Source organism: Carya illinoinensis, chromosome 7 (assembly GCF_018687715.1).
Source record: "Carya illinoinensis cultivar Pawnee chromosome 7, C.illinoinensisPawnee_v1, whole genome shotgun sequence".
Classification (NCBI taxonomy): domain Eukaryota; kingdom Viridiplantae; phylum Streptophyta; class Magnoliopsida; order Fagales; family Juglandaceae; genus Carya; species Carya illinoinensis.
In genome coordinates, this window is record NC_056758.1 from 29,143,072 (window position 1) to 29,210,731 (window position 67,660).

General features: G+C 36.2%; 3 protein-coding genes, 1 non-coding gene and 1 pseudogene across 5 annotated transcripts; 3 read left to right on the top strand and 2 right to left on the bottom strand.

The window, feature by feature from the left end:
- The first annotated feature begins 46,314 nt into the window (after positions 1-46,314).
- LOC122316058 (glutathione S-transferase-like) lies at positions 46,315-47,520 on the top strand. The gene is made up of 3 exons (XM_043132545.1): positions 46,315-46,613; positions 46,722-46,770; positions 46,864-47,520. Exons 1-3 carry the CDS (start codon positions 46,464-46,466, stop codon positions 47,307-47,309), a joined length of 645 nt encoding a protein of 214 aa, XP_042988479.1. The 5' UTR covers positions 46,315-46,463; the 3' UTR covers positions 47,310-47,520.
- A 49-nt stretch (positions 47,521-47,569) lies between these two features.
- Positions 47,570-49,747, bottom strand: LOC122316057 (putative pentatricopeptide repeat-containing protein At5g40405). The gene has a single exon (XM_043132544.1). The coding sequence runs from the start codon at positions 49,388-49,390 to the stop codon at positions 47,978-47,980; it is 1,413 nt and encodes a 470-aa protein (XP_042988478.1). The 5' UTR covers positions 49,391-49,747; the 3' UTR covers positions 47,570-47,977.
- On the bottom strand, positions 49,527-49,597 carry TRNAG-CCC. Its single transcript has one exon. It is a non-coding gene; the product is annotated as a tRNA-Gly (tRNA).
- LOC122316302 lies at positions 49,632-53,070 on the top strand (annotated as a pseudogene).
- A 3,309-nt stretch (positions 53,071-56,379) lies between these two features.
- Positions 56,380-58,039, top strand: LOC122314865 (heavy metal-associated isoprenylated plant protein 36-like). 2 transcript variants are annotated; one of them, XM_043130494.1, is made up of 3 exons: positions 56,380-56,585; positions 56,692-56,794; positions 56,909-58,039. In XM_043130494.1, exons 1-3 carry the CDS (start codon positions 56,538-56,540, stop codon positions 57,628-57,630), a joined length of 873 nt encoding a protein of 290 aa, XP_042986428.1. In that variant the 5' UTR covers positions 56,380-56,537; the 3' UTR covers positions 57,631-58,039. The 2 variants fall into 2 exon arrangements, with proteins under 2 accessions (XP_042986428.1, XP_042986429.1); XM_043130495.1 differs by having other exon boundaries at positions 56,396-56,585; positions 56,692-56,767.
- The last annotated feature ends 9,621 nt before the right edge of the window (positions 58,040-67,660 follow it).

Below are 67,660 nucleotides of genomic sequence, written 5' to 3' on the forward strand. Positions count from 1 at the left end.
TGTTATTAAGACGATAATGTATATCTTGAACCGTTTCCTAGTAAGTCAGTTCCAAAAACTCATTTCGAGTTATGGACCCATCGAACACCAAGTTTAAGGCACATGCATGAACGAAGTTGTCCAACCAAAGCAAGACTTTATAACCCATATGAAAAGAAGTTGGATCCTAGAAAAATGACTGGATACTTTATTAGTTACCAAGAGAAATCCAAATGGTATGAGTTCTATTGTCCTAATTATAGTTTGAGAATAGTAGAAATAGGAAATGCCAAATTCCTTGAACATGGCAAGATCGGTGGAGCATGAAATCTAGAAATGTGATCTTTAAAGAAGTACGAGTTGATGTCCTTTTTCTAGTAACTTTAGAAAAGATAGTGGTTCATGTGACTAATCATTATAATTTTTTTTTATTACATGGAACAAGTAAATGATCATTCATCTCACAATGAAGACACTGCTTATGAACCAAATATGGAGTCACCAAAATGTGTAGTCTTGTGCATATCTCAAAGAGATAGGAGACCTACCATTTCGGCATATTACATGGTGTATCTCTAAGAATTTGAATTTGATACTAGGACAAGTGAAGATCCACTAATGTTTTCACAAGTTCTAGAAAAAAGTGACTCTACTATTTGGATCAATTAAGAAAGAAAAATTGAAATCCATGAATCATAATCAAGTTTGGAATCTCGTCGAATTGTTTGAAATGTATAAAAAATTCTGGTTGTTGATGGGTATTTAAGACAAAACGCAATTCAAAAGGCAAGATTGAATGATATAAGGTTAGACTTGTTGCTAATAGTTTCACTCTAAAAGAAGGCATTGACTACAAAGATAATTTTCTTCGACATCTAAAATAGACATTTTGAAGATCATTATGACATTAGTGGCTAATTATGATTTAAAGTTACATTAGCTGGATGCCAAAATGATATTTTTAAATGGAATTTTGGATGAAAATGTCTGTATGGAGCAGGTAGAAGACTAATCAAAAAAGGACAAACGTCAATTAGTATGTAGACTCAGGAAATTAGTACATGGGCTTAAACAAGTCTCTTGACAATGGTATTTAAAGTTTAATAATACCATTAATACATTTAGATTTAAGGAAAATATTTTTGATCGATATATATATATATATATATATTTGAAGGTAGTGGGAGTTGGTTTATGTTTATGATCTTGTATATTAATATATCTTATTGGCCAATAGTGATCTTGGTATACTTTATGAAACCAAAGGCTTTCTCTCCATGAACTTTGCAATGAATGTGACGCCCCCAAATCCCCACGCCCGAACACAGGGAAATCTAGACGTCCGGATGGTGACAACCCGGGTCACCATCCTATCGACGGGTGCCAAATGTGTGCAAGGCAACATATGTGCACAAAGAAACACGCAGCGGATAAAGAAAGTCATAACTAAGTACCAGAATTTTTCTTAACGTAATACAAGCTGTTTAAAACATACATAAATAAAATATTACAAAAACACAAATACAGTTTTAAACCAAATATAAAGCATAGCATCAGCAACTCGGCGGAGCCGCATCCTCGGGCTCAGCCTCCTCCTTTTCGTCCTCCAACTCTGCACCAAAAGCTACGGAACCAAAAATAGTACCGCAGGTAAGTAAAACCCAAACACTACCAGATAAAAACACATAGAACTCAAACAAAATGCATGAAGCATGCCCGATGCACAAAACCCAAAAACATAATTTTCCACACACGCCAAAAATCACATTTGGCCCAAAAACACTTCTTTTCCAAAAACCACGCCAAAAGTCACATTTGGCCGTTACTCATCTCAAACCAAAAACCATTTTATCCGTATGCGCCATAACCTCCCCTAAGGGTCATCCGCACACCCTGGCTCCAGTGCCACACCGCAGAGTACCACCACGCATGTGACACCTAACGAGCGATGCCCAGTTCCACGCCCCGCGTGTTCGTAGCCAAGCATCCTCTAGCCCTCACCAGCGAAGGGCCACAGAGTCGGTGCGTAGAGCGATGCCCGGTTCTGCGCCCGGCGTGTTCGTAGCCAAGCAACCCCTAGCCCCCGCTCCCGTCGTCTAGCGACAACCCAGGGGACATCACTCAGTTTATTCCGCTTCCGAGTGACCAGAGGAGCTCCACCGAGATAATACCCCATCCCGGCTTGGGGTCGTGATACACACGCACCCGTAAGACCATTTACGCCAATACACAGGCTTTTCACACTATTTCACAACACACGTGCATGCACCATGCAATGCCATAACAATGCATGATAAAATAATCCAACAACATAAATCAAATAAACAGGCAACTCCGTCCTCCATCCATCCGACCCCAGAACTCCTCGGACTCAGTCCGGAATCAACCAACCAGCAGATAAAATTATTGAATGAGCAATATATTTTTAAATCTGAAAATAGGGTTTGGAAAATACTTACAGCGCTATATGGCAATTTTAGAAAACGCGCGGCGTTGCAAACGGCAGAGAAAAAGCAACGTCACAGTGAAAATTCACTGTGGCCGTGGGTTGTGAAAAATTCACTTTTGAACGGGGACAAACTAGGGCTTGGGATCGATAGGGAATGGTCTAGGGATGATTCTGAAACTATTGGAAGTGGTGGTTGGCCGTGGGTGGCGGCAGAAACGGCGGTGGGAGGCCGGATTTCCCAAAAAGGAAAGCTAGCTCGTAGGAGCTGTTCCGGTGGTCGTTGGAGGCCGGAAATAGGTGGGTTAGGATGGCAAGGGACCGGTGATGAAGTGGTGAAGAAATGGTGGCCGGAGGTGGAGCGACGGCGGCGGATCGGAGCCAAAGCCGTGCGGGCTTCAAAGGGATTTTCTGGCCAAACGGCCGATCGGTTGGGGGTGAGTTTCGGTGGGGAGGTGCGCCGGAGGAAGACGAACCGAACGGTACCGGCGGTGAGCCGCACGGTGGCCGGACGGCAGTAGATCGGGGGTGAGAGGCTTCCGGCGTGAGGGAGAGAGAAGAGAGAGAGAGAGGCCGGGGGGGTCGACGCGGGGAGAGAGAGGGAAAAAGAAAAGAAAGAAAAAAAAAAGAAAAAGAAAGGAAAAAGAAAGAAGGAAAAAGAGAAAAAGGAAAAAGAAAAGGAAAAGGGAAATAGATGTAGGGAAAAGACGAGGTCTAATCCTCAGTCCGGGAAAAACAACACTAAACCGCCGCGAAGATATTAAAAACCACAAAACAACTAAAAGAAATAAAACACAACATCAATTAAATTAAAAACTAACAATTTTTAAAACGCAAATAAATTAAAATAAATAACTAATATATTAATTAAAATAAAAACAACCATTTCAGTGAAAATACACTCAAAAGCGGGTCATCACATCCTCTCCTCCTTAAAAACAAATTTTGTCCTCGAAATTTGCAGATCAACCACCAACTTAAAGCAAGCCACAAGAAAGCACATAAACCAACTGTGATCAAGATTAAGATACATACCTTCTCTATTCGAGCAAGTACGGGTACTGCTCCCTCATGTCCGCTGCTCGCTCCCAAGAGAAGTCTTGAGCTAACAGATCTCCCCAAGCCACTTTAACCAAAGGTATCGTCTTGGACCTCAGCTGTTGCTCCTTCCAATCCAAGATCTGCGACGGAACAACTTCATAAGTGAGATCCGGTTGCAACTGAATACCCGCTGGGTCGACGAAGCGTGGCTCTTGCGGTCCAAAGCTCTTCTTCAAGGATGATACGTGAAAGACATCATGAACATTTCCAAAATAATCTGGCAAAGCAACTCTATAGGCGACGGACCCTACTCTCTCCAGAATCTAAAAAGGGCCGACGTACCTCGGATCTAGCTTCCTCTTCTTACCAAAACGCTTAACACCTCTCATGGGAGAGACTTTAAGGTAAACCCAATCACCAACTTCAAAAGAAAACTCTCTCCTCCTGGTACCAGCGTAGCTTTTCTGGCGACTCTGCGCTGCCGCCATTTTATCTCTGATGATCCGGACTTGGCTTTGCATCTCTAGAATTATTCCGGGTCCGATTACCCTACTCTCTCCAACTTCATCCCAACACAAGGGCGACCTGCACTTTCTCCCATAAAGAGTTTCATAGGGAGCCATCTGAATGGTCGCATGGAAGCTGTTATTGTATGCAAACTCGATGAGCGGCAAATGATTTTCCCAACTCCCTTGGAATTCCATGACACATGCTCGCAACATGTCTTCCAGGGTCTGAATGGTGCGCTCTGACTGGCCGTCTGTCTGCGGGTGATAAGCAGTACTGAACTTCAACTTAGTACCCAAAGCTGCCTACAAACTCTTCCAGAACTGCGACGTAAACCTCGGGTCTCAATCCGACACTATACTCTTTGGTATGCCGTGTAGCCGCACTATCTCTTTGACATACAAACAGGTCAACTTACCTAAAGAGTCGGTGTTATTAACAGGCAAAAAATGAGCACTCTTCGTTAACCGGTCCACAATCACCCAAACAGAATTCTTCCCACTAGGCGTTCTCGGCAAACCCACTACAAAGTCCATCGTGATGTCATCCCACTTCCACTCAGGAATAGGGAGGGGTTGGAGCATACCTGCAGGTCTCTGATGCTCGGCCTTTACCTGACGACATGTGTGGCATTTCTCAACATATAAGGCAACGTTCTTCTTCATTCCATCCCACCAGTAATTTTTCTTCAAGTCCCGATACATCTTTGTACTACCGGGATGAACTGAATAAGGGGCCGCATGAGCTTCCGCCATGATCCGCAATTTGAATTCAGAGTCCTTGGGGACCACTCTGCGATCTCGGAACTAAAGTATCCCATCGTTATCCATGCTATAATGCAACGGCCCTCGAGATTTTCTGACTCTTTTCCTGATGTTCAGCAGCTTCGGATCCTTTCTTTGGAGAGTTTTCAATTCTTCAAAATCAGTTACCCGAATATCAAGAACTGAAGACAAAATCTCCACTTGCTGCGAACTCTCTATAAGGAGCCTTCTCATCCCACATAGCAACGAATCCAATTCTGACGGCTCGGCTTCATCTTCCAAGTGTGACTTCCGGCTCAAAGCATCAGCAACTTGGTACTTGATCTCACACTGATAGTCACTGATTAGCTCCAGCCATCGCCTCTGCCTCATATTCAGATTTTTCTGGGAAAACAAATGCTTCAAGCTCTTGTGATCAGTAAATACCTCGCAAGCTTCCCCATACAAGAAGTGTCGCCAGATTTTGAGAACAAAAACAATCGCAGCCAATTCTAGATCGTGCGTCGGATAATTCTTCTCATGGTCCTTTAGCTGACGAGATGCATAGGCTACAACCCGTCCTTCCTGCATAAGGACACAACCCAACCCAAACTTAGACGCATCACTGAAGACTACAAATGGCTTATGCGGTTCTGGGAGCGCTAACACTGGTGCCGTCGTCAACCTGTTCTTTAATTCCTGGAAGCTTCTCTCACATTTCTCTGACCAAACAAATTCTGTATTCTTCCGAGTCAAAGCTGTGAGAGGTCCGGATAGGCGAGCAAAACCCTCTACAAATCTTCGGTAGTATCCGGCGAGCCCCAAGAAACTCCTGACCTCGCGCACTGTAGTCGGGCGCTGCCATGACAAAATGGCTTCTACCTTACTAGGATCAACCGCTACTCCGTCTCGGGAAATTACATGCCCAAGGAATTTAACTTCTTCCAACCAGAATTCACACTTGCTGAGCTTGGCGTATAGCTGGTGTTCTCTCAATCTCTCAAGTACCAGACTAAGATGATACACATGCTCTTCAACATCTCGGGAATAGATCAGTATATCATCAATAAATACTACCACAAAGGAATCCAGATAAGGCCGAAACACTCGATTCATTAAATCCATGAAAGCTGCAGGGGCATTAGCTAACCCAAACGGCATCACCTTAAATTCATAATGCCCATACCTCGACCTGAAAGCAGTTTTAGGCACATCCTGGTCTCTGATTCTCAGCTGGTAGTATCCCGACCCCAGATCAATTTTTGAGAACACGGCTGCTCCTTGAAGCTGGTCAAATAAATCATCAATCCGCGGGAGAGGATATTTATTTTTGATGGTCACCTTGTTCAATTCCCGATAATCAATGTACATACGGAGGGTTCCATCTTTCTTTTTAACAAATAAAACTGGTGCACCCCACGGCGACGTACTAGGCTGAATAAATCTCTTCTCTACCAGTTCTTGTAACTGAGTCTTCAACTCTTTCAATTCAGCCGGTGCCATGCGATAAGGAGCTTTATGCACAGGAGCCGCTCCAGGTTCCAAGTCTATAACAAATTCCATCTCTCGCACAGGGGGTAGTCCGGGCAAGTCATCCACAAACACATCGGGGAATTCTTCCACAACTGGAATGTCTGCCAAAGACTTCTTCTCAGACGGCGTGGACACAATCTCTCTTCTTGCTTGAATCGCCGATATAATTATCGGCTTTTCTTTTAATTTACTCCCCGTAAATTCCAGACAATCACCATCTGGAAGCTGAAAGCTAATTATCCGACTTCTGCAATTAATACTCGCAGAATATCGGTATAGCCAATCCATCCCGAGGATGATGTCGAAGCCCAATAGCTTGAACACACCAAATCAGCATCCAAGAACCTTCCCTCAAAATTTAACGGGCATCCCAAAGCAACCTTGGAACACCACACCATCTCACCATCGGGTAGAGCCACTACCATAGACTTCGGCAACGGTTCCGTGATCAAATTACACACCCGAGCAAACGTGGAAGATACAAACGACTGTGAAGCACCGGAATCAAACAAAGTACAAGCATAAAACTCATACAAATGGACTCTTCCTGAACCAAACACATCAACCCATGAAATCCAAAAAGCAAAGAATAAACCACATACACCAAAAATTAAATCCAACTTAAAATTAAATTAATCCATACCTGTAATTACTCCAGCATCATGGGTCGCTGGCGCCTCATCATCCACTTCTCCGGGTGTGACAGCATAAACCCGGGCTTGCACTGCTTGTCTCGGGTTGGTTCTTCCACCGTGTCTACCTCCACGGCTTCCTTGAACTCTGACGGGGCAATCCCGAGCGATATGTCCCACTTGGCCGCACCGGTAACACTGGGGTCCGCTACTCATCCGACACTCGCCCTCATGAGCTCTATTACAAGCTCCACAAATAGGCACCCGTCCTCCCATACGAACACCTGAGGACGTTTGAGGTCAAGTTCCGGTCCGTTGAACAAACTTCTGGGGCAAACCCGAGCTGCTTCCTTCACCAGAAAACTCCGCCTCTTATGCCCTGGAGGGGAGCCCACACTCAGATTATTTTCCCGCTCCACAAAGGTGGCCACATCCACTAATTCCTAAAAAGTGGATATTCGATGGCTGACCACCATACGGCGTATGTCATGGCGTAGCCCCTCCTGAAAACGATCTGCTCGCATCTCCTCAGTGGCGACAAGGTGAGGAGCAAATCGCTCAAGTTCTATGAACCTCCGGGCGTATTGTTCCACTGTCGCGCCCCCTTGGACCAGATTGGAGAACTCTCTTGCCTTTTGCTTTCTTACCGATGCGGGAAAGAAGCGGTCATTGAACTCCTTCTTGAAACGCTGCCAGGTCACCGCAGCGAAAGATCCCAGTTCAGATTCCAGCATCACCCTCTTGGTATCCCACCAATCAGAAGCGGTACCTTGCAAGAGATAGCTGGCGTAGAGTACTTGTTGTGCCTCAGTGCATCCACACACCTCAAAGGTTTTCTCCAGATCTTTGATCCATTTTCCAGCCTGAAGTGGATCCTCATTTCCAGTGAAGTGTGGAGTCCTATGCGCCAGGAAGCGCTCATAGGTGCATCCGGCTTGCACCATGCTACTGGACCCTCCTGGATACATCCAAGGCCCTCCCTGATATGGCCAAGGACCTCCCGGTTGTGGCCAAAACCCTCCTTGTTGTGGACAAGGCCCTCTTGATGGTGGACAAGGCTCTCCTGATGGTGGCCAGGGACCCCCTTGTTGTGGCCAAGGTCCTTGTTGTGGCCAAGGCCCTGTCTGTTGAGACCTCGCGCTCTGCTGCATAAATTTCATCATCTGCCATATTGCTTCGGCTATGGAGTCATCCCTGGAGGTATTGTCCCGTGGTTCCTGAGTAGATTTCCTTGGTCTCCCCATTCTCCTGCCACAACACCACTCTTGACCCTCCTTTAAGAAAACAAATAAAACCATCATAAAACCAACAACCAACAAAACAAAACCAAAGACCAACACCACATCACACCAAAACAAAAGAAACAACTTGCAAATACATAACCAAATAAATAAAAACAAACAAACAAGCTCAAACAAATAAAACAAATAAAATAACTGTACTTAACATAATTTTTTTAAAACACAACTTAAAAAAAAAAAAAAAAAAAAAACATTCTGGTACTACCTACTGGACATGTGGTTTTACCCAGAGCCAAACCGCTCTGATACCACCTGTGACGCCCCCAAATCCCCACGCCCGAACACGGGGAAATCGAGACGTCCGGATGGTGACAACCCGGGTCACCATCCTATCGACGGGTGCCAAGTGTGTGCAAGGCAACATATGTGCACAAAGAAACACGCAGCGGATAAAGAAAGTCATAACTAAGTACCAGAATTTTTCTTAACGTAATACAAGCTGTTTAAAACATACATAAATAAAATATTACAAAAACACAAATACAGTTTTAAACCAAATATAAAGCATAGCATCAGCAACCCGGCGGAGCCGCATCCTCGGGCTCAGCCTCATCCTCTTCGTCCTCCAACTCTGCACCAAAAGCTACGGAACCAAAAATGGTACCGCAGGTAAGTAAAACCCAAACACTACCAGATAAAAACACATAGAACTCAAACAAAATGCATGAAGCATGCCCGATGCACAAAACCCAAAAACATAATTTTCCACACAGGCCAAAAATCCCATTTGGCCCAAAAACACTTCTTTTCCAAAAACCACGCCAAAAGTCACATTTGGCCGTTACTCATCTCAAACCAAAAACCATTTTATCCGTATGCGCCATGACCTCCCCTAGGGGTCATCCGCACACCCTGGCTCCAGTGCCACACCGCAGAGTACCACCACGCATGTGACACCTAACGAGCGATGCCCAGTTCCACACCCCGCGTGTTTGTAGCCAAGCATCCTCTAGCCCTCACCAGCGAAGGGCCACGGAGTCGGTGCGTAGAGCGATGCCCGGTTCCGCGCCCGGCGCGCTCGTCGCCAAGCAACCCCTAGCCCCCGCTCCCGTCGTCTAGCGACAACCCAGGGGACATCACTCAGTTTATTCCGCTTCCGAGTGACCAGAGGAGCTCCACCGAGATAATACCCCATCCCGGCTTAGGGTCTTGATACACACGCACCCGTAAGACCATTTACGCCAATACACAGGCTTTTCACACTATTTTACAACATACGTGCATGCACCATGCAATGCCATAACAATGCATAGTAAAATAATCCAACAACATAAATCAAATAAACAGGCAACTCCGTCCTCCATCCATCCGACCCCCGAACTCCTCGGACTCAGTCCGGAATCAACCAACCAGCAGATAAAATTATTGAATGAGCAATATATTTTTAAATCTGAAAATAGGGTTTGGAAAATACTTACAGCGCTAAATGGCAATTTTAGAAAACACGCGGCGTTGCAAACGGCGGAGAAAAAGCAACGTCACAGTGAAAATTCACTGTGGCCGTGGGTTGTGAAAAACCCACTTTTGAAAGGGGATAAACTAGGGCTTGGGATGGATAGGGAATGGTCTAGGGATGATTGTGAAGCTATTGGAAGTGGTGGTTGGCCGTGGGTGGCGGCAGAAACGGCGATGGAAGGCCGGATTTCCCAAAAGGAAAGCTAGCTCGTAGGAGCTGTTCCGGTGGTCGTTGGAGGCCGGAAATAGGTGGGTTAGGATGGCAAGGGACCGGTGATGAAGTGGTGAAGAAATGGTGGCCGGAGGTGGAGCGACGGCGGCGGATCGGAGCCAAAGCCGTGCGGGCTTCAAAGGGATTTTCAGGCCAAACGGCCGGCTGGTTGGGGGTGAGTTTCGGTGGGGAGGTGCGCCGGAGGGAGACGAACCGAACGGTACCGGCGGTGAGCCAGACGGCGGTAGATCGGGGGTGAGAGGCTTCCGGCGTGAGGGAGAGAGAAGAGAGAGAGAGGCCGGGGGGGGTCGACGCGGGGAGAGAGAGGGAAAAAGAAAAGAAAGAAAAAAAAAAGAAAAAGAAAGGAAAAAGAAAGAAGGAAAAAGAGAAAAAGGAAAAAGAAAAGGAAAAAAGGAAAAAGATGTAGGGAAAAGACGAGGTCTAATCCTCAGTCCGGGAAAAACAACACTAAACCGCCGCGAAGATATTAAAAACTACAAAACAACTAAAAGAAATAAAACGCAACATCAATTAAATTAAAAACTAACAATTTTTAAAACGCAAATAAATTAAAATAAATAACTAATATATTAATTAAAATAAAAACAACCATTTCAGCGAAAATACACTCAAAAGCGGGTCATCACATCCTCTCCTCCTTAAAAACAAATTTCGTCCTCGAAATTTGCAGATCAACCACCAACTTAAAGCAAGCCACAAGAAAGCACATAAACCAACTGTGATCAAGATTAAGATACATACCTTCTCTATTCGAACAAGTACGGGTACTGCTCCCTCATGTCCGCTGCTCGCTCCCAAGAGAAGTCTTGAGCTAACGGATCTCCCCAAGCCACTTTAACCAAAGGTATCGTCTTGGACCTCAGCTGTTGCTCCTTCCAATCCAAGATTTGCGACGGAACAACTTCATAAGTGAGATCCGGTTGCAACTGAATACCCGCTGGGTCGACGAAGCGTGGCTCTTGCGGTCCAAAGCTCTTCTTCAGGGATGATACGTGAAAGACATCATGAACATTCCCAAAATAATCTGGCAAAGCAACTCTATAGGCGACGGACCCTACTCTCTCCAGAATCTGAAAAGGGCCGACGTACCTCGGATCTAGCTTACTCTTCTTACCAAAACGCTTAACTCCTCTCATGGGAGAGACTTTAAGGTAAACCCAATCACCAACTTCAAAAGACAACTCTCTCCTCCTGGTATCAGCGTAGCTTTTCTGGCGACTCTGCGCTGCCGCCATTTTATCTCTGATGATCCGGACTTGGCTTTGCATCTCTAGAATTATTTCGGGTCCAATTACCCTACTCTCCCCAACTTCATCCCAACACAAGAGCGACCTGAAAAATATGTTGAAAAAGCACCTCCATAGATTATTCGCTCGGGCAGTGCTCTATAGCTCGAGTAAAGCTTCAGAATAGAGAGTTTGTGCATCACCTACGCTTGATAGTCAACTTGAGCAAGACCCAAACCATGAGTTCATTCGAGACTTAGCTCGAGCAAGTGCCAACCAAAGAGCTCGCTCATTTGTTGCTCGACACTTAGCTCGAGCCCAATGCCAACCCTAATATTCACTCAAGCGAATGTTCGAGTTTAGGGCTTCTTGAGCCTTGTTCTATAAATACATATTTTTCTTCATATATTAGATAACTTTTCAGCAATCGTATTACACACACACACACACAGAATTCTTTTGTAAACAATTATGAGAGCTCATTAAGTGTATTGGGATTGAAGATTCTGTGATTGATCACTTATACTTCACCTTTATTGATAGTGAATTCATTGAGTTCAACCCCGCCAATGGACGTAGACTCACATTAAGCCAAACCACTTAAATCTTGGTGTTTTGTGTGTGATTGTGGAATTTTCTTTTATTTGCTTCTGCTATTATATTTCAAATTAGCTACTGATAGCCACTTAATCCTAACAAACAGGTATCATTGTGCCAAGCTTTGTGCAAGACCTTGAGGGATGACTATGGTAAAGTTTGAAGTGGAGTAGTCAAACTTTCAACAGTCAGAGCAGTTTCAGTTAATGGCACATCAAGATGAAGGCTTTGCCGCGACAACTAGATTTGTCAAAAGTATTGGATGAGAATGTGTCTAATGATTCTCTTGCAACATCAAGAGAAAAAGAAGAGAAGCACACAATACTATTCTATTGTCATTATCATATGGAGTTTTGAGGGAAGTTTCTGATGAAGAGACCACTACTATTCTTTGGAAGAAACTTGAGAGTATTATATGAAGAAATCACTCGCCAACCATTTGTATTTGGAGTAACGATTATACACTCTCAAGATGAGGGAAGATACTCCTATTTCAAATCATCTAGATGAATTTAATAAGATTATTATGGATCTGAGGAATATTGACATCAAGCTTGAAGAGGAGGATCAAGTCTTAATTGTTTTGTGTTCATTGCCTATTTTATTTGATCATTTTGTGAACTCGATGCTATATGGTAAAGATACGATCTCATTGGCAGATGTAAAATCTACTTTGAATTCTAAGGAGTTAAGAATAAAACTGGGTGTACAAGGCACAGATAGTCAAGTCTATGGCCTGTTTGGTAAATGTTCTTCTAGTAGTAGATCTAGGGAAAGAAGTTTGGAAAAAAGTAGGAGTAATTCTATTGGTAGCATTAAATTTAACAAGAAAAATGTTAAATGTCATTATTATCACAAATTTGATCATTACATGAATGAGGGTCTCAGATTGAAGAACAAGGAGGAAGGTAAAATTTCCTCTAATGTTGTTAGCATTGAAGAACAATCTAATAGCTCTAGTATTGTCCTAGCAATCAACCGGTCTAGCAGCCCTTTTTGTGACAAGTGGTTCATAGATTTAGCTTGTACATTCCATATGTGTCCCAGGAGAGATTGATTCACTACCTACAAATCAGTCAACAGTAATTCCATTTTGGTTGGAAATGATATGGCTTATGATATTGTTGGGATCAATTCTTTCAAGATTAAAATGTATGATGGAACGTCATAACTTTGTCTAATATTTGGAACATTCCACTTTAAAGAAAAATCTTATATCTTTAGGCATTCTTGTCTCCTTTGGTTATCAATATTCAACTGCAGGTGGAGTCATTCAAGTATACAAGGCTCTTTAGTGGTAATGACAGGGAGAAAGACGAATGATCTTTATTTTTCTTCTTGATGTTACAGTGATTGGTGCAGCTGTATATTCAAACATTCTAGATTCAAGTATTACTCATTTATGGCACATGTGATTGGGCCACATGGGTGAATGAGTGTGGTCATTTTTGGGTGCGCAGTTTTTTCTTTGTATGATAAGAAGACAGATAAAGATTATTTTTTGAGTTAGCATTGTATTCTTGTGAAAAGTGTATAATTAAGTTTACGGCAGTTTATTTTTTATTTTATTTTTTCTAATTTTTGGGGTACATCTTGTGCAAGGTGATGCCCTATTTGTACTCATGTTTGTCGATGACCATTTGAGAAAAAAGTTTGGGTTTATTTATTTTTTAACTTTTGTTTTGTGATGTGTTTGATAATCTTCAAACATTGGAAGGTTTTGATTAAGAATCTGACAAGTAAGAAGGTAAAGCTACTTTGTACTGACATTTGGGATGGAATTTTGTTATTATCAAGTGCTGTACAGTTGGGTCCACTCCACAAAAATGAGATAGCTGAATGAAATGAATTTGACTCTTGTGAGAAAGCCCATCATATGATTTTGGAATGCCAGGCTTGTCTACAAATTTGGGTCAAAAGGTCAACACAATTTGCTATTGGGTTAACCTTTATTTTTCCATAACTTTTTTAGTTGTTGTTTCCACAGAAAAGGAGAGCATAATTATAGCAAAAATGTGGAGTTGTTGGGAGAGTTTTACAATAGAGTGCATTGGTACTCTAGATCATGCTATTGAAAAGAAGCATGATTTTGATTTTGGCATTGGCTTACTATGAGAGTAGGTCTTCAATTGCGTCTGGTAGATAGAGGAGGTAGTTTGGCCACCTTCAGGATATGCCCATGCAAACTTTGTGGTGTCCTTACTTTGGCAAAGAATATTTGTTCTTAGCCTTCATGTGTATTCAGAAGTTGTTGTTCAAGTACTTCGTCCGTATAATGTGTGTAGCTTTTGTGTGAAGAGGTTGAATCTCTTCATTAGGACCAAACTTGTGATTTGGTCAAATTGTCTATGGAATTGAAGACTTTTGGGTGGAAATTGAGTTCTTCAAAGATAGACATTGTGTTTTGTTTGGACTTGATTGGTGTTCAAAGTCTGTGATTCCCTTAGGTGATTTGGCAAAGGGGTCGGCTCTTTGGTTAATAGATTTTATTTAGGCTTGACGAAATTCAAGTCAAGATGGAGCTTTGTTGAGAGGTGGCTAGATTCCTATTGAAAAAGTGGCTTCACAGATTGTTCGCTTGAGCAATGTCTCTACAGCTTGAATGAAGGTTCAGAATAGAGAGTTCGCGTATCACTTGCTCAACAATCAACTTGAGCAGGACCCAACCTGTGAGTTCGTTCAACACTCAGCTCGAGCAAGTGCCAACCAAAGAGTTCTCTTGTTTGTTGCTCGACACTCATGTTGAGTCCAATGCTACCCCTAATGTTTGCTTGAGCACCGTTCAACACACTACTAGAGCGAAGTTTGAGTTTAGGGCTTCTCAAGTCGTGGACTATAAATACATGTTTTTCTTCATTTATTAGATAACTTTTCAGCAACCATATTATACACATAGAGAGAGAGAGAGAGAGAGAGAGAGAGAGAGAGAGAGAGAGAGAGAGAGAGAGAATTCTTTTGTAGACAATTATGAGAGCTCATTGGGTGTATTGGGGCTTTGGGATTATAGATTCTGAGATTGATATCTTGTAATCCACTTTTGTTGATAATGAATTCATTGAGACCAACCCCGCCAGTGGACTTAGGCTCATATTGAGTCAAACCACTTGAATCTTGGTATTCTATATGTGATTGTTGAATTTTCTTTTGTTTGCTTCTACTATTATATTTCAAATTAGCTACTGATAGCCAATTAATCCCAATAGATAGAAACACTTGGAGTCAACTATTGCACATCTCTCCTCCTTTAGCATTTGTGATGAGTCATCACCAACTCATCGAACCCTTATACCATTCTCTCTCTCTCTGAGCTGCTATGTTTCTTTCTCTCTATATAGGCACAAGGTTTTACAATTATGAAGGAATATTGCAAAATAAATGAAACAAAGTATCCTCCTTTTTGAATATTCTAGCCGTTAATATATTTCTCCAATGGGCTTTGTAGTTTTGAAATTCCTAGCCATTTGGTGCCTCAAATTCAAACAAATTCAAATTTTCAAAATTCAAAAAAAGAAAAAGAAAAAAAAAAGACTAGCAGTTAGTACTTTTTAAGTGAAAATATGAAATACAATGGCTAAATGTATCCCTCTTTGTGGTTACTATTTTTATATAAAGGAAATTTGTCACTATTGTTTACATAAGTAATGATACACCTACAACTTTTTAATAACTTTTTATAATTTATTTTAAATCAACAATTGTAAATGGAAGGGATATTTGTACCCTCCAGTAATCAAGCCAACACCCATAGTTTTAGTTAAGAGATAAAGTCAAGAAGGAACTCAAACTCTTAAGAGGAAACAGACTCAAACTCTTAAAAGGGAGTTCACTTGAATTCCTAAGAGGATAAAGGCTCAAACTCCTAAAAAGAAATGGCTTCACAAGGCTAATTGGACTTCTATCACTCCAAGAAAATAACCTCTATAAATAGCCTACAGGAGGTAACAAATACTAGACTTGATTTACTTCATCTTCTACATACACTTACCCTCATATTATTAATTTGACTTTGGCATCGGAGTGTCCTCAGGGCAACTAGTGCTGCCTCTTTGTTCTTTGCAGGTCATCCATGTGGTTGGTGGTGTGAAACACATCCTCAACAGTGGCACTGTCTATGAGATCTCTATAGATTTTAACATGATTTTCACATGCCAACCATTTTCCGTTCACACGCAAACCGTGATCCAAAAGCAAGCATGGCGGACATAGAGACAATGTTGTCAGAAGCTGAGGAAAATTTGAAGTAGGCGACAGTAGTTGTCGAACAACTGCAAAAAGAGAACAAAGAACTAAAACGATAGAAAGACGACCCCCCCTCCTGTCCAAAACAGGCAGGTTGAAGGAGATGCACATAGTCCAGAAGGCGTATACAGTGAAGAGATAGAAAAGAAAAGGTCACACGATAAATTATGTAGTCTGATTGACAAGTATGAGGAGATGGCGAAAGGGATGGGTGATTCTTCTCCAGTGGAACAACTGCTTACTGTACAAATCTTCCTTACAACGAGGAAGCCATGGCGGTACCTCTACCATCCAAATTTAAAGTGCCGCAGATCGACTTGTATGACGGGTCCAAGGATCCCGTTGATCACCTTGAAAATTTCAAAGCATATATAACCCTTCACGGCTTTCCTAGGAAAGTGGATTGTCATACTTTCCCACTAACGTTGAAAGGGATAGTGCGGGATTGGTTTGAGACTCTACGTCTCGGATCTATTGGAAGTCTTGAGGAGCTGGAAAAGCAGTTCCTTACAAATTTATGATCAGTAAAAGGCTCTGTAGACCAGTAGCCTATCTGCTAACCGTAAAACAAAAAGAGGGAGAAAGCTTGAAGGCCTATCTGATGCACTTTAACAAATAAAGGCTCACTATGGATGACAAAGAGGAGAAGATCACCTTGGTCGCCCTCCTGGAGGGCATCTAGCCCCGAAGCCTATTCATGGCGAAGTTAGCCAGGAGAGTTCCATCCACCTTAAGGGAGTTCATGGATCAAGCAGACAATTTTGTGAATGCTAAAGACAAGTTGTAGGCTCTCTTGGGGCCGAGGAGGCAGGAAGCGAAATTGAATAGCACCTAGACTTACTAGAAGAGATCAGAAATGAGGCATGTCCAAAAGCGAGCATAGCAAAAAAAACAAACAAAAAACAAAAGAGAGAGAGAGAGAGAGAGAGAGAGAGAGAGAGAGAGAGAGAGAGAGAGAGAGAATGCTGGAAGCATACTGCACGTACACACCCCTTGGCGGGAAACAAGGCCAACACCCTTTGGTGAACAACAAGGCCCACGCCCCTTGGTGGGCAACAAGACTCGCACGCCTCGGTGGGCAACATGACCCATGCCCCTTGGCGAGCAACAAGACCAATGCCCCTTGGCAAGCAACAAGACCCACACCCCTCAACGAGCAACAAGACCAACGCCCCTCGGCGAGCAACAGAACTGACATCTTCAGCATGGAACCAGACCAAGGTCTCCGTAGAAAGTAGATATGGTTTTGTCACTGCCCGTGGAGGCCTTCATCAATGCCAAAGTATGGCTGGTTGCGGGCATTGCTCATGCGTCACCAGCCTTCACCACACTTTAGTGAAATGGCTTAGGTTTACAAATCTCAAACTTGTAATTTATATTACACTTACCCATTTTGTTTTTGGTGAAAACTTCTCATGATGAGGTGCAATCCAAAGGGACGTGGAGGCCAAAAGACCCCATGACCCCCCAACAGTTAGCCACCAATGTAGAGTTACATGCTCACGGTGCAATAAAAAAGGGTGTAGAGGTCAAAAGACCCCACGACCCCCCAACAATTAGCCACCAGTGTCGAGTACACACTCACGATGCAATCGAAAAGAGCGTAGAGGTTAAAATACCCCACGACCCCCAACAGTTAGCCACCAAAAGTCGAGTTACACACTTGCAGTGCAACTAAAAAGGGAATGTAGGTTAAAAGACCCCATGACCTTCCAATAGTTAGCCACTAGTCTTGCATTACATAGTCGTGGTGCAACCAAAATGGTCGTGGAGGTCAAAAGACCCCACTCCCCCCAACTGTTAGCCACCAATTTCGAGTTTAAAACTCGCGATGCCCATAAAAAAAGGAAAGGTCAGGGACCGTCTGACACCACTCACACATCGCTGAGAGTCAACAGGCGGGACAAGTTATCAGACTACTCGACCTCCCTTGTGACGAGCAAATAGGCAAAAAAGGTCAAGGACCGCCCGACCTCTCAGGCACCTAACATGTGGGCAGCTCACTGGACTGTCTAACCTGTCTCACTTGGACAGAAATATGAGCACAACATCTTGTCCAGCAAACACCGAGTGTCTATGTTCGTGCCACAACTTCTGCCAATGGGTTACCTACGGGAACGAGCTGTCAATCTCCACAACTGAATCGCGCGGGTTTCCTTCTAAAATGAGTTGACAGGCTCAACAGCCTCCTAATGTGGACCCAGGGAGTCGATGGGCTTCCTAACCACTTAATCGCTGGTTACTACAACACCAATAACAAAATGAGAACACCAACAACAATTTACACCAAGGGGCAGAAAATTCACTACTACCAACAATAGCAAAAACATCTAAGAAAATATACACAAAAAACCAGTCATAGAAATATGCACTATTTGCCGACAATAAACAATCTCTCAGGCAAACACCTACGCAAATAGACAAACTCTAAATTTAGTTATGCGCTCACACATATGCGGTTAAGTACATCTCTCACTTATCTCCCCAAACTGAGCTCTTCACCGTTTGGCACAAAACAAACAGAAAATCAGGAATCAAACAGAAAATTTGGAATCACACAGGAAACTAGAGACCAATTTTCAAATTTTATTTTGTAGATTATTGACTTGAAGATTCTCAAGGCCTTCTAAGGTTTCACAAGAGTATGGAGACACCCATATACTCACTAGTATGGACCCTTAGTGGAGTAGGGGAAAACAAAAAGCAAGCAATCACCTAAAAGCCGGCGGGGTAAAAGGCAGGTGTAGGGAATGCAAAGTGTATAATTTCCCATATGCCAGTACAAAGAAAATTAGCAAGGTAACTAGAAGGGATATTTGTACCCTCTAGTAATCAAGCCCATTGCCCATAATTTTAGCTAAGAGATAAAGTCAAGAAGGGACTCAAACTCCTAAGATGGAGTTAACTCGGATTCCTAATAGGAGAAAGGCTTAGACTCCTAAAAGGAAAATGCTTCACAAGGCTAATTCGATTTCTATCCTTCCAAGACAATAACCTCTATAAATAGCCTACAGGAGGTAATAAATACTGGACTTGATTTACGTTATCTTCTACATATATTTACCCTCGTATTATTATTCTAACTTAGGCATCGGAGTGTCCCTAGGGCAACTAGTACAGCCCCTTTGTTCTTTACAAGTCATCCATGTGGTTGGTGATATAAAACACGTCCTTAACAGTAACATTTCATTAAAAAATAAATTCCATTTTACTTAACTACCTTTAATCTTAAGTAGAGTAATAAAATAATTATAGACTAATGATTGTTTGTCATTTTCCTTTACAAAATATCAAGAATATAATTTAAGATTAATTTTTCTTTGTGGAGAAATTTCTTAAGGTTGGATAAATATCTAATCCAAATGGTTACATATCTTTCTATGCATTTTCATTTGCAGGATTTTCTGGCAACTCGGTTTCTAGCAACTCGGTTTCCTGTACTTCATTTTTAATTCAGATACACATACTAGTTAAACGTGCACATGTTTGATTAGACTTAATTTATTATCAAGTACTTGGTGTACAGCGCACATCATTTAAACTATAAAAATTGATTTGTAAGATTTTATTTTTCAAATTAACTTATACCATATAAGCACTTTCCTAAGCGTACCAAAAGAATTAATCTTTTAAATCTCTAAAATAATCTCTAAAATAAATCTCTAAAAAAAAATAAAAGAAAGATAATCGACGTTAGGTGTGGGTGTGAGGTATACAGTAGGCTGATATATAGTATTCCTCTATTTAAAAATATATAGAAATTTTTATGGCTAGTAGTATTTGTGGGAATTACTTATTTAGTAGCGGGCAAAAACAATAAGCCACGATGATGAGTGTAGAAGTTAAATAGTAATTTTGTGACGACTTCAATCCGTGGTAAAAAGTCAATTTAACTGGTTACAATAACTATTTTTCTACTAAAAGTGCATATTTTGTCCATATTTATTATCTAAGAAACAAGTTGGTGACAAAAACTATAGAAGTGGTAGAGAAAATTTTTTTGCCATCAAACACTATCGATCAAGATAATTTTATGGAAAAATGTCTATATTTATTCTCTCCAAATATTTTGGTGACAAAAAGTTACTTTTTTCCATGACAGCTAGTCGAAGAAAAAGAATTCGTGGCAAAAGCCACAAAATATTGTAGTGTCTACACACAGGCAGCTGAAGAATATAATTTTTCTTTCATTCCCCGTTATGTATAAAGTAACAATTTCAAGTTAAAAAAACAAAACCAAACTTATAAATTAATAATATTAAAATGAAAATGACAAAAATTGATCTAAATATGTGAAAAGTAAGAAACAATACATCCATCTGTTTGTAGAACTTCTACATGTAATAATCCAAGTGCTTAAAAAAGTAATTACTAATGATTTTTAGGATCATGTAAGAAATGATAATAATTATTTTTGAATTAATATTAAATGAATTTTCTGTCAGGCGTATAGAAGCTAAAAATTATTAGTAGCCATTGTTTATGGCCCATTTAGTAACATTTAGGTGGATGATAAAAGGGTTGTGTGCGGTGTTAAAACCAAAATTCATATATATATATATATATATAAATCTAGGCAAAATTAAAAATAAAAATCAACATATCTGCTATCACAATCTAAAATTCCAAGAATAAGTTACAAAAAATAATAAGGCTGTGTTTAGGTGTTGAGGTTATCATGAATTAATTTTATTCTTTTAAGTGTTTTATTCATCTTTGTATCACATGTTAGTCACATCTATTTTATTTCCCTATGTACTGCTATATATACTTGCCTTTAGTCATTGTACAGACACACAATATAATTCAATTGATTCTTTTTCTTCCAGAAGATTCTCTCATCCTTGACCTTTGCTTAGCTAGGGTTTCATTCCCTACTGTGCTACGTTTTGCCCCTTTATATTTTTCTAGGGTTTACATTATACATGGTATCTAACATCCTTTTTTTTAAATCGCTTCCATGGCATCATCTCACAAATCCGTTTCTAAGGATATTACTTCTCCTTACTTTTTTCATCCTAGTGATAGTCTTGGTGTCCTTTTGGTCACTTAGCCTCTTCTCGGTGAGAACTATCATGCTTGGTCCCGTTTAATGTTCATGACCCTCTCAACGAAGAACAAGTTTGGATTCATTGAGGGATTTATTCCTAAACCTTCAAATCCGACGAATTTTCTACTTTCTCCATGGCTATGATGTAACAATATGGTGATATCTTAGATCTTAAACTCCATTTTTCTTGAAACTTCTTCTAATATATTATATATTACAACTGTTTGTGAGATATGGTCAGATCTTAAGAAATGATTTTCTCAGAAAAATGGATCTTGTATTTTTCACTTGCAAAAATCGATTCCTCTCTTTCTCAGGGTCTCTTTCAGTGAGTAATTATTTTACTTGTCTTAAGGGTCTTTGGGATAAACTTACTAATTACAAGCTTATTCCTGCTTGTTCTTCTGAAGCTGTACAAACGTTGAACTCCTATGTTCAAAAAGATCGTATTTTACAAATTTTTATGGGATTGAATGAATCTTTTGCACCTGCTCATGCATAAACTCTGCTTCTGGAGCCCCTGCCTCCTTTTAATAATTTTTTTTTTTTTATCTTGTCTTACAAGAGGAACAGCAACGAGAAATATCTTCTATCTCTTTGCCCATGTTGATTCACATGTATTTGCTTTCCATATTGATGGCACTATATCTGTTAAATCCTTTTCCAAAAAGGATAAACCAGTATGTAAACACTATGAAATTACTGGTCATGTGATTGAAAAATATTACAAGTTGCATGGTTTTCCCCCAGGCTATGAACTGAAACAGAGGCAACAGTCCATGATTAATACTGATGTCGTTAGTGATAGCAATTCCTATGATGTTTCTCATTTTTCCTTAACTAAGGCTCAGTATCAGCAGCTTCTGTCCATACTTTCTCCTTCTAAATTTGCTAATATAGTTTCTTCTACTATCAATACAGTTGTTTCGAAGAATTTTCTGGTATTATTTTTCCTCATGATAATACTCTATTTTTTCTGTTGCTCAATCTACTACATTTAAATTCCAATTCCTAGATTCTTGATACTGGAGCCATTGATCATATGATTTCTTTTATTGATTATTTTACCTTTATTATCAATTCTATTAATGCTACTTTGAAGCTTCCTAATGAGTCTATAAAAGTGTACTCTAAATATCCTATTATTAGACTAAAATGTTAAAATATGAATATAAATCATAAGAATTCATTTATATTCATGAATTTAGTTTTTATTTATTTTAAGATATTTCTAAGTAGATTTTTTTTTATGTTTAATTTCAGGTATTTTGAAAAATAAAATCTAAGGGAGAGTTTCACGCAACAAGGGTTTTTGGTTTTGGACTAAACAATAGAGAATATTTCAAATTTGATTTTTCCTGGACGTTGGGGTTGTTGGGGAACGGACTCATCATCATTATTTGCTCTTAAACGTGGGACACAAAACTATTTTGGACGTGTGGAAGCTAGAGCTGCTATGTGACCAATGGATGCAACGTAGCAAAGGGTGGGTCCATTTCATTCGCACTAAGGATGCAACATAGTATCCTGCTTTCCGCTTTGAATGGACGGACGAGTTCAATTGGATTTTGTTTGGACTAGAGCACAAGCAGGACACGAGCTAAGCTAGGGCCTTTTTGAGTTTTTTACAGAAGAGGCAGCTTTTGTCTTTAGTTGTTGGTTTGAGACGTACGGTAGAAGCAAATATGAAGGAGTGGAGAAAGAAAAATTAGTTTTATTTTTACTTTGAGTTCTTCCATGGAAAACTAAATTTTGGATAAAACCTAGAGTAGAGATTGATTAATAAAAGTATTTTTTTTCATAGACTAAGTTTTATTGTTTAAGATTCTAGAATTGAATTCTCTATTTATTTTGAATTTTTATAAATTTGAGACAATTATATTACATCTTGCTATGATTTTTCGTAAGCTATAGGATCATAAATATATGATTGTGACTTAAACAATTGTTTTTCATGTCATTGATGCGGTCTCTTGTTGCACTATTGTTTACGAACATAGTGTCATCTCTAAATCTGATATTTATTTATATATATGAAAATTGTGGTTTGTAAAGAGGGGAATAGATTCTATAATTAAATTTTAGAAAGTAGAATGTCATATCTTCCAATTAAGAATTTGGTGCTATAATTTTTAATTGTGTATATAGTTGGATTGAAAAAGTTAGAGTATTAGATTCGGTTGATGGAAGCCTGAAGCTTTACTTACCTTTTTATCCATGCCCTAATCTCATTTTAATTATGTACTTTAGGTATAATTTTTATATTCTTATCATATTGTCATTTAATCTTTTTCGTTAAGCTTACATATTGTAGCATTTCTTTAGACTCCCTATGGATCGATATGTTGAACTATAATATAACACCACATAATAGTTTGGGCTTAATCACTTCCTAATGTTCAATCTGCATCTGTTACACATATTGGCTCTGTTTCTATTTCTAAACATCTTGTCTTACATGATGTTTTATGTGTTCTAACTTTTAAATTCAAATTGATTTCTATTAGCAAGTTAACACAGTCACTAACTTGCTGCTTTCTATTTTCCTTCGACACTTGTCTAATACAAGACCTAATTCGTTAGTGCTTGATTGGAGTGGATAGATTGCAAGGAGGTTATTGCAACAGTTAAGCCTTTCTCTTTCTACTTCTAGTACATATATTGCGTGTTTACCTGAAATAATATCTACACATGTTTGCTCCATTTTTTAATTTGCTTCAGTATAATAGACTTGGTCATCCTTCTAATTTCAAGATGATGTTCCATGCAATTCTTGCATGATTTGTCCTTTAGCTAAACAAAGGAAATTACCTTTTCCTAATAATGCTCATTTGTCTATTGCTCCTTTTGATCTTGTTCATTGTGATGTTTGGGGTCCATAATCTGTACCTACTGTTGAAGGTTACAAATATTTTTTTTACTGTTATTGATGATTCAACTCATGCTACATGGCTTTATCTTCTTAAGCATAAATTTGAAATTTCACATATTTTTAGAGTTTTTTTATAAAATGGTTAAAACACAATTTCATTTAAACATAAAATCACTTCGCACTGATCATGACATAGAAATTTCATTTGCTCCTTTTATGCATTCTAAAGGAATAATACATCAGCAAAATTGTGTTAAGACTACTCAACATAACTCTGTTGTGGAGAGAAAACATCAGCATATCCTTAATATAGCAAGAACAAAGATGATTTAATCACATCTGCCTATTCATTTTTTGGGTGTGTTGTTTTAATAGCAATTTATCTCATAAATAGGATTCCTACTCCTCTTTTAAAACAAAAATCTCCTTTTGAGTTTTTGTTCAAAACTTCTCCCTCTTATGATCATTTAAGAACTTTTGGTTGTCTTTATTTTGCTTCAACTTTACAAAGATCTCAAACTAAATTTGCTTCAACTTTACAAAGATCTCGAACCAAATTTGATCCTAAGGCTCAAACTTGTATTTTTCTTGGTTATCCTTTTGGCATAAAAGGTTACAAACTTCTTGATTTAAAAACTAATCAATCTTTTATATCAAGAAATGTTGTTTTCCATGAACATATTTTTTCCTTTATATCTCAAAATACCCCTGCTTTTTCTTCCATTTTTCCTGTTGAATGTTCAACTTTAGATTCTTTAAATGTGCCTTCAACGGCACCTTCTTCTACTTTACCTCTAAACTCATCTTCCCCTTCAACAACACCTTCTCATTTAAATAATTCATCTATTCAGTCTTCTTCCTCTCCAATTTTTGTCACTGTACCATTGCCTTCTGACCCTCCTAGAAGATCTTTTAGAATTAGAAAGGTACCTGGTTATTTGCAAAATTTTCTTTTCAACTCCTCTTCTACACTCTGCACATTAGATCTGTTGCCCAGATGACTAACATAAGAGGGGGGGTGAATTGAGTTGAATTAAAAAAAATAACAATTATAAATCAAATATACAATATAAAATAAAAATAAAACACGAAACAGTAATAAATATAAATAGTAAGGGTAAGAGAGAAGCAAACTCAGTATGTTAACGAGGTTCGGCCCCACTGCCTACGTCCTCGCCTCAAGCTACCCCTTGAGGATCCCCAAATTCACTATTCAACCTCCTTCGGGTGGAGATAGAAACCTATTACACCTTTGAACAACACTGCTACGAAGGATCTGTGTAGAACACCCTCTACACTTACAATCACCTTACACGTGGTGATTCAACTATTTCCTGTGTAGAACACTTTCTACACACACAAGAGTTATACACACCCTTTTACTGATACAAGAGCTGATAGTGGGTAGGTTATCAGAAAACATTCCTCAATGAGTGAAATAAGAACAATACAGCGTAAACTATATCTCTCAAAATGAACAAGGATTAAGGCTCAATGCTTAGAGAAGAGAGAATGAAAGTTTTGAATGAATGTTGTATGCTCTTGGTGTTATGAATGTAAAGTTCTCAAATGATCTATTTATAGGCATATGAGATTTCATATTCAAATTAAAAAAGATTCACATGACAAAGACAACATCATTCACTTTTTCAAAAAATTCAAATAAAAGGTTCTTTTTCAATTGTCAAAAACAACATCATTCATTTTTCAAAAACTTCAAACCTAAGCTTTTACTTTTGGCATGTGACAAAAGGAGCACACTTTACTTTTCAAAAAAATCAAACCTAATCATTTACTTTTGGCATATGACAAAAGGAGCACACTTTACTTTTCAAAAAATTCAAACCTAATCTTTTACTTTTTGCATATAACAAAAGGAGCACATTTTACTTTTCAAATATTTCAAACAAAATCATCTACCTTTTGTATAAGTCAAAAAAAGCATCAATAACTTTTGAAAATATTCAAATAAAACATGTACATGTGAAAGATGACAATCAATCATCTTTAATATTTTCAAAGTTCAACCCTTTAATCAAGGCATACACATGTAAAAGATGACAATCAATCATCTTTCAAAATTTTTAAATTTAATTTTCAAAAATATTCATACACATGTGGAAAATGTATTTTAATGTTTTATGATAAAATATTAATTTTGAGCCTTAATCCTAATTTTGAATTTTTAAGAGATTTACAACATTACTCTATAATTTTAATGTGAACTTGTTCCCTTCTTGCTCATGCTTATTTCCTTGATGTGCTTGACTCCATTGTGTAGACAACTTGAGTTTGAGACTTCTTTATTCTTTGAATTCATTTGTTATCATCAAAATCCATGTGTAGATATATAATTACACAAACCTTGAAACCTTCGGTTCAACAATCTCCCCCTTTTTGATGATGACAAATACTTGATAGAACCTGAAGCCTGTATTAATACTTAAGCTCCCCCTGAGAATGTGCGTTAATTTTTCAAGCAAAAGTATGAATATAATTCTAAACATATATAACAAGTTTAGTAATTCAAACAATATTAATGTTCTAGTCTAACACTTCTCCCCCTTTTAGCATCATTAAAAAGGATCCACAACAAGTAAATGAACTGAAGAAAACAGTGCGTTAGTAGAAACTGTTGATAGTTGAAAAATAAATGGATCCATCCGTGACCCGACAAGTGTGGCTGGAGATTTGAAAAAATCTCCTGATGTTGTTGATAAATGAGATTGAAGGCTCTGAATTTCTAAAAAAATGTCATTTTCATCGATCGGAAAAAAAAATCACATTGCTCTTTGACTTGGATGATAGATCGTTTGGTTCCTTATGCTATCTCTATAAAATCAGTCTTAAAGTTCATCCAATCTGCATCAAGTTTTCTTCTCATCTCTATAACTCATCTGCATTCCTTCAACATTCTCGTTTTAAGCATTCTGTTCTTTTCTCAATGGCTCATTCTTCTAACATTTCTCTAGATCTATCCATGAGGCATTCTGCACCTCAACCTCATGTCCTTTCTGCAGCTGCCATTGGTACCATGTTGTAGCAAGAAAATAATAATTTGGCTAATAATTCAAATTCTGATGCTATCTATGACTTGGCGAGTCTTGGGACTCGCTACTCTTCCTCTATTGTTACTTTTTTCCAGCGGCTACAAGCCAAAAATCATGAAGTTGAAAAGCTCAAAGAACAAATTGTTGTACTTCAACGAATTGTTCAAGAGTCTCACACAAAGGAATGAATCATTCGGCAGAAGAATAAACAGTTGAAATCTTTATTAGATTCTTTATTCCGTTTGCCACCTCCCATGTAGGGGTGCTACCCGCACCATACGGTGCGGGGTAGACCTCGCCCCCACATGGGGCGGATGGGGAAAATCTCCTCCGTCCCCTGCCCTCCGTGTGCGGGGGCGGGGTACCCTGTCCCGCATGACAGGGTACGGGGTGGGGGGGCAATCCATCGGCCCCCCGCACCCCCTTCTGGGCCCTGAAGCATTTTCTGGGCCGAAAATGGCCCAGAAGCAATTTCTGAGCCATTTTGGGCCCAGAAACCTCAGCAATGGGCCAAAATGGCCCACAAGTATGTATTTTTTGCCCAAAAAAAGCTTGTAGGCCATTTTCATTTTTCAGCCCATAAAATTATAAGTAAAAAGGAAAAAAAATTTAAAAACCAGATTAAAAAAAAAAATGTTATGAATGGTAATTGATTTTATGGCTAATAAAAGTTACTAGTCTAAGAGTCTAATACGTAATAAACTAATAATAATAAATAAACTATTACAAAATTGAAAGGCTAAACAATTACAAAATTACAAACATAAAAATGTCCAAAAGACATTGTATCAACATTACAAATTATTGAATACAAAATTTGAACAAATAATTAAAAATTGAATATTCTAAATAGGCTTGTCAGCTGTGACTTGTCTTTGAGTCAAGAGGTGTGACAGTTGGGGCGGCCCAGGCTTGCGCACATTTTTATGTTGCAAAGGTGCTAGATGTCTCATGTGCTACTACAAAAATTAATATTAAAATTAATAACGATGAAATGGAAATGAATATAAATAAATTAAAATAATAAAATAAAAAATAATTACCAGGTGGTCCAAATCCAGACTGATCACCACCCTCATCGGTCTCCTTAAAATCTAAAATATTCGGAACATGAATATCCTTTCCTATCGTCCAACTCTGTGTGCATATCAATGCCTCTACAGTTGTAAGAGACAATGAACTACGGAAAGGATCCAATATACGACCTCTGGTACTAAAGGCTGACTCTGAGGTAATGGTACTAATAGGGATGGCCAAAATACAACGGGCAATCTCAGAAATGTTGGGATATTTCTTTGAGGCATTCTTCCACCATCCTAATATATCGAAATGATTATCATCATCTTGGACCATATCCGCTGACAAATAGTTGTCTAACTCAAAAACGACCTCTGTAGATTGATGGACTAGTGTGGGATTCTGTGCGAGGGTCTTAGTCCACGGTATTCTGCGCTTCTTTGTAGGAGGCTCGGTCACGGTGTCTGTAGAAGGCGTTGGGGTCGGTGTATGTGTCTTCGATATAGTACCACCCTTAATTGCCATAAACTCGTAATACAATTTTTTCAGGGTATCTCGGGCCAATTCACCAATAATTTCAGTCCATACCTGATCGTGAACAAGTCCCAACCCATATAACAAGCCTGAAACTTTCAAACGGGGATCAAGAATAACAGTCACATATAAAAAAATATTCATTCTAGTCAAATCTCCCCAATACTTGTCATATTTTAGCATCATGGTCACTGCCATCCCCCTCATCCTTTCATTGGAACCCCTACGCATATCTTCTAATTCTTCTTTTACCCTACATATTTGTTGACAAAACCCATGGGATGTAGGGTACAAAGAACCAGATATATTCAATGTGACATCATAAAATAATCCAAGAAAATCAACGAAAATAGAAACTACCACCCAATCATCATCATTAGGCTTTCGTGATCCCCCGTGCTCATCAAAGTATTTGACATATTGGATGTCTTCATCACCTAATAATTGAAAGGTTGCCTTATATTCTTGGGCCGCCTCCAACATCAAGAAGGTTGAATTCCATCTGGTAGGAACATCAGTACAAAGACCATTCTTCGATGTTATGCCCGCAGCCTTTGCAACAACTTTGAATTTCTCCAATCTAGAAGGAGAAGACCTCACCCATTTCACAGCCATTCTAACTCATGCAACCAAGTCATCAACATCTTTCAACCCCTCAATCACAATTAAATTCAAAATATGTGCAGCACATCTAACATGCAAGTATTCACCACCCAAGAATGTCTTATTTGCATCTTTAAGATAATTCTTTAGATATCCCAATGTGACATCATTAGACGATGCATTATCAACTAACACAGACAAAACCTTTTCCAACCCCCACTCCTTTATTGCGGCCTCCAAGGCCTTCCCAATCGTCTCACCCTTATGATCAGTTATTTGACAAAATTTAATAATCTTCTTGTGTAGAACCCAATCAGCATCAACAAAATGCACAATCAACGACATGTAATTCATATTTTGGATTGAAGTCCAAGTATCAGTAGTAAGGCAAACTACCAAACCCGCCAATTGGCCCCTCAAAACATCTTTATCACGAAGGTACATCTTCTTAATATCCTTTGCCACAGTGTGACGAGAAAGAAGTACAAATCTCGGTTCCAACCCTTGGACAAATTCTTGGAACCCTTTACTCTCCACAAACTGAAAAGGCAGCTCGTCCATGACAATCATGCGAGCTAACTTCCTTCTACACTCATCGGAGTTATACTTCGTATACCCCTTCAATGTCGGCCCCCCGGCCCCACTACTCCCATCCGCCATTTTAAAATCTAGTCTAGATTGACCCTTCTCTACTAAGGATTTTAAAATTGGACTCTTCTTGCATTGTTCCTCTAGATGGACCTTCAACTAGGATGTACGATGTTTCCTATAGTGACATCCATACATTTTCCCACAGTGATTACATTTAGCTTGTGGGTTGTTGGGGTCACCACCCTCTAGTTTGGTAAAGTGTTGCCAAACTATGGATACAGATTTCTTGCCCTGTGTGGGCTTCGGAGTAGGGCAAGGTGTACTCGTTATAGGGGTAGGAGTAGGGTTAGTTTCTGGGGTAGGGGTGTCGGCTGGGGAAGGCGAGCTATCACTGAAATCCGAAGACATTCCTGATTCTCCAACAAAAAAAAATAAAAATAAAATTCAAAGTGCAATCCAACACAATCAGGGCAAACTGGATACAAAACCAAATACATCAAAAAAATAATTGGGTTTCGGATTGGAACCCCAAATCTAAAACCCGACAATCAAATTAGGCCCCTCATTGATTGAAACCCCTAATATTATTTTTCATGATTACACAAATAAATATTCACTTACTTTATATGTAGGCAGACACCAAACGTCTCAATTCATGCATGTATTATTTTTAATTAATAACCTATACAAATTAGTGATTTTCTCTTGATTATGATCTTTAATTCTTACCACTCTTTTGTCATAAATAAATATTATGTCCATTTTTGTTATTTTATTTTAACGTAATGTCATGATTCAAACTCAAATACTTATTCTAATATTTTGTGAAATCAACATTTCCGACACTCACATACATAAATATAAAACGTTACTTTCATATTTGTCTATAATATATTACCAACTTTTTGAATTTGGGCTTTGGGGGTTTCAATCAATGAAACCCCAAAAAAAAAATTATTAGGGGTTCCAATCCGAAACCCTAAATCAAATTAGGGGTTTCATTGAAACCCCTAATTTAATAAATCTCGTGGTGCAGAAAGGCCATTTTAGTAGTACCTTTTAGATAGCAAGTAGCATTATTTATTTTTAAATTACTAGTGATGAAAACTGAAATATGAGATTTTAGATTAAAAAAAAGTATATTTTTAATTAATAATATTCGTGATAATACAAGTTATATATATATATATATACACTATATAAAGTTCAAACTAAACTAAAGTTTATAAGATTTTGTGATAAAATTAATATTTTTATAATTTCTTATTTGATTGAGGATATGCCAATGATTATAAAACAAAAATATCACAAAAATCTTATAAACGTAGGTAATAAAAATTGTATAATCACCTATATTATTAAGATTTCCACCCCAAATAATTTTTTTTATAGTTCTGACCCAAAGTTTTAATTCTTAATTCCAGCCCTCATTTTGACCCTCTCTCTCCATCATTCTTGTGTGCTCTCCTTGCATCGAGGGGAAAACGAAGAAGAGAAATTCATGCATGTGGGCCGTGTTGTCTTTGAGGGTTTGGGCTTCTAAAGGAGATATCCGGCCCTCAAGCCTCAAGGAAAAACTGATGGGCCAAGTTATGGATTCATGATCAGTTGCTATTATTGTACTAGCATATATTATATACGTTAAAATTAATATTTATTTTTATAAAACTTTTTGGTAAAATATGATATGGTTGACATTCTCCAATTCTTAGATAGAGGAGTAGACGTTAAGAGTAGTTCTCAGCGTAAGGGAGAAGGTCAGGGGTTGAAAAGATGTTGAAAAAGAAAGTTGACGTATGCCTATAATGGCATGTGTGTACTCCACGAAACCTATTTCGCAATTATGTTTTGCTTGAAATGGAGGTGAACAACTACAAAAGTTTCAGTAATGCAAAACAATCAAACTCTAACCATTCAACTTTCAAGAGAGAAAAAGAATAAGATCATTAGGAATAATGATATTTATCATCTTAAATCTTAATACTTATCATCTCATAATACATCATTAGATGATGAGATGGGTTTCAAGAGAATGGACAATTTGAGGATTTTGTTATGTATTTTTGCACATGATGAGATGGGTTCCAATCCGAATTCAATTATCAATTTAGGGGTTTCATGATGATTGAAACCCCTAATTCAATTTGGGGGTTTCAATCAATGAAACCATCAAATTTAGGAGTTTCAATAGTTGAAACCCCTAAATCAAATTAGGGTTTCAGATTGGGACCCTAAATTAAAATTGATTTAGGGGGTTTCAATCATCAGGGGTTAGGGTTTCAATGATATTTACAAAAAAAAAAAAAAAACAATCCAATGAATCCAAAAAAATACCAATCTGAAACAATCACACGAATCCACAGCACACAATTCACAAATCCCATCCTCCATCTCCGATTCAACCCCATCCTACCTCCAATCTCCGATCAAAACTCAAAATAAAATAAAAAATAAAAAATCAACGGAGAAAATCAAAAGAGGATGAGAAAATTTACCGTGCGACGTGCGTCCGGCGTCATGCGAGAGAGAGGGAGGATGGAATACGGCGTGCAGCGAACAGACTGGTTGCGAGAGGGAGGAGGGAACACGAGGGCGTCGACGGGAGTGAGTTTCAAGCGAACAGGGAAGGCTGAAGGGGGACTCGGGACTCGGGAGGGGAGGGGAGGGGAGGGGACCGCAGGGGGGTATGGGTTAGGGTTAACCCATTAATGAAACGGTGCCTTTTTGTGGTGGACAAAACGGTGTCGTTTCATTTAGTGGGTTAATAATAAAACCCCTGAGATGAAACGACGCCGTTTTGTTAACTACAAAACGTCACCGTTTCATTTAAGTATCCGGTTATTATATATATATATATAATATAATATAATATATTATATTATAACCGGTGCAGGGCGGGGCAAAAACGGACCAGAGGGAGTCCGTTTCCGTCCCCCACCTCCGCTAGGGGTGGCCATACTGGCCGGGGGGCCCCGCCCCGACCCTAACAGTGCGGACGACCCGCCCGGCCCTATGCAGGGGCGGGGCGAACGGGGCAGGGCAGCGGGTTCCAGGGCCCCGCTGCCCACCCTTACTCCCATGGATAAGAATGACATGATATTATATGAAGAGAATGAGCATCTCAAATATGAGGCTAAAAATCTCAAGTTTATGTAAAAGTATTTAAAAAATTTATCTCTATTTTTATTGACTCTGATATATCTTTTAAGAGATATTCATAGCATGCATCATACCTATTTCTCTTCTGATCATACATAATCTATCTTCTGGTAAAGGTTTTGTGAAAATATCTACTAACTGATCGTGTGTGTTTGTGAACTCTAGTACTATATCGCCTTTTTGCACATGATTTCGAAAAAAATGATATCTTATTTCAATATACTTAGTTCTAGAATGTTGTATTGGGTTCTTTGAAAGATTTATAGCACTTGTATTATCACATTTGATTGGAATGTGATTATACATGAGTTTAAAATCTTCAAGTTGTTGCTTCATGTAGAGAACTTGAGCACAACAACTACCCGCAGCAACATATTCTGCCTCAGCAGTAGATAGTGCAACAGAATTTTATTTTTTACTAAACCAGGAAACTAGTGCATGACCTAAGAAATGGCATGCTCCACTAGTGCTTTTTCGATCTATTTTACAACCAGCATAATCTGCATCTTTGTAGCTGATTAGATCGAAATATGTGTGCTTAGGGTACCATAACCCTAGGTTAATTGTACCACTAAGATATCTAAGAATGCGCTTAACTGCAATTAAATGTGATTCTTTTGGAGATGATTGAAAGCATGCATATAAGCACACACTAAACATAATATCTGGTCTACTGGCTGTTAAATATAATAAGCTACTAATCATACCACGATATATCTTCGAGTCAACTGGCTTACCGGATTCATCCTTTTTAAGTTTAGTTGATGGGCTCATTGGTGTTCCAATTTCCTTAACACCTTCCATCCCAAATTTCTTCAGTAATTCCTTAATATATTTTGATTGATTGATGAATGTCCAACTTTTTGCTTGCCTAATTTGCAATCCGAGAAAAAAATGTAAGTTCTCCCATCATGCTCATCTCAAATTCTTCCTGCATAATCTTAGTAAAAACTTGACACATATTTTCATTAATAGCACCGAATATTATATCATCAACATAAATCTGAATTAAAAGAATATCATCATTTTTATATTTAATGAAAAGAGTTGTATCAATTTTTCCTCTTGAAAAACCTTTTTCAATTAAGAAACCACTGAGTCTCTCATACCAAGCTCTAGGAGCTTGTTTAAGTCCATATAGTGCTTTTGTGAGTTTGAAAACATGATTTGGGGAAATATGATTTTCAAAATATGGAGGTTGCTCAACATATACCTCTTCATTTATAAAACCATTTAAGAAAGCACTTTTAACATCCATTTGAAAAAGTTTGAAATTTTTATAACAAGTATATGCAAGTAGCATTCGAATAGCTTCTAATCTTGCGACTGGTGCATATGTCTCATCATAATCGATTCCTTCTTCTTGATTAAAACCTTGGGCTACAAGTCGAGTCTTATTTCTAGTAATGACTCCGGATTCATCTTTCTTATTTCTAAAAACCCATTTTGTTTCAATAATAGTATGATTTTTGGGTCTAGGAACAAGTGTCCAAATATCATTTCTTTCAAATTGATTCAACTCTTCTTGTCTAGTTAGAATCCAAGATTCATCAAGAAGTGCGTCATCAATATTTTTGGGTTCAATCTGAGATAGAAAAGCAGTATGATTGCAAATATTTCTAAAAGATGATCGAGTACTTATACCTCTTGAAGGTTCTCCCAAAATTTGTTTCACTGGATGATCTTTCACAAATTTCCACTGTTTGTTTGCATCTTGTATTAAATTTTGATAATCTTCACTGATGATTCCATGTTGAACTTCTTTTATTGTGTTTTCTTTGTTGAGATTGAGACTTTCCGTATTATTTATATCTCTTGTTTCTTCATCAATAGATTTCTTGGAGAGTGGAGAATTAGATTTATCAAATACTACATACATAGATTCTTGTACAGTCAAAGTCCTTTTATTGAATACTCTATAAGCTTTACTATTAGTAGAATACCCGAGAAAAATACTTTCATCAGATTTTGCATCAAACTTGCCTAAATTATCCATGTCATTCAAAATAAAACATTTGCATCCAAATATATGAAAGTAACCAATGTTGGACTTTTTCTCATTCCAAAGCTCATAGGAGGTTTTTTCTAATTTAGACCTTAGCATAACTCTATTTATAACATAACATGTAGTACTTACCGCTTTGGCCCAAAAATAACTAGGCAAGTTGTTCTCTTGAATAGATCTATTTTTTCTCTCTACTACCCCATTTTATTGAGGAGTTCGAAGAGCAGAAAAATTATGCACAAAACCATTTTCATCACAAAATGTTTCAATATTTTTATTAACAAATTCTTTTTCCCTATCACTTCGGATACTTGAAATAGTATAGCCCTTTTCATTTTGAATTCTCTTGCATAACTTGGTAAAGGCATTATGTGCCTCATCTTTATGAGCAAGAAAAATGACCCAAGTATATCTAGAGAAATCATCAACAATAACAAATGCATAATATTTTCCTCCTAAACTTGCAACTCTATTTGGTCCAAAAAGATCCATGTGTATCAGTTGCAATGGTCTAGTAGTGAAAATATGTTTCTTGGTTTTAAAAGAAGTTTTTTTTTTGTTTACCAAATTGGCATGCATCACAAATTTTATCTTTAAGAAAATATTTTTTTGGTAAACCTCTCGCAAGATCATTTTTTGAAAGTTTGGAAATAAGATCCATGTTAGCATGACCTAGTCTTCTATGTCATAACCAACTAGTTTCATTTTGAACTGAAAAACAAATTGCATCTTGTGAGGTAATTTCTTCAAAATCGATTGTATAAACATTGTTGCTTCTAAAAGCAATAAAACAAATATTACAATCATGATCATTCAAAATAATGCACTTATTCATTTTGAAAGTAACTGTAAATCCTTTATCACATAATTGACTTACGCTCAAAAGATTATGTTTTAGATCTTCAACAAGTAGAACATCTTCAATTATGAGAGAAGATTCATTACCAATTTTACCTATTCCCACGATCTTCCCTTTCAAGTTGTCTCCAAATGTCACGTGTCCTTCTTCTTTAGATCTAAAATCAAAGAACTTAGTCTTATTTCCCGTCATGTGTTTTGAACATCTACTATCTAAAAATCATTTGTTTTTGCTTGTGGATGACTTCATACATACCTATAAAAACAATTAAAATGATTTTTCTTGGTACCCAAGTTCTTTGGGTCTTTTATTTATTAGTATTAGAAGAAATAAGATTTTTAGGTACCCATATGGCCCTAATAATCATTGTATGATTTCTTCTAATAGGACAAGTATGATAATTATGACCATTTCTATTACAGAAATTGCAAATAGCATGTGACATACATAAAGAACTTGAATGATTATAATAGTATCCTTTTTTGACAAAATTATTTTTATAAAATGAATTTTAAATATTGAACTTTGATGTAAAAGGATTATCAAAGAAGTTTTTATAAGGCTTGTATTTTTGTTTTGGCATATATCCCAAGCCTGCCTTATCAAAAGCACATCTTTGACTACCAAGAAGTTTTTCCAAATTTCTTTTTCCATTCGTAAAGTTTTCAACAATATTTTCTAAATCAGTTTTCTTCTTATTCAACTCAAGATTTTCATCTTTCAAAATGATACTTTCTTTTCTTAAAATATCAATTTTGTTTGTTAAAGAATAATTTTTCTTTTTCTAAGCAGTATACTTGATACCCAATTTTTCAAATTTCTCATATACCTCTTCTAAAATATTTTGCAATTCTTCATATGAAGGATCTTTAATATTATCAAGATTTGTTACCTCAATGTCATTTTTAGCCATAAGACAAAGATTTGCTGATTCTCCATTGCTTGCTTCACTATCTGAGCTACTTGAATCATCATCCCATGTAACTTTCATTGCTTTCTTGCCCTTGTTTCGATCCTTCTTTAGCAGAAGACAATCTAACTTAATATGACCAGGTTTATTGCATTTATAACAAATTAAAGTGTCATTTTTACCTGAATCTTTCTTGGAAAACTTTTTGAAGGATTTCCTTGGAGGAGTTTTATTTTTCTTTAAGAACCTCTGAATTCTTCTTGTTATCATCGCAACTTCTTCATTTTTGTCTTCATTTTCCTCATCGTCATCACTTTCACTTTCATGAGGAACAGTTTTAAGTGCCAAGCTCTTCTTTGGCTTTCCTTCTTCTTCTCCTCTTTTCAATGTGTACTCATGGGTGATAAGTGACCCGATGAGTTCATTGACTTTGAGTTTCTTGAGGTCTCTAGCTTCAAGAATTGCTGTAACTTTTGATTCTCAACGTTTTGGTAAAGAGTTGAGAATTTTTCTTACTATCTCCACCTTAGAATAAACTTTGCCAAGAGTTGTCAAGCTGTTTATGATGTTAGTAAAACGAGTGTGCATACTAGAAATAGATTCATCATCATTCATTTTAAACATTTCATATTCATGAGTAAGAATATAAATTTTTGATTCCTTGACTTGCGAAGTTCCTTTATAAGTTACTTCCAAGTTATCCCAAATTTTCTTTGCCGTAGCGCAATTCATTATTCTATTAAACTCATTTCCATTAAGAGCATTATATAATAAATTCATAGCAGTTAAATTTAAAATATAAAGTCTATCGTCTTCACGATCAAACTCTTCTTCTTCCTTTTTGACCTTTACTCCATCAACCACTTTTGTTAGAATATAAGGTTCATTTACAATATATTTTTAGATTTCTCTACCTTGAGCTTAAAGAAATATTCTCATTCTAACTTTTCAGAATGAGTAATTATCTCCATAAAAGAGTAGAGGCCGACTGCTAGATTGACCTTCACCAAATGAAGCTGCAATGTTAGCCATAAGATCTTAACTCAAAAGATAGTTAATTTTATAATAGAGCTCTTAGCTCTGATACCAATTGTTATTGATCATAGGCCGCACCTATGTCACCTAACAATTGTACCTACTAGACTAGCCGGCCACTGTTTCTACCGGTGCACCGTCCCTCATGGACGGAGAGTTTTGCTTTAGTGACACAGTCACAAGCGAGAGTTCCCATGAGTGATCTGCTTGTATAAACAGTACATGTCAACTAGCTCTGATACCAATTGTTACCCAGATGACTAATACAAGAGGGGGTGAATTGAGTTGTATTAAAAAAATAACAATTATAAATCAAATATACAATATAAAATATAAATAAAATACGAAACAGTAATAAATATAAAGAGTAAGGGTAAGAGAAAAGCAAACTCAGTATGTTAACGAGGTTCGTTCCCACTGCCTACGTCCTCGCCTCAAGCTACATCTTGAGAATCCCCAAATTCACTATTCAACCTCATTCAGGTGGAGATAGAAACCTATTACACATTTGAACAACACCGCTACAAATGATCCGTGTAGAACAACCTCTACACTTGCAATCACCTTACACGTGGTGATTCAACTATTCCCTGTATAGAACACTTTCTACACGCACAAGGGTTATACACACCCTTTTACTGATACAAGAGCTGATAGTAGGTAGGTTATCAGAAAACACTCTTCAATGAGTGAAATAAGAATAATACAGTATATCTCTCAAAATGAACAAGGATTAAGGCTCAATACTTAGAGAAGAGAGAATGAAAGTTTTGAATGAATGTTGTATGCTCTTAGTATTGTGAATATGAAGTTCTCAAATGATCTATTTATAGGCATATGAGACTTCATATTCAAATTAAAAAAGATTCACATGTCAAAGACAACATCATTCACTTTTTCAAAAAATTCAAATAAAAGGTTCTTCTTTTTCAATTGTCGAAGACAACATCATTCATTTTTCAAAAACTTCAAACTTAATCTTTTACTTTTGGCATGTGACAAAAGGAGCACACTTTACTTTTCAAAAAAAATCAAACCTAATCTTTTACTTTTGACATATGACAAAAGGAGCACACTTTACTTTTCAAATATTTCAAACAAAATCATCTACCTTTTGCATAAGTCAAAAAAAGTATCAATCACTTTTGAAAATATTCAAATAAAACATGTACATGTGAAAGATGACAATCAATCATCTTTAATATTTTCAAAGTTCAACCCTTTAATCAAGGCATGCACATGTAAAAGATGACAATCAATCATCTTTCAAAATTTTCAAATTTAATTTTCAAAAATATTCATGCACATGTGGAAAATGTATTTTAATGTTTTATGATAAAATATTAATTTTGAACCTTAATCCTAATTTCAAATTTTTAAGAGATTTACAACATTACTCTATAATTTTAATGTGAACTTGTTCCCTTCTTGCTCATGCTTGTTTTCTTGATTTGCTTGACTCCATTGTGTAGACAACTTGAGTTTGAGACTTCTTTATTCTTTGAATTCATTTATTATCATCAAAATCCATGTGTAGATATATAATTACACAAACCTTGAAACCTTGGGTTCAACAAGATCCTTCAACAATTTCTTCTTCATTAGGTTCTTCTTCCTTTTTGTTTTCCTCTCCTAAATATGATATTTTCAAATTTCTATCTTATGCTAATCTTTCTCCTTCATATAAATCCTTGTCATGTCCATTTCTAACGATACTAAACTTGAGTTATATCATCAAGCTATTAAGCACTTTCATTAGAGAGATGTCATGTCAGCTAAGATTACAGCCCTATAAATTAATAATACTTGGACTGTTACTTCTTTACCTCCTATAAGAAGCTTACGGGCTGCAAATGAGTTTATAAGATTAAGTATCGTGTTGATGGTTCCATCAAAAAGAAAAGGCAAGTTTGGTTGCCAAGGGTTATACCCAAACTAAAGGATTGAATTATTCTGAAACTTTTTCACCTATTACTAAAATGACTGCTATTAGATTTTTTTTTGGCCATTGCTGCTATGAAAGTCTGGCACCTTACATAGCTCAATGTGAATAATAATTTCTTGCATAGGGACTTATTTGAAGAAGTATACATGGTTTTACCTCTTGGTTTTCATGTTAAAGGGGGGTTCCGAAGTTTACAAGTTGAATATATCACTCTGTAGTTTGAAACAGGCCTTACGGCAATGGTTCTCCAAGTTCTCAGCTTCTCTACTTAGTATGGGGTTTTAACAATCCAAAGTTGATTATTTTCTTTTTAAGACTAAGAGTTCATCCTTTATTTCCTTTCTTATCTATGTTGATGATATTCTCATAACTAGTAATGATATGCAATCTGTTGAGCTTTTAAAGTCCTTACTTGATGAGAAATTTAAGCTTAAGGACCTTGACAAGCTCAAATATTTCCTTGGTTTGGAAGTGGTTCGGTCTCTTGCTGATATTTCTTTGTGTCAAAGAAAATATTCTTTAGAGATTATTCAAGATGTTGGTTTACTTGCTTCTAAACCTGTTGCATTTCCTATAGAATAAAATATTAAGTTGAATAAGGATGTGGGAGACTTGTTACCTGACCCTACAATTTATAGAAGACTTGTAGGCCAACTTCTTTACCTCACATTAACTCGATCAAACTTGTGTTATTCTATAAATAGGCATAGCCAAAACATGGCTTAACCTAGATGTCCCCATTTACAAGTAGCCTACAGAATTTTACAATATATCAAAGGCCCTCATGGTCATGGTCTTTTCTTCCTAGTTGCCAATTTATTATCACTTAAAGCATTTGCTAATTCTGATTGGACTCCTTGTCCTAATAGTAGAAGATCTACAAGTAGTTATTATGTGTTTTTTTATGATTCTTTGATTTTTTGGAAGATAAAGAAACAGATCACTGTTTCTAGATCTTTTGCAGAAGTTGAATATAGATACATAGCTTCTACCACTTGTGATATCATTTGGCTTATCACTCTCTTATTTGTTTTCATATTTTCCATATTTATAGTGCTCAACTTTTTTGTGATAATCAGGCTGCCCTACACATTGTTGTAAATTCAATCTTTCTTAAAAGAATAAAGCACATTTAGCTAGATTGTCAATTTATTCGAGAAAAAAATCAAGCTGGAGTTAGCAAGACTTTTCACTTGGCTTCTAGTCATCAACGTGCTAAAGTGTTAACCAAATCTCTTGGTTTTCACCAATTTCATCACTTAGTTTTTCAAGATAGGAGTTCATTCTATATACTCTCCATTTTGAAGGGGATATTATGAATTAATTTTATTCTTTAATTGTTTTATTCATCTTTGTATCACATGTTAGTCACATGTATTTTATTTTCCAATATACTGCTATAAATACTTGCCTTTAGTCACCGTACAGACACATAATATAATTCAATTGATTCTTTTTCTTTGAGAAGATTTTATCATCCATGACCTTTGCTCTGCTAGGGTTTCATTTCTCACTGTGCATGCTACGTTTTGCTCCTTTGTATTCTTCTATGGTTTACATTTTACAGAGATGATTTCAAATTATTTAAATTAATTTATAAATAGTAATATTTTATAAATTTTATTGAAATGTATTTTAATACATTAAATATATTAATTTATGTATTTGAACATATGAAATAAGTTAAAATATTTTTAATCTTTATGAAAGGTTAAAAAAAAATAATAAGTTGGTTAATGTTATAAACTATCTTGAATTGTATGACCACATTTAGCTGAAATAAGTTAAAATATTTTTAATCTTTTATGAAAGGTTAAAAAAAATAATAAGTTGGTTAATGTTATAAACTATCTTGAATTGTATGACCACATTTAGCTAGCCGTCAAATGTATAGTGCTAGTTGTCAAATGCATAGTGCTAGTCGTCAAATGTATAGTGCTAGTCATCAAATACATAGTACTAGTCGTCAAAAGCATAGTCTCTTTTGTACTCCTATATATATCGCTGTATCTTTTAAGGAATTCATAAGTTTCATAACACGTTATCAGCACGATTCTCGTGTTCTTCCTCGTCTCTCCCAACTTCATCTTCTTTCTCTATCTCCAAAATATTTAGCCCATCTCTGAAGGCCAATTTTTTTCGCCGGCAAGGCACGCCAGTTTCCGTGGCCATGTTCTTCGAGAGCTCGTCTCTGGACTTCATAAAATCACCGATATGATGTTGTCCATGGTACTCGGTTCAAAGATCCATGAGCATGTGATTCTTGTAATAAAAAATTTAAAGTTGGTGGGAAAGCGTTTGGTTTTTGTAAAAAGAAAGATAGATGAAGAGGACAAGTGGGTCCCATGGGAGTGGCAAGTTGTTGTTCCAGATTGATGCAAGCTGTCCAACTACTTTTATTATTCCAAGAAGGAACCAAACGACTATGAAGGTACACCTCGGTTTGATGTAATAATCATAATTTTAGTTATTTCTTTAGAACTAACATTTCAGGAGATTATAAGCAAGGAAGATTGCTTAGGTGGCAACAATGGTTCAACCACTACAAATTCAAAGTAGAATTTATTGAAGGTATAGACAAATGTTTAGACGTGATGATAATATTAAATTTACATATTAGTTATATATATGGTGAATTAAAATTTAGATAATTTACATTTCAGTTATATATGTGGTTAATTTTTATTCACATAGTTTATATACAAGTTTTATTTATTTATTTATACTTGTTATGAATTATTGATGATAAGATTCATCTTGGAATGGAAATGAAGCATTCCTGAAGGATTGCCCTAAATCAATAATAGCTTTTGAGTATCTCATAGTTAAAATGAGTGATACGTGTACCAAAAGTTCATTATGATTTATGCACCTGAAGTTGCATAATTGAAATTGTGGAAAGAATATATATTTGAATGAACGTCTCGAATGTGCTCCTGAAATAGCAATATCGAGTATGCTCCTGAAGTAGCAATATGAAATGCAAACGTTCACAATATATTCTAAATTTGTATCATGTCTTTCATTGACTGAGCAAAATAATGAGCTTTTGATAAGAATCATTAGTCACGTCCTACTAGTTCTACATCATTCCCTGAAGTGAATGATAATGGATTTATATCATTCTATTCCCTTAAGTGAAAAGAATGATGTGTTTTATTCAAATAAATTAAGAGATTGGACATGATAATGAATATCTTTTCGGGGCAGAAGCTCGTATTGGAAAAGCTATAAGCTTTCTCTTTGAGATGATATTATACAATTATTGAATCAAATATTATGATGCATCAAAAGGTGATATGATTCAAAATATTTGTATCTTTTCATGGTTATCTTGATCATCCAAAATTAATTATGATAAGTCGAATAATTTTCATATGGACGTCCATAAAAGAACCAGAAGATTCTTTTACTATAAAGTCTTACCACCAGAAGTGGAAAGAAAAATTTGTTTGAAGCAAATAAGATGAAATTATTCGACGTTATCTTGATTATCATATGTGAACCGGAAGTTCAGATGATAATTAAATTTTGGATGCAATAAGATAAAAATGTCTCATATTCTAGCTGCTAAAATCTCAGCGAGGATTGAAGTCCCTGTAGGACAATTAAGAAATTCAGCAGTCTAAAGACATGTCTAAAAGCATGTGAGACTTATTAATACAAAAGATGGAGCATCTCAAAAGAGAAAGACACAAATAATTGGTGCTCATGAAGAGGCCATATCCACAGAACAAGCAATAAAGTCCATCCAAATTTTCTGTATAAAATTTTCCTATATAAATCTCCTGAAGAGTGCCTCCTGAAGAGGTTTTTCATGAAAATGTCTTCCCTTGAAGAGGGACAGGTACATGAAAATAACGAGATCTCGATACATTTCATGAATATTGGAGAAATTATGGATAGAAATAAAATCGTTGTCGACAACGTATTTCTATATGAGATGGCAATTGACATTACCAGAAGTAATGATGAAAGTGAATAAAGAATCGTCGAAGAATACGACGTAAAATATTGGCCAAATTTGAAAGAAACAATTCCTGCAGAATTGATTCACTAGTAAAATATGATGTATCGAGACTTATAATCCAAACACCTAAAGAGGTGATGCTTGTTGAATGTCAGTGGGTATTTATGGAAAGGAAATAAAAATGTGATATATAAATCACGAGTCAGTTTCTCAATTCCTGCAGAATTGATATCACTAAGTAAAATGTGATAAATATGGACTTGAAATCCAAATACCTAAAGAGGTGATTTTTGTTAAATATCAGTGGATATTTATATACATGATATAAAAAGCCTGAATCTTTTAATATGAAAATGTGATATAGAAATCACAAGTTAGTTTCTCGAAGAAACAATATTGATATGATTTTAAAGTGGTTGAAATCATATTGAGATTTTTATTAGCTTGAAAGTTATCGAGAGTTTGGATATGCATGATTAACTGCATATTTATATGGATCATTGGATCATGATATATATATGAAAATCCCTGAAGGATAGAAAATGTCTGAAACTTCTAATATGAATACATCTGGAAATATGTATTCTATCAAGTTTTAAAGATTCTTATATGATCTAAAGCAATCCAAATGCAAATGGAAACAAGCTATTATTGCAGTTTATATATATGATTTAAATGTCATTGAGGCTCTAGAAGAGCTCATGAAAACTGCACATATTTGAAATATAAATCTGAAACCCTTGCGGCTTCAAGGGGAAGATGGATGATGTTATTAGTCATGAAATACCATCTTTTAATACAATTAGTATTTCAGATTCATATTATGGGTTTGATAAGAAGTGTGCATTATTAAAGAAGAAATAAAAGAGAACACACAGAACATCTACCAAAAGATAGAAACACAAATATAAATATTTGTGAAATATTATTTTATTATCGTGAAGCAAGAATTACAGAAATTTGAGGCACTTTGCCTCATTCTTCAAACGCTCTTGTTTTTCAAGAATCTGCATGGCATCCCTATCTAAAGGGGTGGGAATCGAAAAGAAGATTTAAGTAAGGATTTTAAATTCATATTCTCTTACTTTATTGATTCTATCTTTATGTTGGACTCCAGAAGAAGTCGCTGAAGTATAGCAATATTCTCGTGGAGATTATCAACTCCACAAGTTCTGGATTGCAATCGCTAAGAAAATGCGACAATGGATGATGAGTATCGGGTACCGAGACTCACAAGCTCATAGATAGCTTCATTATCTGACCTATGAGTCAGATCATTACATTGTATGATAGCACCTGTGGTAGAAGCAGGAACAGCTGATGAACGAGGTGCAGAGTACCTCATATATTGGCCATGAGAAGATCGCTGAGCCATTATAGGATAAGAATGGAGAAAGAGATTGCAGAGTAAAAATGCAGTATGATTACAGAAAAGTGAAGAAGATGAAATGCGAATGAAGATGAGCTGAATATCTCTTTTATAGAAAAAATTATGATACAACATCTCTCGTGAAGAAAGAGAAAAGAGACAAAATATAGTTTCATAGCTCTGCGGCGCCTGACAGCACGCCTGACACCTACAGAGGAGTTGAAAATCCGCGGTACTTGTCTGATCTTAAAAAGCTGGCCACCGTTTTTATTAAAAAAGGAGGTTAGCGGTTTAATGTTGATGAATTCTCCACTAACTGTGTTATTTACAAGAACTCCAGAAGAGTACAACTCCAGAAGAGTAGTGATGAGCAGAAAGATCCAGTTGTGATTATTTTATCAACATGAATCAAGTCCACAGTTAGTTGAATGTACAGATGCGAGTTATCTTTTAGATACACACAAGAAGATCATTGCAATTCATGATAAGAAAGTTGAAATTGATATCAAGAAGGTACGGTCAAGTAAAAATCTGGCAGATTTATTCACTAAAGCATTACCAACTGCAACATTTAAGAAGATTATACAGAATATTGGAATGCGGAGGTTTGAAGACCTGTTATCATGCACTTTTCAGGGGAAGTAATGTCTTGAAGACTTGTGCTGATTGTACTCTTTTTCCTTTACTAAGGTTTTATCTCACTGGGTTTTGTTTTACAAGGTTTTAATGAGGCAATCCTAAAGCACTCAGTGATACACATGAATACTGTACTCTTTTTTTCTTTATTATTGATTTTTTCCTACAGAATTTTTCCTTGGTAAGATTTTAATGAGACATATTCTTTAAATATAGTTATCCAAAGGGGAAGTGTTATAAACTATTTTGAATTGTATGACTACATTTAGCTAGCCGTTAAATGTATAGTGTTAGTCGTTAAATGTATAGTGCTAGTCTTTAAAAATATAGTCTCTTTTATACTCTTATATATATCATTGTATCTTTTAGAGAATTCATAAGTTTTATAATAGTTAATGTTTAGTTTGAAATAGATTGAAATGGGTTTGATGCCAAAAATAGTCTAAGAATGATGCAGTGGAGTCGGTGGAGAAGAAACTGTACACTGAAGAAAATGGGTTTCGCACCCTAACATAGTCAAAGAAGGCTGCAGTGGAGTAGGTGCCGGTGGAGAAGATAATGTACACACTGTAGAGAGTGAGAAAAAAAAACTGTCCACTGTTTAGGCGGGCGCTTGGGACCATGACCTTAAGAGCATATGTAATATTTCTGGTGATTTATTTCTGGAATCTCCTTCCAATTAGTTTCGGGTCAAGCAGAGAGGGTTTCTACTTCTCATGTCCACAAAATAGTCCACGAAAAACCCCCCACCCAAAAAGAAAAAAATCAAAGTCATTGGTAATATCAGGTGCCACGTAGCTTGCAATTAAAGCAAGCCTTCGAGAAAAGTCTCGAGTCTGGGACTAGGATAAACTCTATTTCCATAGTCATTGTTCCTTGCTTTATCCCTTCTTTGTTCTGGATAACGTTTCACGCCCGGCCACAATCATGGCACCCATCCGAGTCCATGGAACGCCTTTCTCAACTGCTGTGGGGCGAGTTCTCGCTACCCTGTATGAGAAAGAGCTTGAATTTGAGCTTGTTGCGGTAGACATGAAAGCTGGTGAACATAAAAAGGAGCCCTTCCTGTCTATCAACGTAAGAAAAGGAAACTATGCATCCATGTTTGTTTACCTCAAAAGGATGAATCAATAACTATTACTCTTACAGCTCTGTTTTGAATCTTAAATTTCCTTGTTGATGCAGCCATTTGGTCAGGTTCCAGGTTTTGAAGATGGAGATCTAAAGCTCTTTGGTAAACTTTATATGCAATTAGCAGAAATTACCTAGTAGGGTGAATGAATTCGATTAGAGTGATTATAATTCTTGGACCTTTTTGGTACTGCAGAATCAAGAGCAATCACCAAATACCTTGCCCAGGAGTATGCTGACAAGGGGACCCAGTTCAAATGCGGAGACTCTAAGACAGCAGCAATCATAGGGGTGTGGATGGAAGTGGAGGCACACCAATTCGACCCGGCAGCTGCGAAGCTTACCTGGGAGCTGGCAATAAAGCCTCGGTATGGCTTGAATACAGACACAGCAATCGTGGAGGAGCACGAAGCAAAGCTGGCTAAGGTTCTGGATGTCTACGAGATTCGACTGGCTCAGTCGAAGTACTTGGGATGTGACTGCTTCACCTTGGCGGATCTGCACCACCTGCCCAATATACAGTACTTGCTGGGCACTCAAGCTAAAAAGCTCTTTGATTCCCGTCCCCACGTCAGTGCATGGGTAGATGCTATCACAGCAAGGCCAGCTTGGTCGAAGGTCCTTGCCCTGCAGAAGCAGTAAGGATAAAGCAGCTGTTTGTCCTCAATAAGCATTCAGCACGTGTATCGTCCTGATGCATTCGGTTTTATAGTATTATGGTCTCCTAAGTTCAGTACGAGGACTTGTGTTTTTAGGTTGCTTTGTTAAGAAGTTAAGAGAGTTTTGTCTTCAGTCATCATGTTGGAGTTACTATGTTTATGAAGTATATTTTAAATAATTACTCTTGCACGCATATTACCAGTTCGTATGCCACTTGGATGAGTAAAATTCAAACAAGAAGATTGTGCAATCCCAACTGTATAATCCATCCCTATTCTTTATGAGCTTGAAAATTCTATCTAAAAATTGCAGTTTTACATTAACCTTAAAACGCATATGCTTTCACCAACAAAAACTGATGAGAGCTCAACAATCAGAAAGTAGCATCCTTGAAGGAGATACATCCATCACCTTTCTTCAGACAGCTACTGCAGAGATTCAGCCAGGCCAGTTAAGGCAATCGAAACTGATTCAATGATTAATGCTGCGACCAAATATTGGAGCTGAAACAGAGCGTTTAGAAACAGGTGTGTCCCATGATTTGTCCCATCATTTGCTCAATCACAAGTAGGTCCAGTCAAACTATAGAGCCAGAGGATCCTCCATTGAAACAAACGGGATGATTGATTGTTATAATCCAGGCAGATTACTTATTGTGCGAAGAATTCAAAAACATCCTCCAGGGGTTCAGTTCCAACAGAACTACAGGCCAAGTCCTTCTTAAGTCCTCTGTCTTTCATCATAATCCTCACTTTCTCGACGTCGCTCCATCTTCCCATCTCTGCATACAGATTAGATAGCACAACATAGAAACCGCTATTATCTGGCTCCAATTGCAGTAGCTTCCAAGCTGCAAACTCACCGAATTCCAAATTCCCCTGAGCTCTAGAACCAGCTAGCAGGGATCCCCACATAGCTTTGGTGGGCTTAAAAGGCATAACTTTTATGAAATTGAAAGCGTCTTCGAGACGTCCAGCTCGTGCATACAGGTCAATTATACAAGCATAATGTTTGATACTGGGTAAAAACCCAAACCTCCCATCAAGCAGGGAACTGAAGATCCGTTGACCAGTATCTACAAACCCCGAGTGACTACAAGCACATAGCACCCCGACCAGAGTCACTTCATCGGCCTTGAATCCTTCCTGTTCCATTCTATTGAACCACCAAATAGCCTCTTCCCCACTCTTAGCTAGAGCTAGTCCTTTAATAAGTGCATTCCACGTAAGTACATTCTTTTCCTTCATGCTTCTGAAAACACCCAAACTCTCTTCAATTCTCCCACATTTTCCATACATATCAATCAAAGCAGTCCCCAAAATCACATCCAACTCCCATGCCCTCTTCTTTATAAAATCATGGATCCAAACACCCATTTCAAGGGCCCCAAAATTTGAACACGCTGCCAAGGCATTAACCATAGTAACCTGATTCGGTACCACACCTGCATATTGCATTTCTTCAAAAGCAATCAAAGCATCATCATACATCCCGGCATTCTTATATCCCGTAATCAAAACAGTCCACGACACAACATCTCTCTGAGGCATTTCATCGAACACGCGTTGACATAATCCCAAACGCCCACATGATGCATATAAATCCAACAATGCATTTTCAACATAAATATCATTAACATGACCCAGTTTTATAATAGGGGTATGTATGCATTCGCCCAGCTTAAGTTCACGGAAGTCAGACAAGGACTTAAGGAGGAAAGGGAAAGTATAGTTATTAGGAAGAGTAGAGTTTCTGTGCATGTGGCTGTATATGGAAAGAGGGGTATGTGGTACGTGGGAGTGAGAAAAGGCTCTAATAAGTGTGTTGCAAATGAAAACATGGGGTCTGGATAGTTGGGTGAAGAGGGTGAGGGCGGAGTCCAGTAGGCCTAAGGATTGGGAGGCAGTGATGAAGTGGTGGGCAATGGTGGTGTTTGAGTGGAGGTTTTGGACGATGAGTTGGGCATGAATTTGGTGGATGTGCGTGGGATATGTGCAACTGCTTAGGAGATGGAGAATTCTGTCTGTTATGTGAGTAAAAGACTTTAGGGGGTTGGAAAACATCGAAGGAGGTGACTTCAAAAGCGTGCAATAAGTTACCTTCTCTCACACTTGATCGGATACATATAACACGGACAGAGATTAGTGGTGATCCCTTTCTCCGCAACCAAACAGTGAAAAAAATGATAGAGGGGAAAGATGCGCATCCGGGGAATCGAACCCCGGTCAGTACCGTGGGAGGGTACTATGATACCACTACACTAGATGCGCAATTCATGCTTTATATAATTATATAAATTATTAAAACTACCACTCAGAAAAAGAATTGAGAATAGCAGGACCGACCGGAGGAATCTCATTGTGGAAGTACGCCATCTCCGATCTTTTCAATTGCCATGGCATCCCCGTTGTTGACGCCTTCCTCGACACTCGAGTATGTTTCTTGCTCTCCCTCTTACAAAATTGCCATTAGATCTGAAACCTACGTGATACGTTATAAGCCACTGAATCCATTATGACAAAGAACGCGACTATCTTTTGACCGCTACAAAAAAACGAACAACAGTAATAACTATGATTGTCACCACGACAAGGACGAGAACTTTGAAGGATTAGGATTTTCAGGGTTTAGATTTTTAGTAGATGGTTTAAACTTTACCGGCTGAATGAGGATTTATGACACGTGATGTAAACTTAAGAGTTTTGTAAAATCTTGAGAGCAGCTCAATGCTCATATCGCATAAGATTTGTGAAAAAAAAAACAAAAAGAAATAGCTTTATTTGAGAATAATATTTAGGATATAAATTATTGGATTTTACAACAATATTTTAAAGTTCCTAGAGACTCGGAGGATTTATTTGGAATTTAAAGGTCTGAACCATATGTTGATTTATGTTTAATGGATCAGAATGCAATGTTCATTTGCAGAAGTTTGGAAGTATATGCACATCAAACTAGCATCCGTATCTAATTGGAAGCGAATCTGATGGAGAAGCTCTGGATAGATTAAGACATTTCTTAAGACCTTTTAGCATTTGGTATCAAACTACAAATCATCATGATATGTATTTGAAATATATTAATTAGTTGAAGTCTTGACATGTATTGTTGAATGTTTAGGAGTTCACGTATCATCACATCCATATCATATTATGCTTGTATTCCTGTCCATATTGGTGCTCATGACTGCAGACCCGAAAAGAAACAAAACGCAGGCAATGTTACAATTAAAACAACTTGAGAGAAAAATAAAACAGAGAAGAAAACAATGTGATGTGGAATTTCTTCTGCAGGCTCATGTTTCTGTGGAATCTCTAACTCTTCTTTCCCAGGACTTTGCAACCTTCTTACCAAAAACAAACCTCGCTACAGTTCCCATTGGTTGGCTCAAAATTTTCCTGTTTTTGCTCTCTTTCTGGTCAATTTAGTTTGTTCAAACTTTTCCTGTCTTCCCTCTATCTCTTCATGGTAAATGTTAGTTTATTCCATAGTTGGAGCAGTACTCTTACACATGCAAAATGGCCACTTTAGCAGCCCATTATATTTTTACTATGCCTATGCTAAATACAATTTTGCATGTCTCATTTTCTCCTTTCTTTTTATTTTGTCCCAAAAGTGACTCATTGCATCTTGTCAATGAGAACTTATCTTTCACCAAGATCCTGGGTTATGTATTCATCTTATTCCTACCAATCGTGCTTGTGATTCTAATTTTTTTTTTTTCTTTTCATTTTTATGAGCTCGGTAGAGTTTTGCACCGTCCTGTTTTAACATCTTAAGCTGCCAGCAAGTCTCATATTCGGTGGATTTTGTTTTTAGGATGTGTTAAAAAAAGGTGTTGGAGACTGGAAAAAGGTTGTTGCAGCATTTGGAGATGAAATTTTACAAGCTGATGGAGAAGTTGATATGTCTAGATTGGGACAAATTGTGTTCACTGTTCCAGCAAAGCCTCAACTTCTTAATCGGTACGGAAATTTGTATGCGTTTCAAAGTTTAATGAAATAAAGTTCTTCATTTCCTTTCAATGCAGAATTTTGAATGGAACTTATGATGTGTTTATGGAGTGACAATGTTTCAAGAACCCTTTGTATTTTGTTGGAAAACAATGACGAGAATTTCACCAATCTCTATTTGATATCAATGGAAGGATATCAAATAGAGATTGGTGAAAGGAAATGAAGAACTTTATTTCATTAAACAAGAACCCACAAGGGCCAAATGAATTGCAGGTTCATATTTGATTGGAAACTTATTGTGCGGACGTTTGAAATAAATGGAGAGATAAACTACTTTCATCAACTGATTTATTTGATAATAGAAAGTAAAGGATCTTGATGACTATTTGAAGTTCAGATGAACTACGCAAAGGAGCTATTATGGTCTTATTAAGAGCGCAAAGGGATGCAACCTTAGTCAATATTAGAGAGAGAGAAGAAAAATGCGTGAAAAGGAAACAAGACACAAGCAACTGCTCAGTACTTCTGTAGCTTGCAAACAAACTGACAAGAGTTCTCTAGCCACGGCCATAGTCAAAATTCTACTCAAAGCCTCCACAATAGTGGATCTCCCTGCCCAAGGCCTTGAGAGCTGCAAAAGAAATCAACCATTTACAAGAGTACAAAACTGCACTGAGAAAGTGCAATTTGAATCCTCCCACACCACTATGCACTGAGAAAGTGTAATTTGAATCCTCCCACACCACTATGCACCAAAGCCATATCTCCATAGCAGATCGGCCAATCTAGTCAACGCAGTCAAGGACAGCATTATGGTTTTATGATAGAGCATGGATTTGTGTTATCAAGTGTTAGAAATGGAACAAATTAATTGAATTTCCATAAATAGTTGGTTCTTAGAAAGATATGTTCATTTAATGCAGTCATTCTTGCTTTCGGCCTTGTTCCAAGTTGAATCATCACTAACATGGTTGGATTGCTTGCCTGTGGGATGACATTTGGTCCCCCAAATGAAGATTAAAGAAATTTTGTCTTGTAGAACTTTTTTTATCTTGCTTAATTTAAAAGCAGCCAGAATTTAATTTCTTCAGTGAGTCTATCATCTCGGATCGAGTTCAATTAGTGTAGACTTGCTTTACACCACATTTTGAATAATTTCTGAATTGTGGTTATTAAACTTTCTGTAGGTTATTGTCTCCTTATCTATCCTCTGGTATCTTCTACGAAATTGTGAAGCTATGGATGAAAGGGTTTAAGGTTATTGTCCTTGATGTGCCTGTATTGTTCAAGGCTAAGATGGACAAGTGGACAAATCCCATTATAGTTGTATAGGTTGATTCTGAGACACAGCTAAGATGACTCATGGTAAGAGACAGAACAAGTAAGGAGGGTGCTCAAAACAGGATAAATGCTCAGATGTCTGACAAAGGCAGACATTGATAACACAGGATCACTAGAGGACTTGAATGGACAGTTTAGGAAGGTATTATTTGATGTATCAAATCCCTTGTCGTTGACTGAGTTTGGGCTTTGCAGACAGGGAGCCTTGTTAGGCCTTGTTTCTGTTATTATTGTTGTTCTTCTACATTGAAAGATCTCCATTGGTAATGGTTTGGACTCGTCACTACTACCCAAACTTCTTGTACTAACAGTGAGTATTCTTGGGAAGGAAGATTATCAAGAGATCAATTCTTCCATTTGTGACTTACACTTAGCAATGGAGAATGACTGATTTTGTGAATATTTGTTTGAATAATTCTCTACCAAATTTTCAAAGCCTTTCGATATATTCTCGTTGTAAAAACTTCAAGGTAGCTAAAACAGGCGTGTTTTTTGTTGTGTGATGTTAAGAATCGCCAATTTGAAGTTGGACACAGTAGTGTTCTGTTCAATGGAGCTAACAAAATCTAAGTTCTTAAGGGCGGAGGAGAATGCAGAAGCTCAAAGTGAGGATCCTAAGGAACCCATACCAGTGTAATCTTATTTGTGCTTTGTTTATCCTTGAGTTAATGAAAGCAATAAATGGGGCTATCATCTTCAGAGACCATGCAGATTTACATGTTTAATTGTAGCAAGTAGAGAACCATACTTTCTAGTTGCAAAACATCTCTGGCACCAATCATACTATTGGTTTTGAGCACTATGCTGTGTCAATAATGTCCTTAATCGTTCATCATTTTGCTTCACTGGGTAGTCAATTCTGGTATCAACTTATTTTATGACATGGCGTTCACCATTTTTATCAGTGACCATTGCTCTCTTCTTGGGCATAATCTGAGCATCATTCCACTGCAATAGCATTTCCATGAAAGTAGGAACTTTCTAATCTTCATTTGCTTTAAAATTTACTCCCTTATATATTATTGCTGCTTTAACTGGGTAAAAGCAATTGTATTTAACCATCTGACCTGTACCTTTTTCTTGACCATTTAAAAGTTTGAGAGGTGGTTCAGTCCTGGATAAGCAAAGTCCATTTCAAGAGGTTGTGTACCGCATTAAGATCATTGTTGCTTTCAAAGTTTATTGACTTGTTTTTCAGATTGGAGGTACGTATCTGATAACCTAAAGCAATTACTATTATGAGTGCCTGGCGTTATCACAAGTCACTCTTTAATTTAAAAAGCCAGGCCAAAAGATTGGCTTATGAAAGTGGGAGATAAGTGATTGGCTATGTCGTGGTTTAGCCCGCAGTATCCATGGATTTTTTATACACATCAAATGCTATCTCTTCGCTTGATCTTAGCCAGGGGTTAGATACAGGTACAGAACGCTATCTGCAATAATATTAAATCCTTCCACTAAAAGTGCCAACTTTGTTCTGATTATCTTCTTGTCCTCTTCCCCTTGGCGAACTTTGCCCATGCACTAAGTACTCATATATAAAGATTTTGCCTTTTTGATTTCATAAAGCACAATTGGCATGCCTAACCAGTTAGCTTCTTGCTGTTTCATTGAAATGCTGATTGTCCTGCATTAGACTACAGTTGGAAAGTATACCTAACTGAATTTGCTTAAAAAAGATGTCATGGCCTTGTTTTAAAAAAGTTTCGATGGAATGTTTGCTTGCTTGCCAATACCTGATAGCTGCAATTGTACTTACAAGTTGGATTTGAAATATATGGTTGACTTTTACCTAGTTGATGGGAGTTTGATTTATCAAGTCTTGAGCAAAATACTGCATATATTATGAATTGTTGAGTTTTAGCTGTTTGTCAACTAGAAACTGAATATCTTCATGGGTCGACCCATGAACGCAATTGAAAAATCTGAACACCAGAGCATAGAAGGATGTGTTATAAATGCTGAAGTGGGCAATATGGGATAACTGGTTTGATTCTTTAGTATATCCTGCAAACTTGTGCTGGTATACAAAGCGTAGTGAGATGAAATGAAAGTTGAATAAAATATTATTAAAATATTATTTTTTTAATATTATTATTATTTTGAGATTTAAAAAAATTGAATTTTTTATTATATTCTGTTTAAAAATTTAGATAAATTGTAATGATGAGATGAAATGAGATAAGATAAATACTTTCCGAAACTTTAAGAAGGTGGTTCGAAAAGAAAAAGAAAGGAATATAGTACTGCATGCAGTAAGTATATACTTTTTTTTTTATAAGTTAGGACTGCACTAAGTATATACTATTCGAGTGTGCAAAAGGTATATAATTACTCGGAGAGATGCTTGGTTTGTACAATAATCTTACAAAAGGAAAGTTATATACAAACTGACATGTCTTGAAATTGTACCTACTTTATGGCTATACTTTACTGGACGATGGCTCCATACCCAAGATCATTCAAAACTTATCGGAAACCCTGTGTATACCAATCTGGCTTTCTTTAAAGGTTTATACCAACTTTCCAAAATTTCCATCCACAGATCACTAATATCTGTTGACTGTTGGTTGCATCATATATTAGAAGAAAAGTAGTTAGCATAATGAATGAAAGTAGCTACTATTTTCCAAATTCATTTTCCCGAACAAAATATATTAACCAACATCCTTCATTCTCTCGCATCCTATGATATATTATATTCTGGCAGACAGCGATAGAATTTTTGCGACATTATATCACATGAATGGTATACGGTGTGAAGTTTTTTAAATAGTATTTATTAATTAATAATAATTAAAAATAAAATAAATATCATAAAATTTATTTTCCATAACAGATTTTCGACATACATAATGCTCACTATTCAGCAGCAAGCTGTTCATCACATTATTGTATAAAATCTCTATATTTTATTTTCATAAAGGATCCGTGTATATATTATATATATATATATATATAATTTGGATTGAGGAGCGCTAGGCTGCCACCCAGTAATTACCGTTGGGTGTGCCGCCTAACAAAATTTTAAGTTTTTATTTTTATGTTAATTTTTGAATATATTCAAATATTTTTAAAATATATAGATATATACCAATATATATATATATATATTTTGTAATTCAATAAAAATAACTTTCGTAATTATTAAATAAAAAAATTAAAATTAAATTAAATTAATAAGCGATCAAATGTAGCGATAACATTAATTTATTCATATATCAAAGTACAGAACTGCTAGATGCAGTCGGTAAATGTAAGCGGGATGCAAACGGTTGTACGGAATGAATAAAAAAAAATTATAAAAATAATTTTTTTTATGTGGGTCCCATATTAATTCATTTTTTTTAAAGCGACTGCACGCCGCTTGTATAACCATGACTGCAAATATCATTTTACATCAAAGCATAGAGAAATGATGGTGGGTCCGGAATTAGCTAGAGCTAGCTTAAACCCGAAATATGAATATATTAGAAGATTAATGCATGATCACGAGGATATAAATCATATGTTACATATGTATGCATCACGCACATAACTACGTACGTATCTTAATTGCATGAAAGAGATCAGGTACTCGTCTAAAATATTATTTGCAGATCAGGGTTAATTTTGTTCTAACGCAAGGAATAATGAACTTGCATTTTCCTTAACTGAGGCGTCATATAAATATATATATTGGTTTAATTCGATGTTGACGTGATGTGGCGTCCGCACCAAATTCTCTATGATCCCTCTCTCTCTCTAGTCTTTCATCCACCTATTTTACGGTATTTTTACTCCCCATCTGACCCCTCTACTTCTCCTATAAACCTTGGCTTCCTGATCACACACACTCGAGAAGCTACCCACTAGTGCTCGATCTCTCTCTCTTTCTATCTCTCTCTCTCTCTCTCGTCTAGATCTCACTGTGATGGCAAACAAACCACCTGAAGAAGCCCCAGAAACCTTGAAATACCAGGTATTCTCGATCTTTGATCCATGTCAACTCGAATGTTTCTCTCTGATCTTTCTTTCTCTCTCTCATCTGTTGGCTAGCTTCTGACTCCATCCCCGAAATCTTGCAGACATGGGTCTTGAAAGTCTCAATCCACTGCGAAGGCTGCAAGAAGAAAGTCAAGAAAATTCTGCAAAGCATTGAAGGTTTTTGCCCAATTTTAGCACTAATACGTATGATTTGTCAGTGGTCTGTGTCCAAGCGTGCGTGCGTGCGTTTGTAGGGTTAGAAATCTATCAACTTTTGGCGTGAATTTCTTCGCTTCTTGTATCGTTCAATGTTTTCAGGTGTTTATACGACCACTGTGGATGCTCAGCAGCATAAGGTTACAGTGACCGGTAACGTGGACGCAGATACTCTAATCAAGAAGCTTCAGAGATCAGGCCGAAAACACGCCGAGCTTATTCCTGAGAAGAAAGAGAAGTCTGGAAAATCAAAGAAGAACGAAAAGCAGAGGGGTGAGAAAAATAATAGTGAAGAAAATGATAATGATAATAAAGACTCTGAAGAAGGTGGTGATCAGGTAGATGAAGAGGACGGTGAAATTGACGAGCCAGCTGGAGGTAACGGTGGTGGAGGAGGAGAAGGAGGAGCCAAGAAGAAGAAAAAGAAGAAGAAGAAGCAAGGACAAAGCGGCAATCCGGCCACCAACGACGCCAGTCAGAATTCCGGCAATGCACCTGCAGACAGTAATAATTCTCCGGCAGCTCTCAATGACCAGCTGGCACCATCCCTGGGAGCGATGAATCTCAGCCCTCCTCGTCAACATCATGTGCATCCATATCCACCATCTATGTATCATCATCCTCCACCACCACTCTACGGAATGAGTTACAATACGGCGTACCCTAGAAGCAGCACTGCTACTGCATATTATGCCCCAGCTCCCATGCATGCCAACAGTAATACGTACTTCCACCCGGAGATCTACCCGCCGCTACTACCACTTGCCCATCCGATGGACACATATGCTGACGACGACGACCAGAGCCAATGCTCACTCATGTGATGAACTCGCGATCAGGGCCAAAATGTGGGCTATATATCTCTGATCATGAGAGTTTAATGACATAAACTTTACTGAGCGATGGTCGGAAAGAATAAAATTTTGTAAAGATGGATTAAGATCATAAGAGAGATTAGGGAGTAAACTAGCGAAAAAATAAGAGGGGGGCCAGTGTTGTTTAGGGGCACTTAGAGGGTGTTTAATGGGTTGTCTTTATTTAGCTTTGTTAACTGCTTTTGGGGGGGTTTCCTTAAACTTAAGCCAATAGTCTCGAACTTTTGGTTTTACGTAGGACTTTAAAAAAAAATCTACTTTCCCTCTCACTCTTATGTGTAAAGCAGAATTGTTTATGGAGATCTCTTTCTTTTCTCTCAATGAAATGAAATGACGACCGAATTGCCTGAGGATCGAAGACTAAGGAGTAATTCCATAATCAACGTCAAGATATATATTCTGCACATTTCTCTTATTGCATTAAACATCTTTGTTGATGTCTCTCTTGCTTTCAATCAAAGCTAGCAATGGTATCATAACTTTACTCTGCATTGAAAACAAGTTTGTGGTGGTTGTGTTTAGCCTTTTTCTGAACTACTGGGCATCAGGCCAATGCGAACGTACAGGCGAGAAATGCCCTTTTCAGTGGCTGGCTTATTAATTTATTTGTTGGTTAATTTAGTCATATATCTTGTTACCAAAACTTACTCATTTTGGACTACTCCTGAGCATTTCTCTATATATACGAGATATTCGACTATGAAAGTAATATCGTTTGGTACCACCAATGATTTAGAGCATGCCCCAATCGTTTCTTTGGTCAAACATTACAAAAAGCCATGCATGAATGACCAAGTTTGTGAAGCACTACTTGAGTCGTGCCACTAGTGTTGCTAGCTCCAAATTTGAGAGAGAGAGAAGAATCCTGAAATAAAGTACTTCTGCTACGTATAGTCAGTATTTTTTTTCATATCCTTTACGTACTCAACTAATATAATTGATCAAAATAATTATTTTTAAAAAAAATGAGATAGTGAATTACACTAATAGAATGTCTAAAATATATATAAAAATGACTGAAGATAAATTTTTATCTAAATATCAATCATAGAACAAACGGATATATAGGTTCGACCCTCAACGTCCTCACCTTTTCTCTAGATCAGAATATTCACGATGGATTATACCTCTTTTCCTACCATATGTAAAAGAGCATTTTGTATGCTTTATTATGTCCCAAATTCTTCATCCAAAATGGAAACCCTATTCCCAACTCCCTAGCTGGCTAGGACTATATATATCTCACCAACTTGCAGAGCCGAGAGCATCATCTTTTTTTCAAAATCTAGAAAGCTAGCTCGATCGGTTTCGATGCAAGGACTGGTCAAAGATTGATTGTTACACATGCAGCATGGTTACTGCAATCATTGATCAGGAGTGCAATGCATATGAAAGATTAGCATGAATCGATTCACTTATCTTAACTAATAATAAACTCCAACATAATAATTGAAAGATGTCCTCACGTATGTACCCTTTAGATGCAAAGGTTCAATGATGTCATTTCTTGGGTCCCTCTTTGCAGACCATGGGGTTTGTATTTATGGAATCTAGAAAACACCCACCTCTTTTTCCCATATCGAAGCATCCAGGCTTTACTTTTAAACTAGTTCCAGTACTAGTCTTATTCCATAGAAAAATTATTTTTGTAAATTTGTATAAAGGGTATTGAAAAGTATTATATTTACAAAAAAAAATTTATAAAAATAAAATTATAAAATGATATGATTTTATACGATATATTAAATATATTTTACAATAAAAATAATTTTATAATCTAACGTATTATATCAAATCACATCAATTTATAAGTTTATTTTTATGAAACTTTTTTATAGCTAAAACATCTCTCTTCTTATTCCCTTGATAATACAATATGACGTAATTTTTAAGAAAATTTAATTTTAAATTATTTTTATAAATCAAATTTAATTATATCATAAAGAATTTGTCTTTAATACCGACTTACAAATCAAGTATTTTAAGCAAAAGTACCCAAGGCAATGCCCTTCATTCTCTAATCTACATGCATGCTTTCAGAACCCGGCCTGATCCCTAGTTCAGCACTGCTTTTGCACACACGGAATGCAACTTTTGGTTGTGCTAGAAATATTCAGAAATTACAGAAAGTCTAGCTCTGGATGGATCATCAGATGCATGCAGGCCAGTCTCCTTTTTCTGATATATAGAGACAAACACAAAGGATCGATATATTCGTGACTCGCAAAAGAATTGTAGATATTCTGAGATCATTGATCATGTCGATGCATGTTGGTCATGAAATGAAATGAATCGGGACGACATATGTTGTACTATTCATTATAATGAAAAGATTGAAAAAGTGAATCTTAGTCCAAAAGCAAAATCTATCTCATAATATGTTAAAGTCTTGACCCCTCATGAATATTATCTAACGAATTCATGTCAAGTGTTTTGTCATCTATTTGAAGAATTATTGGTAAGGTAAATATTGGAATTTCTTGAAACGTCTTCTAGAAAGAATTATCAGATTACATGAGAGGATTTAATTTATATACATTCTCGGTAAGCTAGCTAGCTCGGCTTCCACAAGTTTCCTTTCATTGCTTTGACTGTCGTCGCACGTTGAAATTAAATTTATTTACAGGTAAAATAACAGTAAAGCTTATCAAAATTGACTAATTTTATATGTCATTTAATATTTATCATTTAATATTTTATCATATAATTTTATCATTATGAGAAATGCCGACTACAATCAAAAAAAAAAATTATAAAAATATACTTATAAATTGACATGATTTTATATGATATATTAAATTTATTTAATAATAAAAATATATAATTTTATAATTTAATGTATTATAACAAATTACGTCAATTTATAAATTTTTTTTTTTATAAAATCTAAATCTCAATTTATAGTACTTCAAAGCATCTCTCTTATCGTTATTAATGTAAGAAAACTTGAAGTACTAGTACCAGAAAACGGATTGAGATATTATAAGCTGATAGTACCTTCAAATTAATGTTTAAGCATGATCGGCTTCGACGTCCAATGAATGTGAAGTATAAAATCTTTTCCCACTGACTTGAATTAATTAATTAACAGTGATCAAATAGTTTCACCAATGCTTTGAAAAAAAACCAAAATCATAATTACTTATATAGTACTGTAATAATAATGATTGCTGTTGGTACGTGAAAGCAGAAGATAAAGATAATGATAGAGCAACGTCATTAATGAATTAATGTAACGTATAGAGAGAGGAAGCAAAAAAAGATAAAATCTTGCTAGCTATCATGTTTGGCAGACGACAATGAATTATCAATATTAAGATTGGCACCCAATCATCTGTCACGGCCTAACTGATAATTCCGTTTCTCTTCATTTCTTGGCTAGTTTTCAGGCTATGCTAGCTAGCTATAGGACTAAGGACATGCTTCGACGATCAGTGGTGGTGGTGGTGGGGGACCCTAATTAATTGGTTCTTATTATAGATGGCCACAGGCAGGCTATCTATCTACTACTTCTGCACCACTTGAATACAACGAGCCACCGCCCATAAAGTAGCCACCAATTGACTTAACACATACAACAATCTAGCTATACCCTTTCCCAATGGTCTGTGTATATAGTATGTATGAATATATACGTACATATGAGAAATGTTACAAGGAAGACACATCCATCTAATCAATATGTATGTGATTTGACGTTATTTTTGTCCGTCTATTTAAATATATACATATTTAAATATTATGATAAGAGAATAAAAATGATAAATTACATGTTAATTAAGTAAAAGTACGTGGTATAAATCTTTGACATAGAATTTATACCTATATTGTTCTGTCATTGGATCTTTGCCGAGGAAATATCATTTGAGAGGTACCAATCAAATGCAACCAAACTGCTGTTGAAAGTTGTTCGGAATGACAGTTGGGAAAAGGAACAAAGCAAGAAAATAATAGTAATGAAACATATTCACCCTGTACCATTATACATCTGTACTAAATGATTCCAAAGTAGCGGCTCTTTAATTTGGGTCTCTCTTTCTTCCTTTTTTTTCTTTTTATTTTTAATTTTCCTCTTCTTTTAATGAAAAGATAGTTTGTCCAATGGACGAACTCAATCGATCCTAGAGATGAGCATCATGAACAGTTAGTCTGACTTGAGCAAATATGACACGGGTAAGAAGAAATCGGTTGAATTCCATTGAAGGGAATTCCTAAGGTATTTATCCATGAAAAATGATAGAATTATTATTATTTTATTACTTATTTATTATTTATTTTGTATTTTATTATTTTTTAATTTTTTATTTTACTTAATCAAATTATATATTTTTTAAATTTTTTCTTAATAACTAAGAATGTTAAAAAAAATACTTAAAAGAAAATGATTAAAAAATAAAAAATTCCTAATACCTTATAAGTAGTAAAAATTCCTAATACTAATCCTATCACTACCCTTTATCTATATATCATGTCTCAATTGTCAGATTAATTAAATCGCTAAGAAATATTTAATATATATTAAGATACAAATAAATATATATTTTTTTTAATTTCTGAATAAGAGTATGTGCAAAAATAGAAAGCTAGAGTACCAAGTCGAAATAGAGTCACCCACTCGTATGAAATTTTCCATGCCCACTGCTTGGGCTTCCGTGATAGCTTCTATCAACATATATTGAGTTGATCGAAGTGGTAGATGTTGAAGTGAAAGATATATTGGCAGTTTCCATTTTCTAGAAGGCTTGGGCCTATTGAAGAAATTGCAGAATACATAGCCTGATCATTGGCCTGGGATTAAAATCATCATAGTATTTCTGGTTTACAGTGTGCTAGGCCTGGACCCACCCTTTTTAACCCAATGAGGCGTTCACAGAGTCAAATTTCTTGTTTTAACTTCAAAACCAAGGTCTGTTTGTTGCTTGGAACAAGTTATAATTGTCTCAAAATATGACTTTAAAAAAGGTACTAAAGTGAATATTAATTCCATATAGATTGGATTTTGTAAAAAAAAAATACTTTAGTCACAAAATGATTACACAAAGTTAAACTACAAACTGACGTGATTTAATGTAGTATGTCAAATTGTAAAATTATTTTTAAAGTAAAATATATTTAATAGATCTCATGAAGTCAAATTAGTTTATAAATTTACTTTTATGTAATTTCCTTATATATATATATATATATATATTCACATAGCGGTTCTAAAAAAATATTCCAATAAATCAAGAGTGATAGATCTTCACTTCAAAATCACCTCCAACATTTCAAAATGCAGGACAAAAAAAAAAAAAAAAAAATCCTAAGTGCATCCCAAAGCCCAATAATGCCAGAATTTAGAGTCAGGCCCAATGATTTGTAGCCCATAAATCTGCACAATGGATTGATCCATGTGTGCAAATTGACTTCTTTAGTTCTTGTAGCTTTGGGAGGTCCACGTGCAATATAGTTATGTTATATATTATATTTCTATGGCACTATTGTTCACTATTCCTTGAATTTCTTTTTAAAAAAACTACTTATACATCCATGATATTTTTAAAACTTTATTTCAAATAAAGCAAATTTATATACATTTAAAATTAAAATCATATGAAAAACTCTAATTTTAATGATGAAGTGACGTAATCACATTGATTGGTATACAATAAAGAATAAATTAATTATATCCATATTGATATTCGAATATAATATATAATATTTTTTCTAGAGACTATAGGAAATGATAAGTTATGTAACAAGATCTAAGATTATCAGTAGGAGCATACTGGTCTTTGTTGGATATTTACATAGCTGAGGGCGCAGTCTCATCATGAGCAACAATTACAAACAAGAATATTATGCCCAGCATCTCGATCTATACGGATTAAAGGTGATGGACGTGCCATAGATTTGGATGCCAGCCATCGTCATTTGTCAAGTTGTGACAAATGGAATCTATTTAAGCCGTGTCCTACTAAATTGAAGTCGAATATGAATTCGTCAAAGTGGGTATCCTAAGATAAGAAAAGCATAAGCACGTGACAAATAATCTGTACACATTTGCAGTCCTTTCAGAATTATGGAGCATCATTTGCAACAACTTCTAGGAATTAATTCCCATTCGAGGTTTGTTGAAATTTTTGAGCTATAATTTACTTTTAGTAAAGTTAGATATAGTTATGGCTGTCTAAATATCATGTATTTTTTTTAAAATAAGGTTTATTATTAAACATTAATTTTTTTCATATAAATACCATATTTATTCATTTAAAAAAAAAGTAGTGACATACACTTTATGATTCTAAATATAATTTCTCTTCTACTTTATAGGAATGGTGGAATCTATTTCACATACTAAACTAAGTACTATTGTTTTAAAGAACCCATGTTTTTCGTAGGTTCATATAGGGCTATAAGATTATGGATCGAAAAAACTAATCAGATTGGACCGATAGTCTTATTGATCGATCTCAAAGTCTTATTTTTTTAAATCAGACCGGACTAAGACAGACCAATCGAATATTTTTAAATATTTTATATATATAATATATTATTTTATATAGTAATTGTATAAGTTAATTATATAATTTTCATCTAAAAAATTATTATTGACTATATATATAATGAAATAATTTAATATTCATTAACCATATATAAAATGTTAAAAATATCATTTAATTTTAATTTAATTAATTTTTTATATTAATTTTTCTATCAAAGAAAAGAAAAGAAAATATATTCATCAACCGAATCAAACCAGATGGACCCACTAGACCAATTACATCCCTAAGTTCATATACTGTTTTATGTGATATTATTCATTAAGTTTTATTATTATTTAAAAAATGATCGATTTAATGATTGATTAACAATATCACATTAATACAGTAATATATATATATATATGAATATTTAATAATTTATAGTTTATCATTCAGTTGAAAAGGTTTTGGATTTATATTCGGGCAATGGGCTGTATCCAAATAATGCTTCCACATCTTTTATACATTGGTTTAAGAATTAAAAATGATATTCCATGATGCTTATGAATAAAGCAATCTAGAAGGCAGGCACTATTCATTTGTCAGACGTCGATCCTAAATCTTTAAAATTAAAGAAAATAAAAGAATAAGCAGATCATTAACAAGCTAGGGGACCGATCGAGAAACTGACAAATGGAATATTATTAAAAAAACATGAGGAATCATTCGTACACAAGTGGGTACACTCCATCAACTATTCAACTGAGTTGTCATCCACAAAAATGTAGAATCCACCCAATCTTAAAGAACATGTGGGTCCCAACACTCATAGCATCCTGCCATGTCATCAGACCCCTACCATGCATCCCTTGATGATGCTCCTTTCTATTTTTCTATAAATAGCCTCACAACTCTCCTCTTCAATTCTAATATTATCTTAGCTTAAAACACAATCAACTTTGTTAGATATCAGGAGTATGAAACCTTCTTCAGTACAGCTCTCCGGCGATGGTTCTCCGGCTGAAGAACCAAAGAGAACTGTCGGAGAAAAGCTCAGGGAGGCTAGTGAGGTGGCTATAACAGCCATAGCCAAGTACAGGGCTAATTGGGAGGGACGTAGTCTTCCAATTTCCAAAGAAATTGAAAGACGAAAGTGGAGCTACAGAGCTGAAGATCCAATAAGAATTCTGATGTTCTTGGGAGCATGGAGTCACACTTAAAACAAACTATTTTTATCGCAGATTGAATTCGAGTAGTATTGATCACTTGGAAGATCAAATAAAAAGATTTATGAGGAAAATCTCTACATTATGTATGATATTATATGGTTAGTACTGCAGGGTTCATGATGTAAAAAGAAATTAATGCACATAATGTATTAATTGAATTGATCAATATCGATCGTTGTATCAACCAGAAATCAAGAGCTAGCTAGCCATGTATAAAATGGGCCAAAAAAAGAAAAAAAAATGTAATGTTGTCTTTAATATCTGATCATATGCTTTCATGTGTAAAGTGCTTGATGTTTTGGTTAGATCGAATTTCATTTACAAATATAAGAATATAAAACTGTCTAGATTTTCAGTATGAAAAAGCTGCAATTACTTATCCTTGTGGATCTTTTTTAATTTCTGTTTATATTGTAATATTTTAACTTCCATCCACAAAAAATGAACGCATCATTTTTTCATCATCGTAAATTTCTAACGAATTTTTTATCATCGTAAATTTCTAACGAATTTAACTACGTATAAATAAATTTGTGTATTAATTTACGTATCAATATTAATTATTTAATATTTAAAATTTAAATTAATACTATTTTTAATAAAATTTATTTTTTAACAAATCATAATTAATTAATATACACGTTAAAACATAATTATATTTACAACTAAAATTTTCCATTCCTAACATATAAACAGAGGAAAAATAGATTCCAGTTACTGGGCCAAATTCTGCTGCATTATTTGCTTTAACAAAACAACTGTAAAACCAGTTGATAATGAAATATCCATATTCAGGCCCAATTACTGTTGCAATATTCTACTCAAAGTCCAAGGATACTTTGGATGCTTACCAATCCAGTGATTAATATAAAACTCATCTCTTTGTCCACTTGATGATAACATGTTGCTCCTCATGTGATCTGATGTTCCAACTTTGGAGTGCATATAATATTTAATTAAATTTGACATCCTAAAATAAAATATCGATGATTTATTTAATTTGTATAAGAGATATACATTAGACGATTCTGATTATTTGATATGATAAAAATATATATTTTATTTGTAGAGATTTAATTAGAATTATTCATCATAAAAAAAAAAAATATTTTCCAAGAGAAGAGATGCGGTTCTAAAACACTTACATTTAATTAATCATCCAATGGATCATGTTTTCACTCTTGACTCAATAATAAAATTGTATGAATTTTTCAAATTGCAAAAGTTTTTAACTGCAAGTAACTATATATTTTAACCACGATGAATGAAATGTCATAAAGGACGTGGGTGAGGATTACATGACCTAAATTAATCCTGATCATTCATGAAAAGTGAAGATTTAGAAAGTTAGAATTTTAATTTGGATTATCTATATATGGAGTGTAACTACTAAGCTACCATAGTAATTAGTATGAGTGCATGCATGGCCCTAGACTCCAAGGTGGATAGGAAAAGTCAACTCAGAGACCGATATTTGATGTTATATATTAATGTGTGGGAGAATTGCTTGAGATGTGTTACCAGTAGGCCGGGAAAATACCGCGCGCATGCATGCTTGTAGATGGTGCAGTTTCTTGCAAAGTGGGCAACACAAGATTGGAGAAAACAGCACTAATGTTGGTTCGTTACATTATTTCAGTTTGGCATATTCCAAATGATATTATGAATTCTTACTATATGGCTAAAAGACAAAATTAATTCTAAACGCAGACAACATTTCATCCCGAACTGCTTCCCGTCCGAAGAGGTATCCAAATTTTAAAAAGGAATTAAAATGATAGAAGAATTATTAAATATGTCCACCAAATCCGTCTACTCATTTTTTTTTTTTATTTTTTTTTTCTTTCTTTTTTTTAATGGTTAAGAATGTTTAAAAAATGATAAAAAAATAAAAAACTAATTTATATTAGTGTACACGTTTAATTTAATAGACACATTTGTTAGTCACCCTAATATTTTCCTTTAAAAAATCTCCGTTATAACCCCAGTTAAGCGATTGCATTACACATCCGGCTCTAGTTACAGGTACCCTGAATCCATACTCGGGTGAATAGTCTTTCTTCAAAAGACAAAATTAGAAAGAGTTGCTTAAGGCGATCTAGCATGTTTAGATGCTTATGATATTTTCAAAGTATTTTAAAATTTTATGAATAATAGTAAAATAATTTGGATAAAAATATTTTATTGGATTTTAGAAAGGAGAAAAAAAAATTGAATAAAAATATTTTTTTAAAAATAGAAATTGTATAGGAGTTTGTGAAAGTTAATAGATAAGATTAAAAAATT

What these genes read in the sequence shown, in the direction of transcription:
- LOC122316058 (XM_043132545.1), top strand. Translation starts at nt 46,464, where the DNA reads ATGGCACCCATCCGAGTCCATGGAACGCCTTTCTCAACTGCTGTGGGG. An exon ending in AGCCCTTCCTGTCTATCAAC is followed by an intron (nt 46,614 to 46,721) that starts GTAAGAAAAGGA and finishes TTGTTGATGCAG; the next exon opens with CCATTTGGTCAGGTTCCAGG. An exon ending in TGGAGATCTAAAGCTCTTTG is followed by an intron (nt 46,771 to 46,863) that starts GTAAACTTTATA and finishes TTGGTACTGCAG; the next exon opens with AATCAAGAGCAATCACCAAA.
- LOC122314865 (XM_043130494.1), top strand. Translation starts at nt 56,538, where the DNA reads ATGGCAAACAAACCACCTGAAGAAGCCCCAGAAACCTTGAAATACCAG. An exon ending in CAGAAACCTTGAAATACCAG is followed by an intron (nt 56,586 to 56,691) that starts GTATTCTCGATC and finishes GAAATCTTGCAG; the next exon opens with ACATGGGTCTTGAAAGTCTC. An exon ending in CCCAATTTTAGCACTAATAC is followed by an intron (nt 56,795 to 56,908) that starts GTATGATTTGTC and finishes CAATGTTTTCAG; the next exon opens with GTGTTTATACGACCACTGTG.
- LOC122316057 (XM_043132544.1), bottom strand. Translation starts at nt 49,390, where the DNA reads ATGTTTTCCAACCCCCTAAAGTCTTTTACTCACATAACAGACAGAATT.